This window comes from Heterodontus francisci, unplaced genomic scaffold, assembly GCF_036365525.1.
Source record: "Heterodontus francisci isolate sHetFra1 unplaced genomic scaffold, sHetFra1.hap1 HAP1_SCAFFOLD_1102, whole genome shotgun sequence".
Lineage (NCBI taxonomy): Eukaryota > Metazoa > Chordata > Chondrichthyes > Heterodontiformes > Heterodontidae > Heterodontus > Heterodontus francisci.
Window position 1 is genome coordinate 12735 of NW_027140789.1, and position 71027 is coordinate 83761.

The 71027-nt window shown below is 49.2% G+C and overlaps 2 protein-coding genes across 11 annotated transcripts; both read right to left on the minus strand.

Moving 5' to 3' along the window:
* Positions 1–4845: 4845 nt before the first annotated feature.
* LOC137361134 (U4/U6.U5 small nuclear ribonucleoprotein 27 kDa protein-like) lies at positions 4846–9682 on the minus strand. 2 transcript variants are annotated; one of them, XM_068026074.1, is made up of 6 exons: positions 9552–9682; positions 7446–7575; positions 7189–7268; positions 6723–6802; positions 5949–6013; positions 4846–5153 (listed from the first exon to the last, which is right to left on the minus strand). In XM_068026074.1, the coding sequence occupies exons 1-6, from the start codon at positions 9583–9585 to the stop codon at positions 5099–5101; spliced, it is 444 nt and encodes a 147-aa protein (XP_067882175.1). In that variant the 5' UTR covers positions 9586–9682; the 3' UTR covers positions 4846–5098. The 2 variants fall into 2 exon arrangements, with proteins under 2 accessions (XP_067882175.1, XP_067882176.1); XM_068026075.1 differs by having other exon boundaries at positions 5923–6013; positions 9552–9681.
* Positions 9683–15852: 6170 nt separating this feature from the next.
* On the minus strand, positions 15853–58333 carry add2 (adducin 2 (beta)). Of its 9 annotated transcripts, none has more exons than XM_068026064.1 (16): positions 57875–58333; positions 57570–57648; positions 50569–50796; positions 48922–49057; positions 44848–44999; positions 42572–42652; positions 41535–41684; positions 40103–40246; positions 39793–39891; positions 39190–39366; positions 37303–37560; positions 35326–35445; positions 34107–34196; positions 33720–33882; positions 32659–32754; positions 15853–18779 (listed from the first exon to the last, which is right to left on the minus strand). In XM_068026064.1, exons 2-16 carry the CDS (start codon positions 57597–57599, stop codon positions 18466–18468), a joined length of 2238 nt encoding a protein of 745 aa, XP_067882165.1. In that variant the 5' UTR covers positions 57600–57648; positions 57875–58333; the 3' UTR covers positions 15853–18465. The 9 variants fall into 9 exon arrangements, with proteins under 9 accessions (XP_067882165.1, XP_067882168.1, XP_067882169.1 ...); XM_068026067.1 differs by having other exon boundaries at positions 57602–57648; positions 57875–58332; XM_068026068.1 differs by lacking the exon at positions 57875–58333 and adding an exon at positions 57759–57868 and having other exon boundaries at positions 57602–57648.
* Between the last annotated feature and the right edge of the window lie 12694 nt (positions 58334–71027).

A 71027-nucleotide genomic window follows, 5' to 3' on the forward strand; every position in this document is an offset into this window, starting at 1 on the left:
CAAAGGAAACAGAGGTGAGGAGACTTTTTTTATGCAGCAAGTTAAGATGATCAGGACTGCATTGTCTAAAAGGATCACGGTAGAAGATTCAATCGTAACTTTCAAAAGGGAATTGGATAAATACTTGAAAGGGAAAAATCTGTAGCATGACGATGGAGAAAGGGATAGTGCTTTCAAACAGGTCAGTGACTTTTCATCAGAATTGGCAAAGGTTAGAAATGTAATGGATTTTAATCTCCAAGCCTCTGTCTTTGAAAGGCTGGGGGGGGGGGGGCGGGGTGGAGAGCTCGGGCTGGGGATGGGGCTGGTTATACTTGGCATTCTGTTGGTTAATTCATCAAAGCCTGTGACTTTGTACCATTTTTGACACACCAACAGGATATCTTTGCAGCCGAGGCATTGTGTCAACGAATAACATTTACTGCCGCTGCATGTGAAGTACACTATTTTCTGGGTTGAGACGTTTGACTTCTTCCCCGCGCCAATTTTGTTCTCCAAACGTGTCCAGTTAGCACTTTGTTCCCTGTCAGATAATGTAAATCCTGCTATCCACAGTCTCACGCACAGCGTGGAGATAACTGCAAGTAGATCCTGACACGTCTGCATCTGACGTTATGTTTGCACATGGTAGCTCTCGTGTACCGGGAACATCAACTTTTACTTAGGTGTAAAATTGAAAGTTACTTGATAAGTGCGATACAAAAATACTCAATCAACACCAAACTATTTAACCGATCATTCTGGAACATAGTTAACGGCTCCTAGTGTGGTTCGTCTCAGTATTACGGAAAGAATTGCTTTCTCAGTCCAGAGAACACATACTGCATGCAAAGATAAACTGGTATAATTTTAACCGCAAGGTGCATTACTTTGCTCCCATGATATCTAAACACCGCTGAATAAATTGATTTGAATTTTGACATGAATTGAGCTGATCTGTATGTGTTTGAGGCTCCGCCCATTCAGAAACAGGTTGGCTCATTCCTGTTTAGAAAAGACATGCAGCTTAAAGGCGAGAAGGAATAGCTAAATGTCAAAATTCAAACCAGAATCAAGGGGGCAGAAGGGACCAAAGTTTCAGAAGTCTCGATGATGGATTAGTTGATCGGGGCAAGACTCATTTTACTCCTTGACTGATTGATACCCGTGATAGAGCCATTCAAAGTCTATTGCTAAAATACGAATGCATGGTGCTTAAAATTGACTTGATACATGGTTTGGTTAACCTGTTCCCTCAATAGCGAAGCAGCAGATGGAGAGAGAGGTGAAACAGCATACGAGCGTTGAGCAACATACTGAAGCATTACACCAGGGCACTTCAGCCGAACGAGAAGTGTAAAGAAATCAAACAGGTTTCGAAGAACTTGCAGGAGCGAACCTCTTCTGAAACTGTAATTAGACCCAACCTGGCACTAAAGAGTGACAAATCCCCAGGGCCAGACGGTTTCCATCCCAGGATTTTAGAAGGTGAGAACTTTGCCGAAGCTCTGAACACAATCTTTCAAAGTTCTCTCACTTCTGGAACCATTTCTTTACAATGGAAAATTGCATTTTCAACTCTACTATTTAACAACGGTGAGATGGAAACCAAGAAATTATAGAGCAGTTAGCTTAACATTTGTTATTGGGGAATTGCTAGAGTCTATAATTAAGGACGGGTTGACTGAAACACCTTGCAACATTTTCAGCCAATCACTGAGAGCTAGCATGGATTTGTAAAGGGTAGGTCACTCTTGACAAACTTGCTTGCATTTTTGTTTTTTTTAAGAGGTGACTAAAGCAGATAGCTGAATGTCTATGGATGTTACTTATACGGACTGCCAAAAGGCATCTGAGACTGTTGGCTAAAGTTGAAGCCCAAGGAATTGAAGGCAAATTATTGACCAGTTTAGAAAATTGGCTGGGTGGTAAGAGACAGGAAATAGGAATAATCGGCAGGTACTGTCCTTGGCAGGATGTGACTAGTTGTGTCCTGCAAAGGATCAAATATTCACTATCTTTATTAACTACTTACATGATGGGTTTGAAAGCCACTGTCACGCCAACATATTTTGTTGAATAATTATTTTCTTTAATCCACTGACTGGAGATCTGAATTTATATTTTTTAAAAAAAGAAACAGAGAAAAGACGACTTTGCTAATAGCTTAAGTCGGCCACCCAATTTGCAACACTGTATCCTCCATTGCAAGGCCTGGGAAGTGTAAGGGAACTGCCTGCTCTCTTTTGCAAGAATTAAGGGAACTGCCTGCTCTCTTTTGCAAGAAGAAATTGTGAACGAACAGTCTTGAATCAGAGTAACTGTCATGTGACAACCACCCTCCCCCACCCCCAAATTGGTGGTTTTAAGCTGGTGTTTCTCTGCAGCAGGGTGAGAAGTATCTGGACTCTACACGTGCAGACCCAAGTGGGGATCCCTCCTCTCTCTGCATTCCAGCTTGCAAGCTTCGAACCCTGCCTGCTGACTGATCACCTCTGCATACTCCAGCTAGTCAGAAACCCCTCAGCATCGCTGTCTCCAAGAGACCCACAAAATCCGTCATCTATCTCTTCAAAGTAAAAGGCCTCAGGACCGCCAAATTCAGCCAGAAGCCAGCCAAATCACCAAACTCCACAGACTGTATACCCCTTTTTTCTGTGCTCAACTGATTTACCCTTCCCCACTCTAGCTTATTTGTGTGTCCCCCTTGCGTGTGTATGTGCACGCGCACGAAAGTTGGAACACAGTTTATTATTTTACTTAGTTTGGTTTAAGTACAATAAAGTTAACCTCTTTCTTTGTTAAACTCAAGAAAACCTGTCCAATTGATTACTTGCTTGCTACGATCATAAGTACAACCAAACATCTCCCGAATTGGCCAGTACATACAGTAAAAAAAAAAATTAAACCTGTTGTGGTCAAAAAAGGAGGGAAAAAAAGGAAGCCCTCCTCACCCGACTCTAACAGCCACACAACCAAATTTGCCAATGACACAAAGATAGGCAGCATTGTAAGAAGTCAGGCACAGAAAATCAACAAAGTCACTGGAATGCTGTCCACTGGAGAGCTAGAAGTCTGACTTCAGCTCTACAAAGCCCTGGTTAGGTCACTCCTGGAGGACTGTGAATACCACACCTTCGGAAGGATATATTGGTCTTGGAGTGTAGGTTTACCAGAATGATACCTGGACTCCGAGAGTTTAAATTTTGAGGAGAGATTACACAAACTAGAGCTGCATTCCCTGGAATTTAGAAGATTGAAAAGTGATTTGATTGAAGTTTTCAAGATAAGGGAAACAGAGAAACTATTTCGACTGGTTGGGGAGTCCAGGACAAAAGGGCACAGTCCAAACATTCCAGCCAGATCTTTCAGGAGTGAAATTCGGAAACACATCTAAACGCAAAGGGTAGCAGAAGTTTGAAATTCTCTTCCACAAATGGCAATTGATGAGAGATCAAGTGCGAATTTTAAAACGGAGACTGATAGATTTTGTTAACCAAAGGGTGTTAAGGGATTATGGGGGCAAATGGAGACGGGCGGCAAATTAACCACAATGTCACCAAATGTCAGAACAAGCTTCAGGGGTGAATGGCTTACCCCTATCTCTATATTCGTATGCTTGGTTGGGGGGGGGGGGGGGGGCGGGGGAGTGAGAGGGGAAGAGCAGTACAATGGGTTAGCCTGCCTTTATAGGTTTTTGAAGTAACAGAGGGGGTTGATAAAGGTAGATGTAGAAAAAGTAGCATTGATGCAAATAACTTTTAAAAATTTGTTCTAGGGATATAAATATAATAGGAGGAACAGGCCATTCAGCCCTTCAAGCCTGCTCCACCATTCATTTAGGATCATGAATGATCTTCCACCTCAACTCCGCCTTCCCGTACTATCCCCATATCCTTAGTGCTCAAAAATCTCTCTCAAATACACTCAAGAACTGAGCATCCACAATTCACTACACCCACTGGTTTTCCCCCTTATCCACCCTATCAGCTACAACCTCAAACTCTCGAACAGATTTACCAAACACCATTTCCCTTTCATAAATCCGTGTTCACTCTGCCCAATTATGTCTGGAATATCACGTGCCTAGCAAAGAATGAGTATTTTCCCGACAACCGATGACAGGCTAACTGGCTTATAGTTCAGTCTGAAATGGTCCATCCCTTATTCTGACTGACATTTCCTTCTTCCCCATTAGATTTCTCCTGTCTCACACGTGCCTGCTCTTATGCCCACCTGATATCCAGAGGGGTGCTTTTTCGCAGACAGTGATTAGGAGCAAGGATCCTGCTTAATCTTCCCTTTCCTGGACCAAGGGGTTAAGTATTCACAGTAACAAAAGAGCTTTCCTTTACAACAGAAAATGTTACACCATTCTGCATCCCACTACAACAAAATACAAGCTGACAGGAGACGAAATGCAACACTTCAGTTTAAAAAGTTTACTTTAACAGAAATGCTGAAGTCCAGTAACAACTTAAGAGATAAACACTGAGAGACATATAAATTTCAAAGGACTTCTTAAGAAAGGCTACAATCAATTAAGACGTTGCATTCTCTGACATATGAGGAGAGATTGAGTCGGTTAGGATTATATTCGCTGAAGTAAAGAGTGAAACATGACACGGCAAAACAGCAAAGATCACTTTCTTACCCATTAGCCTATTTTGCCAGTCCACTGTTTTACGTGTGTAGTTTTTAAGTTTCTCATTAGGTTTACAAGGTTGGTACAGCAATAAAAAGACAAATCCGCACATGCTGGAAATCTGAAATGAAAACACAGTTCGACAGAAGACAGGTTCACGCTAGAGGTGCGGACCCAAAAAGTCAACTTTGCTTTTTTATAATTGATAAATTTCCAGAATATTTATGTCATCTCGCATTTTTATTCTTACCATTAATACATTTATTTGAAAACAATATACAGAATAAACATAACAAATGCAGTCAAATCTTCACTGTCAGACCCGGAGACCGTGTCTACAATGTGTTTTACTCTGGTGTCTAAACAAAACTCTGCAGACTCTGCCCAGAAATTATGGTTGAAGACGAGGAATAACTGCCTTTGCCCTAGCCACAGTGTTAAGAACGTCACGTGCCACTGCAGAGCAAAAAGGAGTTAGGCAATGAAATCCAGAGGTCTGTTAAATCCACCCCTTCTGCTCGAGTGCTGCCTGCGTTTGGAAAGAGAAATAAAGCTGATTAAGGACGACTATTTTAAGACAACTCGAACAAAAAAAACATTCTAACTTAAATAATCAATTGCATTTGCGTGTGTTACTTGAGTTTATATGGAGGTTGGAATAAGTGTGCTTTTCACAGCAGCATTTACAGCAACTGGCTATATTAAGCTTGCTGAATTTGCTCTGTGGAATCTGGGTCTCAGGCCTGGGAAAGGAGCTTCACCACACTGTGATGCTCCATCAGCAATTGAATAGTGCCAGTTGACGAGAAAGATTTCAACCGAAAATAAAAGCAAGAACTGCTGGAAGTACTTAGCAGCTCTGAGAGCATCTGTGGAGAGAGGAGCAAGAGTTAACGTTTCAGGTCAGTGACCCATCATCAGGTCTACCTGAACTCTCCTCACCGTTGTGCAATTTACATAATATCTGGTTTCCTTGGGTTTTGCTTACTGTTTGTGGGCTGCACAGTGGGTACCAGGAGCTCATGCGTCTCAATGATTCAATGTGTGCTGAGGCCTGCTCTGAGTAAGAAGGATCGTGAAATCAATTAATTGCCAATAAATCAGAAACCCAAATTGTTCCAATGTCTTGACTGGAGTTTAATTAAATCCTAGTGCTGCGTGAAATGTTTACACCATGGATAGTCAGCAATATCATTTAGAGTTTTTCTTTTCAAATTGTGCCAAATGCTCTTAATTGGCTTAACTGCAACTTTTTCTTATGCCTTGGTACCAACGTTAGAACTAAGCCCCAGGAATACCGTGCAAAATGGCTCCACTTGCTCACCGATACTCCCGCTCCTCGTCTCCATTCACAAAGTCATCCTTTAAAGAGCCGTCCATTCTCTTACCCTGCAAAAAACAACGGTGAGCACACGTCGGACTTGGCATTGCTCTGAAGGCAGTGGGGGGGGGGGGGGGGGGGGAGAATGCAGCAGTGTCATAATGAGCCCAACACAACAGGCTGGCTCACGGTTCAACTCCGTCTGTGCTGAGATCGCCTACTTCAGCCTGGGCCACTTGAGCACTGCAACCAGTCTTGGCATCGCAAAGAAAACAAGGTCTTAATGCTGGCAGGCGATTCTGTACTGAGATTGGGGTCCCTCTGTGGCATCTTTTAAGCCACAATTCATTGCCTAGCTTTGCAGGAGGTCTCAGAGGCTGTCTACAGCAGTATAATACCTCATCTGAACAACAGCACCTCTGACAGTGCAGCACTCTCTCAGTACTGGACTGGAGTGTCACTGTTGATTTTTGCGTGGACTTGAAACCCACAACCTTCAGACTCAGACTATTTGCCTGAACGTCTGCTTACAGTGGCGACATCTACGTTGTAATCATTCTCTGAGTAACAAAGCTCCCCCTAAATTCGTGAGTGGATTTATCTTATATCCCTAGTTCTGAGCTCCTCACGTGAAAACATTTTCTCTACACCTACTCAACCATGACCGCGCCATGTTCAGTCAGATCGAAGATTCAGATCGCCGACGTCAGACCCACCTCATTTTCCTCTCAAATCCTTGCACTCGAGGCAACAGAGTTGTCAACTACCCATGCTCACCTTTGTAGTATCAAAAGCATCAAATCCCATCACCCTCAACAGTTCGATATCTTCTTCGGTCTTCTCCTCGATCTCGATCTCTGAAGGCAAAAAGAAATTCAGCCAAACAGTCTCCAATTTACATCCTCCAGTAGCCCATCAAGACGGCCATTACTGGCCAGCCTCAACACGGTCAGCAAGTTACACAACCGCTAAACCAAGCTCAATCCAGTTCTCACCCAAAGACGAGTGCTTCCAGCTCAAGTACTGCACTGGATCTTTCTGTTCTGTCCAGCTCAGAAACGCGACTTCCCAGTTTGCAAAGTTTACCTCCCCACCCAGAAAATGTCACACTTTTACAGCTCATCAGTCAATGGCTCTCTCTGAATGCTACGGTTAAAACTAGGTACAGCCAAGAATGCAAAGGACTAGCAGGCAGCGCAGACATACCGTCAACTTGACCAACAGAAAGAACGAGCTCAATTACCTGGACTCTCACGTTCTTTTGACTCCCTATATTTCTCCCTTGAAGGAGATGATGGATTCGATCTATGTCGCCGTGGAGACCTGCAGCACACCAATGGGCAAAACAAAATGTTTAGTCATTTGCAATGCATGTTGCCATGCTTTTGCCTCATCTTTCCCAAGAGCACCAAGAAACATAGGTCAATATGCACGCCCAGGAAAATATCAGTTAAGCACAGAAAAGCCAGTTGTTTGGATCCTATCGAGCTTAGCACAGACCTTGACCGCCTTCTATGAGGTGACTTCACACGACCCCTCCTATGTTCCCGGTCGCGCTCTCGTGACCTGGACCGCTCACGCCGTCTAGCTCGTTCCCTCTCCCTGGATCTCGACCTTGAGCGAGGGTGATCTGTCCGGACACAAAGAGAAATCTTTTTTTACATCCACAGACAGCACACAGTCCCACAGACAACAGAACAAGACTTGGAGGCACCTCCCTGACTCGGAGGACACCTACACAACCAAGGACAGTGTACAGATGTGAGAGAGTGCAGGCTGAGCTCCAAAATAAGTTGACAGAAGCATCAACTGGCACATGTTCACCAACTCCACAAAAGTTCAGGGTGAGAATTCCCGAGCTGAGGGCCTAGGCAGCTAAAGACACGGGCAGCGGAGATTTGGAAGGAGGGTCAAAGGTGGGAGGTCAACCAGGACAGCATTGGAATAGCCAAGTCTAGAAGTGTCTAGACTAAGAGGTGTCGACTACAGCCATTCTGGAAAAATCAAGAGACATTCCCAAATTGAACGGTTTTCTTCTGAGACAAGAAAGCTGTGAAGTGCACACATGACATCAGAGTCCCATTCAAACCTGAATAGATAGCCATGGATTCCACATCCTGGTCCATCGTGTGGTCACACCAGGGGAGAAGGCCATGTGTCAACTAAGAGAGACTCTAATTTGATGGATTATTGACATTAAAAGGTAACTCTCTGGAGAGAGAGAGAGGGATGAGATCACAGCAACATCACAGGAGTCCAGCCAGGGGTTGTGGAAAGATTCAGCTGAAACAAGAACTCCTGTTAATTGGACACTTCAACTTGGTGCAGCAGAGAACTGAAAGTGACTGCCAACTCCAGTTTGAAATCTTAAAACACCAGAAATCTACAATACCTAACAACTTTTAAGACTATAAACCTGTTGGGAGCTGCAAGGTGAAAACAAATTCAGGAATGGAGTAAAGATATAAGCAAACCTTAACAGAAAAAAATTGTTTATCAAGAATCTAAGGACCTTAATGCACTTATTTGATGCTGTAAAAACTCATTTGATTTAATTTCTCTCTGATGCTTGTAATAATTTACTCCTGAAATTCACGCAAATCCAATCTCGTAGATAGATCGGGCAAAGATCCAGTTCCTGCACCCCAGGAATAGGTAAAAATGGTTATTTTGGTTCTTAAAATTGAATCCCGATGCTACCCAAATCTTAAATTTGCCTTCAGCTTTATCAACTTTTATTTTCTGGAGAATCCTTACGGCACGTTCTCTTTCACTTCTCGGTGGATATTTTTCAGCAAAGGTTTTGAGCTTTTCTAACAACTGCCAGGCAGAGTGAGATTTTTTTTTGCGAACTTGCAAAGGCTTCCTTTGCAAGTTTGAAGACCTCTATGTCACATTTTAACACGACACATCATAAACACACCCTAACAAGACGCACCGACTCAAGCAACCAATTTTAACGCATAATTCACAAATAAACGATGGCTTCTCCAATAATCCAACAGAAACCGATTCTCACGTCAACGTGGTGTCGGTGGGGTTGGTGTTAGGTGAGCGAGGGAGTTTGGGGAGCTGGATGGTGGTCAGGGAGGAGGTCAAAGGGCAGGTGCTCCATCTATTGTGTTTACTGGGGAAGGGGAGGGGACAATAGGGAGCCCCCGCCTGGAAACAGGGCTGCAGAGACAAAGGGCAGAGAATGAACCAGGGCCTGGGGCTGGGAGTGCGACAGGGAGCAGAGCTGCCCCGGGCCTGCCGAATTACTGAAGCTAAGAGAAGCCAGGGGCTCAAGCCCAGGCCCAGGCTCAGGCTCAAGACCAGGCCCAGGCTCAAGCTCAAGACCAGGCCCAGGCTCAAGACCAGGCCCAGGCTCAAGCTCAAGACCAGGCCCAGGCTCAAGACCAGGCCCAGGCTCAAGCTCAAGACCAGGCCCAGGCTCAGGCTCAAGACCAGGCCCAGGCTCAAGACAAGGCCCAGGCTCAAGCCCAGGCTTAAGACAAGGCCCAAGCTCCCACCCACCCCCGCCCTGGGCCCAGTCATCGTCCTCCCCCTGCAGCCGTTCCCGGGCCGAGGGCTCAAGATCATGCCCCGGGCCCTCTCCACACTTACCCCTCCGATTAGAACGGCTCCCGCTTCGGCCCATTATCCAACCCCCTGAAAACCCTCCGCAGGAAGCTTCCAGAAAGCGGCCTCCGTCACAGCGACACCAACAAAACGATCTCCCTCAGCCGCCTCCCCGCGCTCCCCCCCTGCCGGCTGGAGGACCGAACCGGCACCCGCTGGAGGACCGAATCTTCCCCACCCCTGCCGGCTGGAGGACCGAACCGGCACCCGCTGGAGGACCGAATCTTCCCCACCCCTGCCGGCTGGAGGACCGAACCGGCACCCGCTGGAGGACCGAATCTCCCCCCCTGCCGGCTGGAGGACCGAACCGGCACCCGCTGGAGGACCGAATCTCCCCCCCTGCCTGCTGGAGGACCGAACCGACACCAGCTAGAGGACCGAATCTCCCCCCCTGCCGGCTGGAGGACCGAATCGCCCCCTGCCGGCTGGAGGACCGACCCTGCGCCCGTTGGAGGACCGAATCTTCCCCCACCCCTGCCGGCTGGAGGACCGACCCTGCGCCCGCTGGAGGACCGAATCTCCCTCTGCCGGCTGGAGGACCATACTGCCCCTGCCGGAGGACCGAACCTGCTCCTGCTGGCCGGGGAATCGAATCTCCCCCTGCTGGCTGGAGGACCATAATGCCTCTGTGGGAGGACCGAATCTCCCCCTGCTGGCTGGAGGACCAAACCTGTGGCGGCCGGAGGACTGGCACCTCCACTGGGCACATTCACCCACTGGCCCCTGATGCCTTTTCTTCATAAACCATAAGGACACGCAAACAAAATACCTAACAAAAATTCCTCCCAGTTTTTTAGAGAGGCACAACTAATGAAGAAAGCCAGAGAAAACTTGTACGATTCAGTAATATTATTTGCATGATCCAAACACTCCAGTCCGCAGGGGGCCCACCGAAGTAGCCACCTTTTCCAGGGACACCGGGCATGAACAATACCACAACGGAGAGACAGAGTGACCACCGTGCCCTGGTGAGTGGGAAAAACTGGCTTTTAATGTGGGTAACAGTGGATGGAAACATAGAAACATAGAAAATAGGAGCAGGAATAGGCCATTCGGCCCTTCGAGCCTACTGTACCATTCATTGGCTGATCATCCAACTCAGTAATCTGTTCCCGCTTTCCCCCTATAGCCTTTGATCCCTTTTGCCCCAAGAGCTATATCTAGCTCCTTCTTGAAAACATACAATGTTTTGGCCTCAACTGCTTTCTGTGGTAGTGAATTCCACAGGCTCACCACTCTCTGGGTGAAGACATTTCTCCTCATCTCAGTCCTGAAAGGTTTACCCCGTATCCTTAGACTATGACCCCTGGTTCTGGACTCCCCCAACCATCGGGAACATCCTTCCTGCATCTACCCTGTCAAGTCCTGTTAGAATTTTATAGGTTTCTATGAGATCCCCCCTCACTCTTCTGAACTCCAGCGAATATAATCCTAACCGAATCAATCTCTCCTCATATGTTAGTCCTGCCATCCCAGGAATCAGTCTGGTAAACTTTAGCTGCACTCCCTCTATCGCAAGAACATCCTTCCTCAGATAAGGAGACCAAAACTGTACACAATATTCCAAGTGTGGCCTCACCAAGGCCCTGTATAATTGCAGCAAGACATCCCTGCTCCTGTACTCGAATCTTCTCGCTATGAAGGCCAACATACCGTTTGTCTTTTTTACCGCCTGTTGCACCTGTATGCTTACCTTCAGCGACTGGTGTACGAGAACACCCAGGTCTCGCTGCATATTCCCCTCTCTCAGTTTATAGCCGTTCAGATAATAATCTGCCTTCCTGTTTTTGCTACCAAAGTGGATAACCTCACATTTATCCACATTATACTGCATCTGCCATGCATTAGCCCACTAACTCAACTGTCCAAATCACCCTGAAGCCTCTCTGCATCCTCCTCACAACTCACCCTCCCACCCAGTTTTGTGTCATCTGCAAATTTGGAGATGTTACATTTAGTTCCCTCATCTAAATCATTAATGTATACTGTGAATAGCTGGGGTCCTCGCACCGATCCCTGTGGTGCCCCACTAGTGGTGCCTGCCATTCAGAAAAAGACCCGTTTATTCCTACTCTTTGTTTCCTGTCCGCCAACCAATGTTCTATCCATCACAATACACTGCCCCCAATCCCATGCGCTTTAATTTTACATGCTAATCCCTTATGTGGGACTTTGTCAAAAGCCTTCTGAAAGTCCAAATAAACCACATCCACTGGCTCTCCCTCATCAACTCTACTAGTTACATCCTTGAAGAATTCTAGGGCGGCACAGTGGCGCAGTGGTTAGCACTGCAGCCTCACAGCTCCAGGGACCCAGGTTCAATTCCGGGTACTGCCTGTGCGGAGTTTGCAGGTTCTCCCTGTGACTGCGTGGGTTTTCGCCGGGTGCTCCGGTTTCCTCCCACCACCAAAGACTTGCAGACTGATAGGTAAATTGGCCGTTGTAAATTGCCCCTCGTGTAGGTAGGTGATATGGGATTACTGCAAGGTTAGTATAAATGGGTGGTTGTTGGTCAGCACAGACTCAGTGGGCCGAAGGGCCTGTTTCAGTGCTGTATCTCTAAAAAAACAAATTAGTCAAGCATGATTTCCCTTTCATAAATCCATGCTGACTCTGCCCAATTCTACCACTGATCTCTAAGTGCTCTGCTCTAAAATATTTTAGAATGGATTCTAGAATTTTCCCCACTACCAACGTCAGGCTGACTGGTCTATAATTCCCTGCTTTCTCTCTACCTCCCTTTTTAAATAGTGGGGTTACATTAGCTACCCTCCAATCTGTAGGAACTGTTCCAGAGTCTATAGAATCTTGGAAGATGACCCCCAATGATAGGTAAATTGGCCATTATAAATTGCCCCTAGTATCGGTAGGTGGTAGGGAAATATAGGGACAGGTGGGGATGTGGTAGGAATATGAGATTAGTGTAGGATTAGTATAAATGGGTGGTTGATGGTTGGCACAGACTCGGTGGGCCGAAGGGCCTGTTTCAGTGCTGTATCTCTAAAACTAAAACTAATTTCCCTTGTAAGCCATGGTTTGGCTACCTTTCCCGTTTTACTTTTGCGCCAGACAGGAATAAATAATTGTTACAGTTCATCCATGTCATTGCCTATTCACTTTTCTGAAGAAGTAACAAGGAAGATAGATGAGGGGAGTGCAGTTGATGTAATCTACATAGGATTTTGACAAGGTCCCACATGGCAGACTGGTTAAACAAATAAAATCCCATGGGATCCAGGGAAATGCAGCAAGGTGGAGACAAAAGTGGCTCAGTGGCAGGAAACAAAGGGTAATTGTTGACGGCTGTTTTAGTGATTGGAGGGCTGTTTCCAATGGTGTTCCGCAGGGCTCAGTACTGGGTCCCCTGCTTTTTGTGGTGTATATTCGTGAATCGTAGGGGGCACGATCAAGAAGTTTGCGGACGACACAAAGATTGGCCGTGTGGTAGATAGCGAGGAGGATAGGTGTAGGCTGCAGGAAGATGTTGATGGTCTGGTCAGGTGGGCAGAAAAGTGTCAAATGGAATTCAACCTGGAGAAGTGTGAGGTGATGCATTGGGGTCAAAAGGAACATAGGAAACATAGGAAATAAGAGCAGGAGTAGGCCATTCGGCCCCTCGAGCCTGCTTTGCCATGCGACTCTATCATGGCCAATCATTGAGCTCAACTCCATTTCCCCCACATCCCTTGATATTTTTAATATCTAGAAATCTATCGATTTCTCTCCGAGCACTTTCGAGCTGCATTTCCGTGACCTCTGGTGATCCTGTTGATCGTTTACTTCTCCGCAAACCTCAACGTTCAAAACATGTTCAAATCCCTGCAGCTTTCACTGTATTAATATACTGTGTTCCCTCTCTCTCTCTCTCCTCTCTGAGGCTGCCACTGCTGGTTGTTGTCTTCGTTGCACCCTGCCTGACTTCTGAGAATCTGTTGAATTTACCCAGAATCAAGAGACAATAGCTATTAGTCTTTTCCAATATGCAAAGTCCACAAGTCTGGCCACAGCACAGCCACCGGGGCCTTCCTTTGTTTCCCATGTAAGCAACTGCAATTCATATTTGCCTTTTAGAGCCACTGGCTCCTTGTTTACGATCTTGAGAGTCTGGGAAAGCGAAACCCGTTGTCTGTCAGGTGTTACAACCTTGCGTTCTCTGCTTTTCAAAAGGGTCTTTGATCTGGGCTCTTAGTTGTATTGGTAACCAAGATTACTGTCTTGTCTTCCAGGAGAGTTGATGTGAGGTCACCTGACTTCTCTGACTTCATCTTACATGACATTAAAAAAAAATCACAGGTTTTATAACATAATCATGCTTCAAAATCCAGCGCTCATAACATATGAAGGAGAAGTGGAGGTTCATTCGGAGTCTCACGACCCTCCCTGAGGCCTTCTCACTCTGGGTACATCCTGAGGGCAAGGCCCTCGGCTGAAGGTAATGCATATTTCAAGGTGACGGAGGAGGGAAAAAGTGAGAAAGCATCAAGCATTATCTTTCACATGGAGTGTATGTTCGTACACGTCAAAGCATTGTATTGGTGTACTGCCGATCACTCTTCAACGACCCGTTAATTTTGACACCATTCGCCCATGTCGCGGACAAGACCCGCGCCAATTTTGCGGTGTGAAAATGTCATTTTCAGACACGATTTTCAATCTTGTGTTAATGTGGTTTGTAAGCGCCACAAAGTGTGGTGAATAAGGTTGGTGAGTTACAAGCACGGATCGCAACGTGTACGCTCTCAGTCCGACTAGGAAGGAAGCAGCTGGATCTGGTGCGAGGGAATGAGGCTGGCCGAGTGGATCAAGTGTCTGTGGGGGAGCACTTGGATAACAGTGATCTTTGTATCAGAAGGTTTCGATTAGTAATCGAGAAGTGCAAGGAGCAATCTAACAATTCAAGAAAAGGTGTAAGGATATTCCTGGTAACTACAGGCCAGTTAGCTTAACATCAATGGTGGGTAAGGTGTTTCGAACAATAAGCAGGGAAGAAATTAACAGACAGTACAGATGGTACAAAGGTTGGTGGAGTTGCGGATAGTGATGAGGATTGTCAGAGGATACAGCAGGATATAGATCGGTTGGAGACTTGGGCGGAGAAATGGCAGATGGAGTTTAATCCGGACAAATGTAAGGTAATGCATTTTGGAAGGTCTAATGCAGGTGGGAAGTATACAGTAAATGGCAGAACCCTTAGGAGTATTGACAGGCAGAGAGATCTGGGCGTAGAGGTCCAAAGGTCACTGAAAGTGGCAACGCAGGTGGATAAGGTAGTCAAGAAGGCATACGGCATGCTTGCCTTCATCGGTCGGGGCATAGAGTATAAAAATAGGCAAGTCATGCTGCAGCTGGACAGAACTTTAGTTAGGCCACACTTAGAATATTGCGTGCAATTCTGGTCGCCACACTTTCGGAAGGATGTGAGGGTCCTTGAGAGGGTGCAGAGGAGATTTACCAGAATGGTCCCAGAGATGGGGGATTTTAGCTACAAGGTTAGCTTGGAGAAGCTGGGGGCTGTTCTCCTTGGAACAAAGGAGGATGACCTCCCTCTGACCCGTAACAACTCTATTTTGGGGTCTAACTTCCTTATGTCCGACGTTTAGATAGTCCCAAGTCAGCTGGTTGGATCGAGCTTAACAAACTTGGAAAATAATACAACAACTGAATTGCTGATTCACAGCAGTACAATCTCCTCCTGGTAATCTGTGATAGCTTCGACCAAATAAATAGGTGTCCAATAATTTTGAATTCTTGTCGGAATTTTGAGTTTCTTTTTCAATTAGATCATCATTTAAGAAACTCTGAATGAAGAAAAATGGACTGCACCCACCTATATGTTGCCAGGCGTGTTTTCAGAACTCCGAACTCAAATTATTCTCTTTCGAGTTATATTTTTAGGTTAGAATTTCTTTTCCCCAATACAGAAGATGTATCTTCTGGGAAAAGTTGTCATACTGTTTGGGTCCATAACACAACCAACCTACCCTCAATAATGGTGTCGTTCCTCCTTTCAATTTCTGTTGTTTCCATTAGCCCTCCCGGGATCTGTGTGCGGGAGTGTTGCCCAATTTTGGGGAATCCGTATTGTAGATTCGTACCCAGTGGGATCCGTGCTGGGAAATGTCCAGGCATCGCGCGCAGGAGTCACTGCGACGGAACTGTCTCGTTCTTAGACTGGCTGGTTTAATGATACTGCAGAATATTGGAGGACAAAGACCACCTCATGAAATGAGGCATGTCGATAGGAAACGGATGGGTATTTACATATAGCCTGAAGCACATCAAAATGTAAAGCATCAACACTCTCCTTTTATCTTATATATAGAGATCAAGCCATATACATTACATTAGATTGCAGCTCCCGCCATAGATTGTCAGACACAGACAGCACAAGTTACATAGCTGGCTAAAAGGAACAAGCAAAGGAATGCAGCAAGTCTTGGGGCAATATACTTTCTTGTTGTAAGTGCTATGGTCACACAACATAAGAAAATTAGAGTCAACAGTTCACTATGCATCGAAGGAATTAAATATCAAGCTCTGTGATTTTATTTTTTTTAAATATTTGGTTTGTATTCCATGTGTGCTGCGAATCTCGGATTTGGGAAGCGTATGCCGACAAGGAATGTTGAAATGGAACCTGTTCACGCTTTTCGCTTCAGCGTGAAGTCACTGACTTTCCAACGGTCGAGGTTGGTCTGCAGTTTGTGCAGTGCGTCGCGCGGAAATGTGTTGGCCCAGGAACCGTTCGCTCCTTTGGGGGAGGTGCTTCTGGGATCTCACTTTGCAAGACTGAGAGCAGAAGCTCAAACGAAGAAAAGGTGAATGTAGGACTGATATCAGGAAGTTCGTAATTCCCATAGAGAGTGATCAACTCCCGGAACAGATTCCACATGGAGCGGTGGGAGGCAAAACCTTTGGAGTCATACGAGAAAGAACTGGGCAGTCCAATGGCGGAGTGGAGCTGCTTTCTTATCCCTCATTACCTTGTGATCTACCTCACTGGAAGGAGCTGGGCACTTATTTGAACTATCACAAACTACTGCATGTTACAAAGAGCAAATACCGTGACAGTGATGTCAGCCGATTCTTTCATTTCGTAAACTCTTGAGAGGTAGCTCGACAGCCAGTCGTTGGTGTCACCGTTGCCCTGCCAGAAACAGCCTGGCTTCAGGTCGAAGTTCCCAGGGCTCAGTAACTTCGCAAAGTGACTGAACAGGAGATTCTACACCCCATCCGCCTGAGAGAAAATGAGGTCGCAGTTTAACGTCTTATCTGAAAGGTGGTGCGGCCGACAGTGCGAGATTTTCAGCCGAGGGGGCAGGATTGGAAGGCTGACGTCAGGGTCAAATGGGGGCCACTGTGCGGGCAACAGTTTTCACAGAATTGGCCAACTTGTGGCCCGAAGGCAGACGTGCCATCCAGTTAAGGACGGTGGGCGGGCTCTTCAAGCTGAAGGGCTAATCGGAGGCCCCGCAGATCGGAAGGGGAGAGAGGACACATTGAAGTGGGCGCCCTCCACGGGGCGGCTTATGGCTGCAGCTGAGACCAAGCAAGGCTGGGAAGGCCAACTCCAGGTATCTGGCCTGCAGGCTGAAAGTTCCAGTGGGCCTATGACAAGAGGCTTCTAACAAGCTCAGTTGGCTATCTGCCACCCACCGATTCAGCCCCTGGGGAAATGGGACGAATTTGCACCCCCTCCCCCTCAACCAATATGGGGCTCAACAAATCCTGCCCCAGGTTTCTGAAGCAAGGCCAAACGTGTGTGCAGACGTTAATCACTGATGTTATCACTGAACCAAGCAAGGGATGGATCAAACCCCAGTCCCGGAGAAGTGGCCTTGGCTTTGGGCACCCATGCAAGGCGGCTCTGCACCTCACTGCGATGCTTGACGCACTTTACCCAAGGCACATCAAGTTGTGACCCTGTTGTCATTGACAATGAAGCTCAAACAGGGTTGGAAGGTCAAGGGCAATGGTTGGCACTGGCAGGTCAAAGGGTCATGGACAACAGAGTTGGCTGCAGGTATCAAGGGGTGCGGAGCAAAGCCGGGTGAATGGAGTCGAGGCTCGGATCAGCCGAGATCTAACTGCCTCCAGCACAGAGGGCGGCCGTTCGGCCAGTCGCGTCTGTGCTGGCCCCCTGCAGGAGCATCTCAACGAGCCCCACTCTGTCACCTGTAGCCCTGCAAATTTTTTTTTTTGCCCTCAGATCATCATCCAATTCCCTTTCGAAAGCCGCGATCGAGCCTGCCTCCGCCGCGTTCTCAGGCCGCGCGTTCCAGATCCGCCAACGCTTCCCGTCCGCTGCCATCATGTCATAAGTTTTGGTAGAGGAAGATGGTTTCCAAAGGCTGGAGAGCGAGTCACCAGAGGGCACAGATTCCAGTGAAGGGGCAGAAGATGGGGAGACTCAAAATCTCGAACGGCCATGGTGGGATGGGAACCGACCTGTGTTCTCTGGATTACAAGCCCAGGGACATAACCACGACAGCGCCGAGCCCCACCGCATCCTGTGCCGAAGATACTGTGCGGGACACATCACGGCTGAAGTTCCTCCGGATTTTGTTCGAGCACACTGGCGCGCGTGCTTGCTTCAGATTCCGGTCGGCCGAGTTTGAACTCAACCACGAGCCCGATTTTAAAAGGAATGGGTGATCCACTGAGTGAAAATCGTGCAGGCCAGAAAATGCGTCAAACAATCGTGTCAGAAATAGGGAGCAGAGGGAATTCAGCCCCTCGGTGCTCAGGCTGGTCACTGTTTGAGTGTAAATGTAACAAAGACTGGCGCATTTAACTGATGACGCGGATATATAATACAAAACTCCCTGGTGGTGTTGGATGCTCCTTGAAACAATTATTTTTTACATTTATTCTTTCCCTCTGCCCTAACCCCCACAATTCAGGACTCTGTCTTTTCTTTCTTTTTACTCTTTTTCAGGAAAGATGGTGTACGAAATTTTTTTTTCTTTTTGGACGGGGACTTGGACGGCGACCCCTCCGGAGAGAGCGGGCCGCTGGGCGCCGAATCTGTTTTGTCCTTGGCTGTCTTCAGGGGGGCCTCGGTGCCGTTCTCCGCGTTGGTCGTCATTTCACGAATCCCTTTGCTCAGTTGCTCCTCCGCGGACTGGTCCTCCCGCTTCCCGTTAACCACCACTCCAGGGGCTGCTGTCTCCGAGTCGGCCAGTCCCTTCGAATCGTCGGACAGCTTGGAGTCTTTAGGAAACAACCAAAAATAAAAACAACGTCAGGGTCGCAATATCTCCTCATCCAAGTGAATCTCTGGCACATTTGCGTCCGATATTACAGCCGGGAGCCCGATCTGAATTGGCACAAACACACGCTCTTGAGCAAATTAATCCGCAAGCACAGAATGAGCAGAGTTTCAGGCACAAGGCAACACAAGCGGGGAGGCTGGGGGCGGGGTGGGGGTGGGGCGGGGGGGGGAAGCACTGAAATTTCACAGGTGGCGACTGAGAGAGGTAGAGGACGAGAGGGCCGAGAAACTGACCGCGGGGAAGGAGAACCTGCCTGGAAACGGACATCAGAGCAGAATCACTCTGCGACTGCTGGGTCACAAGGAGAGGAGGGTGGGGCTAAGAGGAACACTGAGGATTGCGAGGGGGGTGGTGGGGGGCGTCATCCAGGGTTAATGGCATGGAGGGGGGGGGGTTGAACAATATACTTACTACAAAGACAAGTACTCAGTGTCATGAGGAACTCCTTTTTAGCGTGAGCCAAACAGAGGGAGAAAAAGAGAACAAAGATGGGCAACGAAATCAGCTCGCATCACACAAATATTCGACAGACGTTCAGAAGCATCGTTTTCAACCAAAAAGTGTCAGGATTGGAGACACCCCCCGCTTAACGGTGCCAGCTTGAAATGAGGGGTTTCTGCTGCTAGCAGATAGATGCAGATGGTGGGCCGAGTGGCCTCTTTCTGTGCCTGGAGCTTTCTATGATTCTACGCTCAACATATTGCTTCCATATCACTGCGTTAGGAACTTGGGGTGGGAGGTGGGGTGGGGGGGGGGGTTAAGGAGCAGAGATCCACAGACTGAGGGATTCGAGCTGCCTGTCGGAAACACAGTCATTGTCCGAAAAAAGATAGGGAAGTGCGGTCGGAGAGCAGTAGTGTGCCCAAGTAAGGCACCGTCACTCAATCTCCCAAGGCAGTCCTGACCTCTGACAGGATTGGGAGCAGTGCCGACATTTCTCGACGTGCCTGAATCCTGGACAGTCACGAGGACACCAGGAAAAGGAGCGGAAGGAGACCATTCGGCCCATCGAGCCTGCTCCGCCGTTCAGTACGATGGTGGCTGATTGGGCTTCAATTCCACTTTCCCGCTCCCTGCGAGGCCACGGGATAGTCTGGCACATTTTGCCTGCAATGGTCGAACTCGTAAAGTTACCCGAGCAGACACCGTAGAGACTGAGAACCCGCCGCTGTGCATTTCACCAGCGATGGTGTGGTTCAGAAACTGAGGATACGGCAAAACAGCTTCTGCTCAAAGGGCTGCCATTTGCGCCCAGTTTCTGTCACCACTTTACGGGTACTTTATTGGCCCGCTCTTCGCTCGATAGTCCCTGTGCTCTGATGTCTCACGAATGGGATCGAATCATGATTTTTGGGTTTACTTTACCGCAGCCATTTAGCTCCCTGGATGACTTTGTGAGCAAAGACACCGCTGGGTGTGATTCTGAGGCACTGCGATCGGGAAGATTTCACCCTCTGCCCCGTTCTTTGTGGGTACTGGCAAGAATATAACCCCTGCTGGTATAGGGGAGGGAGTTAACAAAAAAACACAGTTCGAATTCTCACTTATCTGCGACTCTTACTGGAAAGGGTCTGACTGTGATGCACCTCATGGCCAAACAGCTGAGCTGCACTCGCTGTCCAGTGGCCATTTGGTGAAGGCCCACATGCGCTTTGGTGTCCTATCTCCACATGGAGGGGAGCAAGAGGGAAAAAAACGATGTATTAAACACAACTATTTTCAGTTCATGGACCTCAACAGGAAACTGTTAATTTCCCAGCATTGCTGATCAATGTGGTCAAGAGGTTGATTTCTATATAAAGGGGAAACACTTCTTCAGGGAACAATGCCACGGAAGAGGTCCCCACATTAGTTGGCGACACACTGACCTTGATGCATGCACGTGCCATTAAGCAACTACCCGACAGCCGCAGGGCTGACAGGGATTGCCACTTGCTGTGGAGCAGATGCTTCTCATTCCATTGAAATACAGTATGGAGACGACATGAAACACTGCATGCAAAACAATACAGAGAGATGCACACTGAAGCATGCCAAAGACATTCAGCAACAGTATCCGACAGAAAAGAAAATCGGGCTTCAACGGGTAACAGCTTGTGAACAGCAGGTATCTGCGCAGCCAAAAGGAATAGCGGATACCTGGGCTCACACAGGGAATAGCGGATACCTGGGTGCACAGGGAGAACAGGGGATACTTGGGTGTCGAGAGGAGGGATTAGCAGATACCTGGGTGTACAGAGGAGGGATTAGCAGATACCTGGGTGCACAGAGGAGGGATTAGCAGATACCTAGGTGCACAGAGGAGGGATTAGCAGATACCTGGGTGTACAGAGGAGGGAATCGCAGATACCTGGGTGCACAGAGGAGGGATTAGCAGATACCTGGGTGTACAGAGGAGGGATTAGCAGATACCTGGGTGACAGAGGAGGGATTAGCAGATACCTGGGTGTACAGAGCAGGGAATAGCAGATACCTGGGTGCACAGAGGAGGGATTAGCAGATACCTGGGTGTACAGAGGAGGGATTAGCAGATACCTGGGTGTACAGAGGACGGAATAGCAGATACCTGGGTGCACAGAGGAGGGATTAGCAGATACCTGGGTGTACAGAGGAGGGATTAGCAGATACCTGGGTGTACAGAGGAGGGATTAGCAGATACCTGGGTGTATCGAGGAGGGATTAGCAGATACCTGGGTGTACAGAGGACGGAATAGCAGATACCTGGGTGCACAGAGGAGGGATTAGCAGATACCTGGGTGTACAGAGGAGGGATTAGCAGATACCTGGGTGTACAGAGGAGGGATTAGCAGATACCTGGGTGCACAGAGGAGGGATTAGCAGATACCTGGGTGCACAGAGGAGGGATTAGCAGATACCTGGGTGCACAGAGGAGGGATTAGCAGATACCTGGGTGTACAGATGAGGGATTAGCAGACACCTGGGTGCACAGAGGAGGGATTAGCAGATACCTGGGTGTATAGAGGAGGGATTAGCAGATACCTGGGTGCACAGAGGAGGGATTAGCAGATACCTGGGTGCACAGAGGAGGGATTAATAGATACATGGGCGTACAGAGGAGGGATTAGCAGATACATGGGTGTAGAGAGAAGGGATTAATAGATACCTGGGTGTACAGAGGAGGGATTAGCGGATACCTGGGTGAACAGAGGAGGGAATAGCAGATACCTGGGTGCACATAGGAAGGATTAGCAGATACCTGGGTGCACATAGGAGGGATTAGCTGATACCTGGGTGTAGAGAGGAGGGAATTGCAGATACCTGGGAGTACAGAGGAGGGATTAGCAGATACCTGGGTGCTTTTAGGAGGGATTAGCAAATACCTGCTTGTTCAGGGGAGGGATTAACAGATACCTGGGTGTAGAGAGGAGGGAATTGCAGATACCTGGGTGCACATAGGAAGGATTAGCAGATACCTGGGTGAACAGAGGAGGGAATAGCAGATACCTGGGTAAACAGCGGAGGGATTAGCAGATACCTGGGTGTGCAGAGGAGGGATTAGCGGAGACCTGGGTGCACAGAGGAAGGATTAGCAGATACCTGCTTGTTCAGGGAAGGGATTAACAGATACCTGGGTGTACAGAGGAGGGATTTGCAGATACCTGGGTGCACAAAGGAGAGAAAACCAGACATCGGGGTGCACAGAGGAGGGATTAGTGGATACCTGGGTGTACAGAGGAGGGAATCGCAGATACCTGGGTGCACATAGGAGGGATTAGCAGATACCTGGGTGCACAGAGGAGGGATTAGCAGATACCTAGGTGCACAGAGGAGGGATTAGCAGATACCTGGATGCACAGAGGAGGGAATAGCAGATACCTGGGTGTAGAGAGGAGGGAATTGCAGATACCTGGGTGCACAGAGGAGGGATTAGCAGATACCTGCTTGTTCAGAGAAGGGATTAACAGATACCTGAGTGTAGAGAGGAGGGAATTGCAGATACCTGGGTGCACAGAGGAGGGATTAGCAGATACCTGGGTGCATAGAGGAGGGAACAGCAGATACCTGGGTGTACAGAGGAGGGATTAGCAGATACCTGGATGCACAGAGGAGGGAATAGCAGATACCTGGGTGTAGAGAGGAGGGAATTGCAGATACCTGGGTGCACAGAGGAGGGATTAGCAGATACCTGGGTGCATAGAGGAGGGAACAGCAGATACCTGGGTGTACAGAGGAGAGAAAACCAGACATCGGGGTGCACAGAGGAGGGATTAGTGGATACCTGGGTGTACAGAGGACGGAATAGCAGATACCTGGATGTACACAGGAGGGAATAGCAGATACCTGGGTGCACAGAGGAGGGAATAGAAGATACCTGTGTGTACAGAGGAGGGAATAGCAGAAACTGGGTGTACAGAGGACGGATTAGCAGATACCTGGGTGTACAGAGCAGGGAATAGCAGAAACCTGGGTGTACAGAGGAGGGAATAGCAGATACCTGCGTGTACAGAGGAGGGAATAGCAGTTACCTGTGTCTACAGAGGAGGGAATAGCAGGTACCTGCGTGTACAGAGGACGGATTAGCAGATACCTGCATGTACAGAGGAGGGATTAGCAGATACCTGGGTGTACAGAGGAGGGAATACCAGATACCTGGGTGTACAGAGGAGGGAATACCAGATACCTGGGTGTACAGAGGAGGGAATACCAGATACTGGGTGCAGAGAGGAGGGATTATAAGATACCTGGGTGTACATAGGAGGGAATAGCAGGTACCTGCGTGTACAGAGGAGGGATTAGTTTATACCTGGGTGTACAGAGGAGGGATTAGGAGATTCCTGGGTGAACATAGGAGGAAATAGCAGATACCTGGGTGTACAGAGGAGGGAATAGCAGATACCTGGGTGTACAGAGGAGGGAATACCAGATACCTGGGTGCAGAGAGGAGGGAAAAGCAGATAACTGGGTGTGCAGAGGAGGGAACAGCAGATACCTGGGTGTATAGAGGAGGGATTAGGAGATTCCTGGGTGTACAGAGGAGGTATTAGGAGATTCCTGTTTGAACATAGGAGGAAATAGCAGATACCTGGGTGTACAGAGGAGGGAATAGCAGATACCTGGGTGTACAGAGGAGGGATTAGGAGATTCCTGGGTGAACATAGGAGGAAATAGCAGATACCTGGGTGTACAGAGGAGGGAATAGCAGATACCTGGGTGTACAGAGGGGGGATTAGGAGATACCTGGGTGTGCAGAGGAGGGATTAGCAGATACCTGGGTGTACAGAGGAGGGATTAGCAGATACCTGGGTGTACAGAGGAGGGATTAGCAGATACCTGGGTGCACAGAGGAGGGATTAGCAGATACCTGGATGTATAGAGGAAGGAATAGCAGATACCTGGGTGCACAGAGGAGGGACGAGCAGATACCTGGGTGTACAGAGGAGGGAATAGCAGATATCTGGATGTACAGAGGAGGGAATAGCAGATACCTGGGTGTACAGAGGAAAGAATAGCAGATCCCTGTGTGTACAGAGGAGGGATTATGAGATACCTGGGTGTACATAGGAGGGAATAGCAGGTACCTGCGTGTACAGAGGAGGGATTAGCAGATACCTGGGTGCACATAGGAGGGATTAGCATATACCTGGGTGTACAGAGGAGGGATTAGGAGATTCCTGGGTGCAGAGAGGAGGGAATTGCAGATACTTGGGTGTACAGAGGAGGGAATAGCAGATACCTGGGTGCAGAGAGGAGGGAATAGCAGATAACTGGCTGTGCAGAGGAGGGAACAGCAGATACCTGGGTGTATAGAGAAGGGATTAGGAGATTCCTGGGTGTACAGAGGAGGGATTAGGAGATTCCTGTTTGAACATAGGAGGAAATAGCAGATACCTGGGTGTACAGAGGAGGGATTAGCAGATACCTGGATGTACAGAGGAGGGAATAGCAGATACCTGGGTGTACAGAGGAAAGAATAGCAGATCCCTGTGTGTACAGAGGAGGGATTAGCAGATACCTGGGTGTACAGAGGAGGGAATAGCAGATACCTGGGTGTATAGAGGAGGGATTAGCAGATACCTGGGTGTACAGAGGAGGGATTAGGAGATTCCTGGGTGAACATAGGAGGAAATAGCAGATACCTGGGTGTACAGAGGAGGGAATAGCAAATACCTGGGTGTACAGAGGAGGGAATAGCAGATACCTGGGTGCACAGAGGAGGGAATAGCAGATACCTGGGTGCACAGAGGAGGGATTAGCAGATACCTGGGTGTACAGAGGAGGGATTAGCAGATACCTGGGCGTACAGAGGAGGGATTAGGAGATACCTGGGTGTGCAGAGGAGGAATTAGCAGACACCTGGGTGTACAGAGGTGGGATTAGCAGATGCCTGGATGTACAGAGGAGGGAATAGCAGATACCTGGGTGTACAGAGGAGGGTATAGCAGATACCTGGGTGTACAGAGGAGGGAATAGCAGATACCTGGATGTACAGAGGTGGGATTAGCAGATGCCTGGATGTACAGAGGAGGGAATAGCAGATACCTGGGTGTACAGAGGAGGGAATAGCAGATACCTGGGTGTGCAGGGGAGGAATTAGGAGATACCTGGGTGTACAGAGGAGGGAACAGCAGATACCTGGGTGTACAGGGGAGGGATTAGCAGTTACCTGGGTGTACAGAGGAGGTCAGAGCAGATACCTGGGTGTACGGGGGAGGGATTAGCAGTTACCTGGGTGTACAGAGGAGGTCAAAGCAGATACCTGGGTGTACGGGGGAGGGATTAACAGTTACCTGGGTGTTCAGAGGAGGTCAGAGCAGATACCTGGGTGTACGGGGGAGGGATTAGCAGATACCTGGGTGTATGGGGGAGGGATTAGCAGTTACCTGGGTGTTCAGAGGAGGTCAGAGCAGATACCTGGGTGTACAGGGGAGGGATTAGCAGATACCTGGGTGTACGGGGGAGGGATTAGCAGTTACCTGGGTGTTCAGAGGAGGTCAGAGCAGATACCTGGGTGTACAGGGGAGGGATTAGCAGATACCTGGTGTAAAGCTGACAGAACTACTTGGCACTTTGATTTTTCTCCCCCTCCTTTTTTTCGGTTTCTCCTTTCCTTTGGTGAAGTCACCATTCATCCCCCGATCGACAGGCAGTGTGCCCAGGAACTCCACCAAAGGCAGGCACAAAGATGGTGACAAACCCTCAACTGTATTCTGCCTTACTTAATTCTTCAGAGTTAAAAACATGTTGAACTGTCAACAACATCGAGGAAAGGCTGACCTTATTAAGCAGTGAGCAGGAGCTGCTGGTTTCGGAGGGGATTCTCAGTGAGCAGGAGCTGCTGGTATCTGAGGGGACACTCAGTGTACAGGAGCTGCTGGTATCTGTGGGGACTCTCAGTGAGCAGGAGCTGCTGGTATCGGAGGGGACACTCAGTGAACAGGAGCTGCTGGTATCTGTGGGGACACTGAACAGCAGCTGCTGGTATATGTGGGACTCTCAGTGAGCAGGAGCTGCTGGTATCGGAGGGACTCTCAGTGTGCAGGAGCTGCTGGTATCAGAGGAGACTCTCAGTGAGCAGGAGCTGCTGGTATCTGTAGGGACTCTCAGTGAGCAGGAGTTGCTGGTATCTGTGGGGACACTGAACAGCAGCTGCTGGTAGATGTGGGACTCTCAGTGAGCAGGAGCTGCTGGTATCAGTGGGGACTCTCAGTGAGCAGGAGCTGCTGGTATCAGAGGAGACTCGCAGTGAGCAGGAGCTGCTGATATCAGAGGGGACTCTCAGTGAGCAGGAGCTGCTGGTATCTGTGGGGACTCTCAGTGAGCAGGAGCTGCTGGTGTCTGTGGGGACTCTCAGTGAACAGGAGCTGCTGGTATCAGAGGGGACTCTCAGTGAGCAGGATTTGCTGGTATCTGTGGGGACTCTCAGTGAGCAGGAGCTGCTGGTATCTGTGGGGACTCTCAGTGAGCAGGAGCTGCTGGTATCAGAGGAGACTCTCAGTGAGCAGGAGCTGCATGCTATCTGTGGGGACTCTCAGTGAGAAGGAGCTGCTGATATCGGAGGGGACTCTCAGTGAACAGGAGCTGCTGGTATCTGTGGGGACTCTCAGTGAGCAGGAGCTGCTGGTATCAGAGGAGACACTCAGTGAGCAGGAGTTGCTGGTATCTGTGGGGACACTGTGAGCAGGAGCTGCTGGTATCAGAGGAGACTCTCAGTGAGCAGGAGCTGCTGGTATCAGAGGGGACTCTCAGTGAACAGGAGCTGCTGGTATCGGAAGGGACACTCAGTGAGCAGCAGCTGCCGGTATCTGTGGGGACTCTCAGTGAGGAGCTGCTGGTATGGAGGGGACACTGTGAGCAGGAGCTGCTGGTATCAGAGGAGACTCTCAGTGAGCAGGGGCTGCTGGTATCTGCGGGGACACTCAGTGAACAGGAGCTGCTGGTATCTGTGAGGATAGCGAACAGCAGCTGCTGGTATCTGTGGGGATACTGAACAGCAGCTGCTGGTATATGTGGTACTCTCAGTGAGCAGGAGCTGCTGGTATCGGAGGGGACACTCAGTGAACAGGAGCTGCTGGTATCTGTGGGGACACTGAACAGCAGCTGCTGGTATATGTGGGACTCTCAGTGAGCAGGAGCTGCTAGTATCGGAGGGGACTCTCAGAGTGCAGGAGCTGCTGGTATCAGAGGAGACTCTCAATGAGCAGGAGCTGCAGGTATCTGTAGGGACTCTCAGTGAGCAGGAGCTGCTGGTATCTGTGGGGACTCTCAGTGAGCAGGAGCTGCTGGTATCAGAGGAGACTCGCAGTGAGCAGGAGCTGCTGATATCAGAGGGGACTCTCAGTGAGCAGGAGCTGCTGGTATCTGTGGGGACTCTCAGTGAGAAGGAGCTGCTGGTATCTGTGGGGACTCTCAGTGAAGAGGAGCTGCTGGTATCGGAGGGGACACTCAGTGAGCAGGATTTGCTGGTATCTGTGGGGACTCTCAGTGAGCAGGAGCTGCTGGTATCTGTGGGGACTCTCAGTGAGCAAGAGCTGCTGGTATCAGAGGAGACTCTCAGTGAGCAGGAGCTGCTGGTATCAGAGGAGACTCTCAGTGAGCAGGAGCTGCATGCTATCTGTGGGGACTCTCAGTGAGCAGGAGCTGCTGGTATCAGTGGGGACTCTCAATGAACAGGAGCTGCTGGTATCTGTGGGGACTCTCAGTGAACAGGAGCTGCTGGTATCGGAGGGTACTCTCAGTGAACAGGAGCTGCTGGTATCTGTGGGAACTCTCAGTGAGCAGGAGCTGCTGGTATCAGAAGAGACACTCAGTGAGCAGGAGCTGCTGGTATCAGAGGAGACACTCAGTGAGCAGGAGTTGCTGGTATCTGTGGGGACTCTGTGAACAGGAGCTGCTGGTATCTGTGGGGACTCTCAGTGGGCAGGAGCTGCTGGTATCAGAGGAGACTCTCAGTAAGCAGGAGCTGCTGGTATCAGAGGGGACTCTCAGTGAACAGGAGCTGCTGGTATCGGAAGGGCCACTCAGTGAGCAGCAGCTGCTGGTATCTGTAGGGACTCTCAGTGAGGAGCTGCTGGTATCGGAGGGGACACTGTGAGCAGGAGCTGCTGGTATCAGAGGAGACTCTCAGTGAGCAGGAGCTGCTGGTATCTGAGAGGACACTCAGTGAACAGGAGCTGCTGGTATCTGTGAGGATATCGAACAGCTGCTGCTGGTATCTGTGGGGATACTGAACAGCAGCTGCTGGTATATGTGGTATTCTCAGTGAACAGGAGCTGCTGGTATCTGTGGGGACACTGAACAGCAGCTGCTGGTATATGTGGGACTCTCAGTGAGCAGGAGCTGCTGGTATCAGAGGAGACTCTCAGTGAGCAAGAGCTGCTGGTATCTGTGGGGACTCTGTGCACAGTAGCTGCTGGTATCTGTGGGGACTCTGTGCACAGTAGCTGCTGGTATCTGTGGGGACTCTCAGTGAGCAGGAGCTGCTGGTATCGGAGGGGACTCTCAGTGAGCAGGAGCTGCTGGTATCTGTGGGGACTCTCAGTGAGCAGGAGCTGCTGATATCTGTGAGGACTCTCAGTGAGCAGGAGCTGCTGGTATCTGTGGGGACTCTCAGTGAGCAGGAGCTGCTGATATCTGTGAGGACTCTCAGTGAGCAGGAGCTGCTAGTATCAGAGGAGACTCTCAGTGAGCAGGAGTTGCTGGTATCTGTGGGGACTCTGTGAGCAGGAGCTGCTGGTATCGGAAGGGACACTCAGTGAGCTGCAGCTGCTGGTATCTGTGGGGACTCTCAGTGAGGAGCTGCTGGTATCGGAGGGGACACTGTGAGCAGGAGCTGCTGGTATCAGAGGAGACTCTCAGTGAGCAGGAGCTGCTGGTATCTGAGGGGACACTCAGTGAACAGGAGCTGCTGGTATCTGTGAGGATATCGAACAGCTGCTGCTGGTATCTGTGGGGATACTGAACAGCAGCTGCTGGTATATGTGGTATTCTCAGTGAACAGCAGCTGCTGGTATCTGTGGGGACACTGAACAGCAGCTGCTGGTATATGTGGGACTCTGTGAGCAGGAGCTGCTAGTATCGGAGGGGATTCTCAGTGTGCAGGAGCTGCTGGTATCAGAGGAGACTCTCAATGAGCAGGAGCTGCTGGTATCTGTAGGGACTCTCAGTGAGCAGGAGCTGCTGGTATCAGAGGAGACTCTCTGTGCGCAGTAGCTGCTGGTATCTGTGGGGACTCTCAGTGAGCAGGAGCTGCTGGTATCAGTGGGGACTCTCGGTGAGCAGGAGCTGCTGGTATCAGAGGAGACTCTCAGTGAGCAGGAGCTGCTGGTATCGGAGGGGACTCTCAGTGAGCAGGAGCTGCTGATATCTGTGAGGACTCTCAGTGAGCAGGAACTGCTGGTATCTGTGTGGACTCTCAGTGAGCAGGAGCTGCTGGTATCAGAGGAGACTCTCAGTGAGCAGGGGCTGCTGGTATCTGTGGGGACTCTGTGCGCAGTAGCTGCTGGTATCTGTGAGGACTCTCAGTGAACAGGAGCTGCTGGTATCGGAGGGGACTCTCAGTGTGCAGGTGGTGCTGGTATCTGTGGGGACTCTCAGTGAGCAGGAGCTGCTGGTATCAGAGGAGACACTCAGTGAGCAGGAGCTGCTGGTATCAGAGGAGACACTCAGTGAGCAGGGGCTGCTGGTATCTGTGGGGACTCTGTGAGCAGGAGCTACTGGTATCTGTGGGGACTCTCAGTGAGCAGGAGCTGCTGGTATCAGAGGAGACTCTCAGTGAGCAGGAGCTGCTGGTATCAGAGGAGACTCTCAGTGAGCAGGAGCTGCTGGTATCAGAGGAGACACTCAGTGAGCAGGAGCTGCTGGTATCAGAGGAGACATTCAGTGAGCAGGGGCTGCTGGTATCTGTGGGGACTCTGTGAGCAGCAGCTGCTGGTATCTGTGGGGACTCTCAGTGAGCAGGAGCTGCTGGTATCAGAGGAGACACTCAGTGAGCAGGGGCTACTGGTATCTGTGGGTACTCTGTGAGCAGGAGCTGCTGGTATCTGTGGGGACTCTCAGTGAGCAGGAGCTGCTGGTATCAGAGGAGACTCTCAGTGAGCAGGGGCTGCTGGTATCAGAGGAGACTCACAGTGAGCAGGAGCTGCTGGTATCAGAGGGGACACTCAGCGAGCAGCAGCTGCTGGTATCTGTGGGGACTCTCAGTGAGGAGCTGCTGATATCTGTTGGGACTCTCAGTGAGCAGGAGCTGCTGCTATCAGAGGGGACTCTCAGTGAGCAGGAGCTGCTGATATCTGTGAGGACTCTCAGTGAGCAGGAGCTGCTAGTATCAGAGGAGACTCTCAGTGAGCAGGAGTTGCTGGTATCTGTGGGGACTCTGTGAGCAGGAGCTGCTGGTATCGGAAGGGACACTCAGTGAGCTGCAGCTGCTGGTATCTGTGGGGACTCTCAGTGAGGAGCTGCTGGTATCGGAGGGGACACTGTGAGCAGGAGCTGCTGGTATCAGAGGAGACTCTCAGTGAGCAGGAGCTGCTGGTATCTGAGGGGACACTCAGTGAACAGGAGCTGCTGGTATCTGTGAGGATATCGAACAGCTGCTGCTGGTATCTGTGGGGATACTGAACAGCAGCTGCTGGTATATGTGGTATTCTCAGTGAACAGCAGCTGCTGGTATCTGTGGGGACACTGAACAGCAGCTGCTGGTATATGTGGGACTCTCAGTGAGCAGGAGCTGCTAGTATCGGAGGGGATTCTCAGTGTGCAGGAGCTGCTGGTATCAGAGGAGACTCTCAATGAGCAGGAGCTGCTGGTATCTGTAGGGACTCTCAGTGAGCAGGAGCTGCTGGTATCAGAGGAGACTCTCTGTGCGCAGTAGCTGCTGGTATCTGTGGGGACTCTCAGTGAGCAGGAGCTGCTGGTATCAGTGGGGACTCTCGGTGAACAGGAGCTGCTGGTATCAGAGGAGACTCTCAGTGAGCAGGAGCTGCTGGTATCGGAGGGGACTCTCAGTGAGCAGGAGCTGCTGATATCTGTGAGGACTCTCAGTGAGCAGGAACTGCTGGTATCTGTGTGGACTCTCAGTGAGCAGGAGCTGCTGGTATCAGAGGAGACTCTCAGTGAGCAGGGGCTGCTGGTATCTGTGGGGACTCTGTGCGCAGTAGCTGCTGGTATCTGTGAGGACTCTCAGTGAACAGGAGCTGCTGGTATCGGAGGGGACTCTCAGTGTGCAGGTGGTGCTGGTATCTGTGGGGACTCTCAGTGAGCAGGAGCTGCTGGTATCAGAGGAGACACTCAGTGAGCAGGAGCTGCTGGTATCAGAGGAGACACTCAGTGAGCAGGGGCTGCTGGTATCTGTGGGGACTCTGTGAGCAGGAGCTACTGGTATCTGTGGGGACTCTCAGTGAGCAGGAGCTGCTGGTATCAGAGGAGACTCTCAGTGAGCAGGAGCTGCTGGTATCAGAGGAGACTCTCAGTGAGCAGGAGCTGCTGGTATCAGAGGAGACACTCAGTGAGCAGGAGCTGCTGGTATCAGAGGAGACATTCAGTGAGCAGGGGCTGCTGGTATCTGTGGGGACTCTGTGAGCAGCAGCTGCTGGTATCTGTGGGGACTCTCAGTGAGCAGGAGCTGCTGGTATCAGAGGAGACACTCAGTGAGCAGGGGCTACTGGTATCTGTGGGTACTCTGTGAGCAGGAGCTGCTGGTATCTGTGGGGACTCTCAGTGAGCAGGAGCTGCTGGTATCAGAGGAGACTCTCAGTGAGCAGGGGCTGCTGGTATCAGAGGAGACTCACAGTGAGCAGGAGCTGCTGGTATCAGAGGGGACACTCAGCGAGCAGCAGCTGCTGGTATCTGTGGGGACTCTCAGTGAGGAGCTGCTGATATCGGCTGGGACTCTCAGTGAGCAGGAGCTGCTGCTATCAGAGGGGACTCTGTGAGCAGGAGCTGCTGGTATCAGAGGTGACTCTCAGTGAGCAGGAGCTGCTGGTATCAGAGGTGACTCTCAGTGAGCAGGAGCTGCTGGTATCTGTGGGGTCTCTCAGTGAGCAGGAGCTGCTGGTATCAGAGGGGACACTCAGTGAGCAGGAGCTGCTGGTATCTGTGGGGACTCTCAGTGAGCAGGAGCTGCTGGTATCAGAGGAGACTCTCAGTGAACAGGAGCTGCTTGTATCGGAAGGGACTCTCAGTTGAACAGGAGCTGCTGGTATCTGTGGGGAGTCTCAGTGAGCAGGAGCTGTCTGCTCCTCGAACCACGGCCAGTACCTCATTGAGACAGTTATTGAATTACACCGCAGAGATAGAACGATGAGGCTGTTGTAACTCGGACAGATAGATGAAGCAGTCGAGACTCCCCCACAGCTTACCTCCTGGTGACCTGGGAGAGGTGGGCGACTTCACTGGTGAAGTAGCTGGGGTCTTTAGTGGAGAAATCCCTGCAGAAGTATCTTCCTCATCTGGACCTGCGTGCAAAGAATAATTCTCACTGCTGATATGAAACACTTCGAAGATCTGCTGATGAATCTGTCTCACTCAGCCTTGTATGCAGTGACCCAGCCTCCACTCCTCTCTTGGGTAAAGAATTCCGGAGATTCACGACCCTCTGAGTGAATAAATATCTTCTCGGCTCGATCCATGCTAATATATTATCCCCAAAACATTTTTTGTGGCACCTTATCAAATGCCTCTTGGAAATCCACATATACTACATCTACTGGTTCCCCCTTATCCACCCTGCTCATTACTTCCTCAAAGAACTCTAATAAATTAGTCAAACACGATTTCCCTTTCATAAAACCGCGTTGATTCTGCCTGATTGCATTATGATTTTCTAAATGTTCTGATACTACGTCCTTAATAATGGATTCCAATTTTTCCCAATGATACATTTTCAGCAAACTGGTCTATAGCTTCCTGCTTTCTGTCCCCCTTCTTTCTGGAATAGGGGCGTTACATTTGCAGTTATTCAATCCGCAGGGACCTTTCCAGAATTTAGGGAATTTTGGAAGATGCATCAACTATCTCTGCAGTCACTTTTTGTAAGACCCTAAGATGGAGGCAACCAGGTCCAGAGGACTTGTCAGCTTTTATTAGTTTTCCTTGTACTTTTTCTCTCGTGACAGTGTTAACGTTTCAGGTCGATGACCTTTCATTCGGACTTCAACAAGTTTTTTCTTATTGGCTCATGGGATGTGCGTGTTGCTGGCTAGGACTGCATTTATTGCCCATCCCTCATTGCTCTTGAGATTAAAGTTAGATATTTATCAGTTTAGAAGCAAGTACGGAACGAGGTTTGATTAAATGTTTACAATTTGGGGACAGAGCAGGAGACGGCACTGATAGTAAATTATCAACACTCTGGGTCGCATTACCTGAGTTTGCTAGTCGCCTGAGAAGGTTTGGTGGACAAGACAATCAGAAATATTACCATCCAGCCCGAGCTGTTTCCGCTCCACCTCCCTCTTGTAATCCTCGAGCTCCTGGTCTGTCAGCTCGTTGAAAGGGTTTGGCGGCTCCGGTTCCTTCCTCACCTCCTCAGGCTCCTCCTGGGTCAACGTCTCAGCTTTCGACGCCAGAGCACCTTCTGCAGACTGACAGAGACAACACGCAGAAAGGTCAGCTCAGCTCCCGGGTAAATGGGATCTTTATATCTGGGCTTCTGGAAACTCCATATAAAATACAGCCATTCGGCCCACTCATATCCATGTCATCCCCAAACTCTTCAAAGAAGGAGTTTACATCATGTTATTGTTGAATGACTGAAGACTGGCCCTTGGGAATATTCAGGATGGGGAAAGCACTGGTTATTACTTACCGGGCTGCGACTCTTCTCTGTAATGACTCCAGCTAACAGCTGTGACTGGGGTCCCGCCGACGTCATATCCTGCCGATTCTGCTCTCGAATCTTCAGAATTAAAGAGCAAACTTCGGTACAGCAACGAACAGATCGATCACAAAGCAGACATTCAAAAAAAAAGCGGCTGGGATTTTTAAGCAGCTGATCAATTTTAGGACGGCACAGGGGCGCAGTGGTTAGCACCGCAGCCTCACAGCTCCGGCGACCCGGGTTCAATTCCGGGTACTGCCTGTGTGGAGTTTGCAAGTTCTCCCTGTGTCTGCGTGGGTTTTCTCCGGGTGCTCCGGTTTCCTCCCACATGCCAAAGACTTGCAGGTTGATAGGTAAATTGGCCATTATAAATTGTCCCGAGTATAGGTTATTGATAGGGAAGTATAGGGATAGGTGAGGATGTGGTAGGAATATGGGATTACTGTAGGATTAGTATAAATGGGTGGTTGATGGTCGGCACAGACTCGGTGGGCCGAAGGGCCTGTTTCAGTGCTGTATCTCTAAATCAAAATAAATCAAATCTTTCTCAGCTCGGTCAAAGTCTTTCTTCACGCATAATTCCTTCCAACTTTTTCCTTTTGGTTTCTCACTTTCTTCCACTCTCACGCAATTTCAGTTGTCCTTTGACACGTCCCTGTCTTCGGCCCTCTCTCCCTCTCACAGTTTCCTCTCTCCTGTATTTCGCGCGCACTCTCTTGCACAGCTGCTCTACCGTGTACTTTACTCCCTTTATCTGTGTCTCCCTCACTGTCCATGCAAGTTTCTGATGTGCGAATCTCACAGTTATTTATTCAGCAAGGTCAGCAAATAAATCCAACCGGGGATTCAGGAGCAGCTTCGCGACCCAGAGAGTGGTTAACATGCGGCTCGCACTCCCACAAGGAATGGTTGAGGCGAGTAGCGTAAATGGATTTAGGGGGAAGCTGACTAAACGCATGAGGGAGAAAGGAATAAAAGGAATTGTTGATTCGGGGACAGGGACTCAGCAAAATTACCATGAATGGGCGCGTACTCTAATCGGATCTGTGTTGGGGCCTCAACTGTATTCACCGTATATCCTAAAGACTCCCTCCGAGGCCAATATAGTCTTCCTAAGGCGTGATACCCAGAACTGTTCAGTGCTCCAGTTGTGGTCTAACCAGAGCTTTGTATAACTGAAGATCTGAACTCGCGTGAAGCTGCTTACCTTATTCCGCGTTTCGAGCACTTCCCGAGGGTCTGTAAAAAGAGGCACAAACTGGTTGGGTGTTTCAATCTTGATCGGAGTCCCACTGCTGGACTTCGTGACCTCATCGGCCTTCAGCCACTGTTTCAAATCAAAAGACACATTCTCAATCCGCCGCTGTTCAACAGGGCTTCGCTATCTATGCCGAGCGCACTAGCCGAGCGCAGTGGCACAGCGCACTGACAGAGAAATGGCAGAACACACGCTGGCACAGCTTACTGAGAACACTGCGGATCACACTGGCACAGCATACAGAGAACACTGCACAGTTCGGCACAGACTCGGTGGGCCGAAGGGCCTGTTTCAGTGCTGTATCTCTAATCTAATCTGATCTAATCACTTTGGGAGAGGATAAATAAGGATGTCGTTTCTGCAGTTAGGAGAGGATAAATAAGGATGTAGTTTCTACACAAAGATGCAAATAAACCAAACCAGCGAAAACGCTTTGATTGATTTCATTTCCAAGTACAGTCAGTAAAAACTCCCTCGACCGCCTTCTCCCCAATTCTTTGACACCCGAGCCCACCAAAAATCTATCAGTCTCAGTCCTGACCGTCTTCAACCAGCACCCGCAGCATCCCATCAATACTCGGTAGTATCCAAATGTGACTGTGTAGAAATGAGGCAAGTCTGGCTTCATTTCAACGTCTTGCCACCCATTCCACAAGAGGGTGCTGAAGATAGCAGGAGCGTGCTGTCCCTGCATTGCAGCAGCTACTGCTTCCCCCAGCAGGGAGAGGCAGAAGGTTCTGTCAGGGGGGGTCACATGGGATTCGATTTCCCTACAGCCACAGGCAAGTCGATCTTTTACGCATCCATGATCAAAAATACAAGGATACACACCTGGCACAGGGCAGAGACACCTCCCACGGGAAGGAGAGGGGGCAGGGAAACTGTTATTATAATCTCCAGACTGTAGTGCATGCATTCATTTCAGTCAGTTTCCTTTGGAGCACAAGGCTACTGTCAAGACAGTGAGAAAGCTGATAGTATTATCTCTGTCTCTCTCTTCCCTCTCTCTCTCTCTCGATATCACGGTGGCCGGAGATCAAAAAAGAGCAAAGAACAGTACAGCACAGGAACGGGCCATTCGGCCCTCCAAGCCTGCGCCGATCTTGATGCCTGCCTAAACTAACACCTTCTGCACTTCCGGGGTCCGTATCCCTCTATTCCCTTCCTATTCATATATTTGTCAAGATGCCTCTTAAACGTCTCTACGGTACCTGCTTCCACCACCTCCCCTGGCAGCAAGTTCCAGACACTCACCACCCTCTGTATAAAGAACTTGCCTCGCCCATCCCCTCTAAACTTTGCCCCTCGCACCTTAAACCTATGTCCCCTAGTAACTGACTCTTCCACCCTGGGGAAAAAGCTTCTGACTATCCACTCTGTCCATGCCGCTCAGAACTTTGTAAACCTCTATCATGTCGCCCCCTCCACCTCCGTCGTTCCAGTGAAAACAATCCGAGTTTTTCCAACCTCTCCTCATAGCTAATGCCCTCCAGACCAGGCAACATCCTGGTAAACCTCCTCTGTCCCCTCTCCAAAGCCTCCACGTCCCTCTGGTAGTGTGGCGACCAGAATTGCACGCAATATTCTAAGTGCGGCCTAACTAAGGTTCTGCAGTCTTTGCTGTGGCTGCCCCTGTTTTATACAGTAAGGTCATGCGAGGAATAAGAAAAGAGGCTGGAAACCACTCAGAAGGTCAGACAGCATCTGCGGGAGAGAAACAGAGCCCACGTTCCAGCTCGATGACCTTGTAGCGATAGCCTTCACTGCTATCTGCTCCCCTTCCCGTGTTCCGCCTGCTAAAACCCGCCTCCGTCGCTGCATCTCTCTCCTCAGCAACCGTCCACCCCTCGCAATTCATTCCCGATGGACTTTAAAATCGTCATTCCACCCTTCCTGTCTCCGCTCCGCCCGACGTTCTGCGCTTACTGTGGTTTTCGCCCGGGGGCTGCTGGGACCCCTTTGGGGCTCCTCGCTGACGTTAATCCTCAGGTAGGTGTTTGGCGAATTCAGCCACCTGGTCTTCTCTCGCTGCTGCTTCTGGCTGTGGTGCCTGAGTGCGGGCTTTGACAGCACATCATCGTCAAAGGTGAACGCCGTCACAGTGGCTGGGATCTCCACCTCACCCTTGTGCTTGGTCTTCTCCTGGACAATCGGATGCCTGTAAGCATAGCCGGTTCGGTAACCCTGAGAGCACAAAATAAAAGGTCAACTCTCAATAAACTCACACGAGAGCCCTTTCTCCAGTATTGCGTCTGTCTGCAAACTTGCTAACTTGCAAAACATATCAATTGCCTTGCCTTACAATAACACCCCTATTCTGCTAGCACGACAAAACCTGTCGACAGAAAAAGCCCCACAAATAATTTCATGGGGTACTCTCCTCTGCGCCCTCTCAAGGACCCTCACATCCTTCCTAACGTGTGGCGACAAGAACTGCATGCAGCACTCTAGTTGGACCTCAACCAGAGCAATAACGTCCCTGCTTTTGTACTCGATGCCTCTATTTATGAAACCCAAGACCCCACATGCTTTACCAACCACTCTCTCAATATGTCTTGCCACCTTCAAAGATCGATGCACGTGCATCGATGAAAGCACTTCTAAGGTTTTAAAATATATATTTGAGGATTTGTCTGTTAGAATTATGAACATTGGTTTATTTGGGAAAACTGAAAAGACCCCATGTTTTTTTTTTTATTTACAAGGGTCACTGAAAGATCTGGTCTGAAAACAACCTTTACTGGAAGTCACATGCCTGAAGCTCAATAAACAACAGAAGCCTTGGTGACCTGGGGAAGATGTTTACAGAGAGGTGACATGCCAAGATTTACGATGGGCAGGAGGTTCTGACTTGCTGTTTGGGATTTCGCCTTTGAGATATTGTTTTGGTTCGGTTGGGGTGTGGGCTGTGTTGAAAAGCAGTTGGGAGGTCAACCTGCCAAGGTAGAAACCCCCAGCTCACCTTTCCTGCACCTCTCTAAAAGAATCCTGAGGAAACCAGTGCATCACCTCCTCTTTCTCTACCACTCTGAAAAGGCTGGGTGGGATAACCGAAACCCCTGATGCCACAATTCTCCTGGAAAGCCTACCAGACTACTTCTTGACATCTCCAGAACAAACTGCTCCTGAAAAGATCCCCGTGGTTGGTCTCCATGTACCCGAATGCCAGATCCGAAGGGACAACTGACATCTCCCATATCTCCTCTTTTTTCCCTTGAGAATTAACAAGTGTTTGGCCAAAGTGTTCCTTTTTGTCAAAGAGCTCGGCAGAGAAACTCTCCCGATGTGTGTAGGTGGGTGGAGAGCTCTGTGATCCTCCCTGCTGAAATTCAGACAGGTTTAACTTTATAGACACGTTGTCGAAGCTTTTTGTCTTGCACTCCTCAGGACAATCCGCAAGAATAACCAATGTAAGGGAAAACAACAACTATATACTGTATAAGAAGGGAGTGCTGGTTGGTTGGCGATTGAACTCTGATTGGTAGAGGCGTTTGCCATGCAGAATGCGCCAGTTTACGGTGGCTGACAATTAACTGCCAAGCTTTGTTTGAAATTTAAACCAGGCTGCTTGACTCTGATTGGTTACGGCATCGACCTGAGGAATGAACCAGCGAATGGCTGTTTATTTTGTTTAGCTGAAACAGGCGCAATGTGTGTACATGTTCTTTCTGTCTGCATTAATTCTGTGCATGAATGAATTAATCCAGTACGTGCAAATGCGCCACACTGTGAGCTGCGCTGTCAGTGTAATTCTTAGCACAGTGGCGATGACCGTCCATTGAAGAGCTCCAACATTGTCCCCTTTCGACTTACCAAGTTGTCCAGCATCCTCATCAAGGCCTCGAACTCGTGCTCGCCGACACGGCTCTTGTGCATTGGTCCGAAGGTATCGCCCGCCCAGCCCACAGAGCCCATATCGTGGGGCTTGTATCTCTCCCGGTCCAGCAGGATCACGTTCTCCACTCCGCCCGCACTGGAGAGGGACGAGACCTGCAAAAAAAAAAAAAAACGAGGTGCGGGCGTTAAAAATCCTGCCGCCTGGCTGATGCACTTTGCCCGGGAGTGATGCCACACGGGTTAGTGCACAAGGCACCAAGATCTCGCAACTGCGGGCATGCACCTGGGAGGGGAGGGACGAAGACGGGAGCAAAGCCGGGCGGGAAGAGAGCCCAGTGGGATGAGAAAAAACAGAGGAGAAAAGGTTTCCAAAATCTGAACCCAAGTTCCACGGAATATCGAAGAGTCAAACCTCAATGCATTATCAACAGGCCAGTTCAATTCCTTGCTGCTAAGTAATCGAGGGAGGGGGGGAGCGTATATACTGTGCTGTTCTGCATGGGACAGGCTGGATGGTCTATCACTGTTTGAATGTAAATTCCCTCCAACTCCTTTCATACAGTCGCCTGCAGCTCTTACCTGTATCTCACAGGCGGACTGAAGATGGTAAATTTTGTAGAAGGCTTCTTCCACTGTTTCACCCAGAGCAATTACACCATGGTTTCTTAAAAGCAGAACCTAGAGGCAAGAGGGAATTCAACATTACAGCATTTACTGCATTAAATGGCAACTTGGCATAGACTGAGGTCACTTCCTGCGCTGAGGGGAAGTGCTTGACCACAATTTCTCACTAGCGCCCAAAAGAATGCGATCCGACCAAGTGAAGGCTGCCACGTGCCTGAGGTGGCCTAACTATTGCTTCGACATAGGTAATGAAAGGGTGAAGCACCTTGCAGGTAGGGCCCAGGCTTTTCTGCAGCTGGATCCTATCCTCCTCTTCATCTGGGGCTCCGTTGTATTCATAATAGGCCACATCCCCAATGAGCAAGGCCTCGTGTGATAACGGCAAAATGCCACACTTCATCGCTGAGACCTGCAAGCCAAAAGGAAAAGCACAGTGAATATGCTGCACCATTTATATCTTGAGAGACGCATGTGCTGTAACACAGCGTATGAGGAGCAAACATCTGCACCATCGACAAGCAGGAATCACAAAAGAAAAGGTGGATACAAAATTGGCTCAGTGGCAGGAAGCAAAGGGTAATTGTTGACGGCTGTTTTAGCGACTGGAGGGCTGTTTCCAGTGGCGTTCCGCAGGGCTCAGGACTGGGTCCCCTGATTTTTGTGGTGTGCCTGAACGATTTGGATGTAAATCGTAGGGGGGATGATCAAGAAGTTTGTGGACGACGCTAAGATTGGCCGGGTGGTAGATCGCGAGGAGGAGAGCTGTAGGCTGCAGGAAGATATTGATGGTCTGGTCAGATGGGCAGAAAAGTGGCAAATGGAATTCAACCCGGAGGAGTGTGAGGTGACGCATTTGGGGAGGTCAAACAAGGCAAAGGAATACACGATTAATGAGAGAATACTGAGAGGTGTAGAGGAAGTGAGGGACTTTGGAGTGAATGAACACAGATCCCTGAAGGTAGCAGGACAAGTCGATAAGGTGGTTAAGAAGGCATATGGAATCTTTCCTTTATTAGCCAAAATATAGAATATAGAGCAGGGAGGTTATGCTGGAACTGTATAAATCATTGGTTAGGCCACAACTTGAGTACTGTGTGCAGTTCTGGTCACCTCATTACAGAAAGGATGTAATTACACTAGAGAGGGTACAGAGGAGATTTACGAGGATGTTGCCAGGACTGGAAAAATGCAGCTGTGAGGAAAGATTGGATAGGCTGGGGTTGTTTTCCTTGGAACAGAGGAGGCTGAGGGGAGATCTGATTGAGATGTGCAAAATTGTGAGGGGCCCGGATAGAGTGGAGGTGAAGGGTCTGTTCACCTTAGACGAGAGGTCAGTGACTAGGGGGCATAGATTTAAAGTGATTGTTAGAAAAATTAGAGGGGAGATAAGGAAAAACTTTTTCGCCCAGTGGGTGGTGAGGCGTCTGGAACTCCCTGCCTGAAAGGGTCGTTGAGGCAGAAACCCTCAACTCATTCAAAAGGGGTCTGGATATGCACCTCAAGTGCCCTCATCTGCAGGGCTACGGACCAAATGCTGAAAGGTGGGATTAGAATAGGTGGATCATTTTCCGGCTGGCACTCACACGATGGGCCGAGTGGCCTCTTTCCGTGCCGTAAACTTTTTTATGATTCTAAAACCAAGCAAAGCACAAAGTGAAGTGATGGTGACAGAGGTCTTCTCACTTCAGAGTACTCACCGCAGCAGTGGCCGGAGTGTGTAAGTGGATGATGCAGCGGACATCAGGGCGGGCAGCATATATGGCAGAGTGCAGGCTGAACCCGGCGCCATCCACCGAGAAACTGGTGCTGCCCTGGTTAACCACTTCCCCCAGGATGTTCACCTTCACCTGTGAATGATTGAATGACCATTAGTAGCAAATCTATCATTGGGCCTCCAGGTCAAAAAGGATGTCAAGAGGGCAGACATTGGAGGCTTGGACAGCTGAGGAGAAAGAGGCACAAAATCGGATCGATGAGGTACTAGAACCAAGTTGGGTAAAGTTAGGCTTTCTGGCCCACCTAATCGTGAAGTCAGTGGTTCTGGTAGGCCAGAAAGCCTGTCTCGCAGCGGTTCTGGTAGGCCTGAAAGCCTGTCTCGCAGTGGTTCTGGTAGGCCAGAAAGCCTGTCTCGCAGCGGCTCTGGTAGGCCAGAAATCCTGTCTCGCAGCGGCTCTGGTAGGCCCGAAAGCCTGTCTCGCAGCACTTCAAGTAGGCCTGAAAGCCTGTCTTGCTGTCACAGCAGGTTTGGCTACAGTAAGACTAACTTATACAAAGTATGCTTCATACATTTTGTACAATATTTGACAGATATTTTTCAGGGTTGTAAGAATTTCATTTCGGGGTCCTTTATTTAAAAAAGCTCATCATGTTAAAACTGGATCCAGCAACAGCCTGTATTGAGATAGTGCCGTCAAAACGCGCCAAGACGCTTCACTAGAGGGCTAGAAAGCAACATTTGACACCAGGCCACATCTGGCGATATTGGAGACTCCGCCACATGCTTGACCATTTCACTATCTTCTCCTGAACTTTGCTATGAACCCTGTTCACGAATCACTATGTGGTTATCAAAATTCCGAATGATACTCCGCTGATCCTGTCCAGAAAGACTTGCATTTCGATAGCACCTTTTATAACCTCAGGAGGCCACAGCACGCTTTGCAGTCAGTCAAGTACTTTTGAGGATCATGTCGGAACACGCAGCCAATCCCCGGTCGATGAAGCAGATACTCACCAGAATGGAGCTGGAGACCTCCCCATAGGAAACCCCTCTGGGAGCGATGATGAAATGGTCCTGTTCTTTGCTGACTCTGAGCTGAAGACAAACACACACAGAAGAAAAGGTAAGGCAATACCACGCGAATTCGCCACGGGGGAGACCACTCGGCCCATCTGAGTGCGACGATCCGGAAAGCTACCCAATTACCCAAGTCCATCCCACGCGCTAATCACTAAGGTGTGAAGAACTCTGAATCTGTATCTCTCGGCAGACTCTCACGATTTATTGAATGTACAGCAAAAAAAAACAGGACAATCGGCCCAACTGGTCCGTACCTGTGTTATGTTCCACAGGAGCCTCCTTTCATCATCTAAGCCTCCGACTCCTTTCTCCCTTATGTGTTTATTTTCCCGTTAAATGTATCCATGCTGTTGATCTCAACCACTCCTTGTGGCAGCAAATTCCACATTCTAACCACACTCGAGGGAAAGGGGTTTCTCCTGAATTCCCAATTGGATCCATTGCTGACTATAGTTAATTTTGGACTCTCCCACCGGTTTGAGGTAATTTTTTGGATTGACTTTTTCATCCCATTTATAATCTTCTTTCTGTCCATAAGGTCACATCTCTGAATCCATTCATGGGATGTGGGCGTCACTGGCCAGGCCAGCATTTATTGCCCATCCCTAATTGCCCTTGAGAAGGTGGTGGTGAGCTGCCTTCTTGAACCGCTGCAGTCCGTGTGGGGTGTAGGTACACCCACAGTGCTGTTAAGGAAGGGAGTTCCAGGATTTTGACCCAGCGACAGTGAAGGAACGGCGATATAGTTCCAAGTCAGGATGGTGTGTGGCTTGGAGGGGAACTTGCAGGTGGTGGTGTTCCCATGCATTTGCTGCCCTTGTCCTTCGAGGTGGTAGAGGTCGCGGGTTTGGAAGGTGCTGTCTAAGGAGCCTTGGTGCGTTGCTGCAGTGCATCTTGTGGATGGTACACACTGCTGCCACTGTGCGTCGGTGGTGGAGGGAGTGAACGTTTGGGGATGGGGTCGCAATCAGGCGGGCTACTTTGTCCTGGAGGGTGTCGAGCTTCTTGAGTGTTGTTGGAGCTGCACCCATCCAGGGCAAGTGGAGAGTATTCCATCACACTCCTGACTTGTGCCTTGTAGATGGTGGACAGGCTTTGGGGAGTCAGGGGGTGAGTTACTCACCGCAGGATTCCCAGCCTCTGACCTGCGCTTGTAGCCACGGTATTTATGTGGCTGGTCCAGTTCAGTTTCTGGTCAATGGTGAACCCCCAGGATGTTGATCGGTGCGGCGATTGAGCGATGGTAATTACATTCAACAAATGACTAGCTAACTGCAAGATAGCAGTGGGATTCTGATCTGCAGGCTGACAAAGGCTTTCCTATGCAAATTCTTCAACGGAATTTGGACAAAGCAAGTTGGGAGAGGCGCAGAGGTGCAGGGAGGGAATTCCAGAGCTTGGGGCTCAGACAGCTGAATGCGCGGCCACCGATGGTGGAGCGATTCAAATCAGGGACGCTCAGGAGGCCAGAATTAGAGGAGGGCAGGTATCTCGGAGGGTTGTGGGGCTGGAGGAGATGACAGAGATTTGAAGGCGGGATTTGAAAACAAGGCTGAGATTTTTTAAATCAAGATGTTGCTCGACCGGGAGCTAATGTCGGTCAGTGGGCACAGGGGGTTCAGTAACTGTCAGATTGATGCATGACTCATTCAGCAAGCCGGCGGTAAATGGCATTTAATGTTGGGCCCGCCCTGTTCTGCAAAGCTGCCAATGTTTGGATTCTGAGTCACGCTGGAATAGGGGAGTGTGGCTTCAGGTGCTGAGAGGGATGGGGAACTCGAGAGAGATAGGGAGAGATGGGAGAGAGAGAGACATGGAGACAGGGAAAGAGAGGGTAATAGAGAGACACAGGGACAGAGAGAAATGTGGTAAAACAGAAAGAGAGAGAGACGCAGAGAGAGAAAGAAACGGTGGGGAGGGAGAGAGAGAGATGAGTAGAGAGATCGAGGGAGAGAGAAAGAGATGGAGGAGAGGGAGGGAGACGGGCAAAGAGGGATGGAGACAGGCAGACGGGTAGAGAAGGAGAGATGGGCAGAGAGAGACAGAGATGGGCAGAGAGAGAAACGGTGTGAGAGAGAGAGAGAGAGAGAGTCGAGGGATTGTCTTCCTGATTGGACCAATGGTGACAGCCGCTCTGGCCCCCGGTAACCCCGCCTTGTTTTAGTAAGGACTACACCCCTTGAGCACACGGCCTCACCAATCCTACTCACCGTGATATATGTATTCGCGAGTTGAGCCCAACCAAAGAGGTCCAACAGCCGATACATGCTGGCAATCTTGCACCGCATTAGTCTCTCTCCCTTGACAAAGGCCAAAGATTCAGTCGCTCGGATATCATTGATTGGAGGCACCATGGTCACCCCTTTTTGACAGAAAGGGTTAGAAAAAAAGGTTACTGATCTGCTCAGTTGTCAGCAATCCCAGAGCTTGCAAATGAATATTAACCGAGAGATGTGAAGATACAAAATTCCTGGTGCCATCAAGCGATACCTCCTTTCGCCTGCGAGTATACTCCTTCACGTCTTAACTATTGGGATTTGAGACTCCGAGTGTTCACTGTGTGATACACTTGTTGCAGCCAACAAGGTTCAACGTGTACAGGACAGGTTGAAAATACTTGCCTCCCACAGAAGTGGTGATAGGTGTCCAATTATTTATCGGTTGGAGGCACATTTCTCATCTACACACTTTCCCTCGGCGACATCATCCAAAAACACAGCGCCACTTTCCACACGCACGCGGACGACACGCAGCCCTAACTCACCACCAACTCGCCCCACCCCTCAACTCTCTCTAAATTCTTCGATTGTTTGTAGATAGCGAATACTCTCCAGACAAGGCAACATCCTGGTAAACCTCTTCTGTACCCTCTCCAAAGCCTCCACGTCCTTCTGGTAGTGTGGCGACCAGAATTGCACGCAATATTCCAAGTGCGGCCTAACTAAGGTTCTGTACAGCTGCAGCATGACTTGCCAATTTTTATACTCTATGCCCCGACCGATGAAGGCAAGCATGCCGTATGCCTTCTTGACTACCTTATCCACCTGCGTTGCCACTTTCAGTGACCTGTGGACCTGTACGCCCAGATCTCTCTGCCTGTCAATACTCCTAAGGGTTCTGCCATTTACTGTATACTTCCCACCTGCATTAGACCTTCCAAAATGCATTACCTCACATTTGTCCGGATTAAACTCTATCTGCCATTTCTTCGCCCAAGTCTCCAACCGATCTATATCCTGCTGTATCCTCTGACAATCCTCATCATTATCTGCAACTCCACCAACCTTTGTGTTGTCCGCAAACTTACTTATCAGACCAGCTACATTTTCCTCCAAATCATTTATATATACTACAAACAGCAAAGGTCCCAGCACTGATCCCTGCGGAACACCACTAGTCACATCCCTCCATTCGGAAAAGCACCCTTCCACTGCTACCCTCTGTCTTCTATGACTGAGCCAGTTCTGTATCCATCTTGCCAGCTCACCTCTGATCCCGTGTGACTTCGCCTTTTGTACCAGTCTGCCATGCGGGACCTTGTCAAAGGCTTTACTGAAGTCCATATAGACAACATCCACTGCCCTTCCTTCATCAATCATCTTCGTCACTTCCTCAAAAAACTCAATCAAGTTAGTGAGACACGACCTCCCCTTCACAAAACCATGCTGCCTCTCGCTAATAAGTTTGTTTGTTTCCAAATGGGAGTAAATCCTGTCCCGAAGAATCCTCTCCAATAATTTCCCTACCACTGATGTAAGGCTCACTGGTCTGTAGTTTCCTGGATTCTCCTTGCTACCCTTCTTAAACAAAGGAACAACATTGGCTATTCTCCAGTCCTCTGGGACCTCACCTGTCGCCAATGAGGATACAAAGATTTCTGTCAAGGCCCCAGCAATTTCCTCCTTTGCCTCCCTCAGTATTCTGGGGTAGATCCCATCAGGCCCTGGGGACTTATCTACCTTAATGCTTTGCAAGACGCCCAACACCTCCTCCTTTTTGATATTGACATGACCCAGACTATCTGCACTCCCTTCCCTCGACTCATCATCCACCAAGTCCTTCTCTTTGGTGAATACTGATGCAAAGTACTCATTTAGTACCTCGCCCATTTCCTCTGGCTCCACACATAGATTCCCTCCTCTGTCCTTGAGCGGGCCAACCCTTTCCCTGGCTAACCTCTTGCTCTTTATATATGTATAAAAAGCCTTGGGATTCTCCTTAATCCTGTTTGCCAATGACTTTTCATGACCCCTTTTAGCCCTCCTGACTCCTTGCTTAAGTTCCTTCCTACTTTCTTTATATTCCTCAAGGGCTTCGTCAATTCCTAGCCTTCCAGCCCTTATGAATGCTTCCTTTTTCACTAGGCTCACAATATCCCGCGTTATCCAAGGTTCCCGAAACTTGCCAAACTTATCCTTCTTCCTCACAGGAACATGCCGATCCTGGATTCTAATCAGCTGACGTTTGAAAGACTCCCACATGTCAGATGTTGATTTACCCTCAAACAGCTGCCCCCAATCTAAATTCTTCAGTTCCTGCCTAATATTGTTATAATTAGCCTTCCCCCAATTTAGCACCTTCACCCGAGGACTACTCTTATCCTTATCCACAAGTACCTTAAAACTTATGGAATTATGGTCACTGTTCCCGAAATGCTCCCCTACTGAGACTTCGACCACCTGGCCGGGCTCATTCCCCAATACCAGGTCCAGTACGGCCCCATCCCTGGTTGGACTATCTACATATTGTTTCAAGAAGCCCTCCTGGATGCTCCTTACAAATTCTGCCCCATCCAAGCCCCTAGCACTAAGTGAGTTCCAGTCAATATAGGGGAAGTTAAAATCACCCACCACTACAACCCTGTTACCTTTACATCTTTCCAAAATCTGCCCACATATCTGCTCCTCTACCTCCCGCTGGCTGTTGGGAGGCCTGTAGTAAATCCCCAACATCGTGACTGCACCCTTCCTATTCCTGAGCTCCACCCATATTGCCTCACTGCACGACGCCTCCGAGGTGTCCTCCCGCAGTACAGCTGTGATATTCTCCTTAACCAGTAATGCAACTCCTCCACCCCTTTTACATCCCCCTCTATCCCGCCTGAAGCTTCTAAATCCTGGAACGTTTAGCTGCCAATCCTGTCCTTCCCTCAACCAAGTCTCTGTAATAGCAACAACATCATAGTTCCAAGTATTAATCCAAGCTCTAAGTTCATCTGCCTTACCTGTTATACTTCTCGCATTGAAACAAATGCACTTCAGACCACCAGTCCCGCTGTTCTCCGCAACATCTCCCTGCCTGCTCTTCCTCTTTGTCTTACTGGCCTTATTCACTAGTTCCCCTTCAGTTATTTCTCCTGCTGACCTACTGCTCTGGTTCCCACCCCCCTGCCACACTAGTTTAAACCCTCCCGAGTGACGCTCGCAAACCTCGCAGCCAAGATATTTGTGCCCCTCCAGTTTAGATGCAACCCGTCCTTCTTGTACAGGTCCCACCTGTCCCTGAAGAGATCCCAATGATCCAGATATCTGAAACCCTCTCTCCAACACCAGCTGTTCAGCCACGTGTTCAGCTGCACTATCTTCCTATTTCTAGCCTCACTGGCACGTGGCACAGGGAGTAATCCCGAGATTACAACCCTAGAGGTCCTGTCTTTTAACTCTCTACCTAACTCCCTAAACTCCCCCTGCAGGACCTCGTCACTCTTCCTGCCTATGTCGTTGGTACCGATGTGTACCACAACCTCTGGCTGTTCACCCTCCCCCTTCAGAATGCCCCCTTGCCCGTTCAGAGACATCCTTGACCCTGGCACCAGGGAGGCAACATACCATCCTGGAGTCTCTTTCACGTCCACAGAAGCGCCTATCTGTGCCCCTGACTATAGAGTCCCCTGGAACTATTGCTCTTCTGTGCTTTGCCCCTCCCTGCTGAACAACAGTGCCAGCCGTGGTGCCACTGCTCTGGCTGCTGCTGTTTTCCCCTGATAGGCCATCCCCCCCAACAGTATCCAAAAGGCTCACCTTTCTACGTCCTTTTACAGTCATTTGGTATCATCCTCACTGTTTGGCGCGCGTCCAAGTCTGGTGTCATCTGCAACCCTCCTGCACATCTACACTCCTCTAATTCTGGCCCCCTTGGACATCCCCGATTTTAATCGCTCCACCATTGGTGGCCGTGCCTTCAGTGCGTCTAAGGGACACCAAATCATCCAGCCCGCGACGGCGGAAAAGTGCGCGCGTGACCTAAATCGGAAAGGTTGAACAGATTGCAATGCACGACCCTACCGGGTGGGGAGGTGGGGAGAGACAATGGAGTGCTGGTCATAAAATCCACAATCTGACGCAGCGCCCAGAGATTAGTTGAGTCTGTTCCTTTCTTCATCTGCTCCTGAATCAAACTCTCCAGTTCATCTCTAAAAGCCTAGAGAGAGAGAAAAAAAAAGCAACAGAGTTTAGTCACTGGGACTTAGCACCGTGGCCTCGTAATTACAGTCAGCCATGTGGGTGAGTGATCTCCCTATCTTCTTCCCCCAGTCTGGAAGGAGGTAGAAGGAGCACGTACCAGGACATGTTCAAGGAAACCAACATCCTGTGCCATGTTAACTTTACCTCCTAACATAAAGGCAGTTTTTGAAAAACAGGATCTCGCTTCTGTAAAGCATAAATATATTTACTTCAGTAAAGTGCTGACGATACAAGTCTTATGAATAATCATTGAAACTTACCACAACCTAACAATAGGTGGCATTACTTTCGACGGATGCAGTTAACTCGCCTGTCAATTGGATCTGAGAAGCTGAGTTATCATCTTAAAATACTGTTATGCAGCGAGGAATTGCACCATTAAGTGCAATTATTCTGCTAGCTTTAGAGATATTGACCAGCATCTGCGCTCACAGCTTCCTGCTAACTCAGCTTTTCCTTGGAAATTAAATAATGTGAATTTCAACTGGAAATTGACAGCTATACAACCTTATTTGGGAAATCGAAGGGGTTGAACCTACTTGCAGGAGAGGTAACACCCCAGATGTAAATAAAAACTAGTTATGTGGTTGCGAAACAACATAAATATTGAAACCACATGGTGAATCTTTAGAATTGGTGGATTCATTTGAGCCTTTCTCATGGTAAAGGTACGAGCTAGCTGGTGCAAAGATGACAGTTCTCCCTCCTAATTGGGATCGAGGTATCTTGTTGAACTGTGTAGCTTTCTACTCGGGGATTTAAGGTGAATGCTGCTTTAAATATTTCATTGTAACATTAATTTGGACTTAAAACTTGGATTCTATACTAAATAGGATTTATTACTTTCTTGGTTTTCCTCGGATTTAGCGATTGTTTTACCCATCAAAGTGTGAATTCTACCTTCGATTCTTTAATAAACTTTTATATAATTTAGAAAATGCATTGTCTCGTATAGTCTTCCGAATCGCAAACTCGAGAACCCATCTCTGTACATTCTGTAATGGGGAGGTACATTATTGAGGAGAGATGCCTGGACCCCTAAAATACCGGGTTGTTATAATCTGGCTAAAACTTGCTAAAAAGGCTATCTGGAAGATGGGACGATGCCAAGCGTCCGAACCAGTGCAAAAAAAAAACAAACAAAAACAAAATCGGCGAATTTAAAATGGAAGCCATACCCAAAAACCAGAGGAGGGAGGCCATTCGGCCCATCTTCAGTCGTCCAGACGATCTGAAGGTTGCACTATTCCTTCTGGCTTCGGGCTTAATTTTCTATAGACAGGTATCACAGGCTGCAGTTGTGCCGTTTACTGATCTGCACTCTCCTGAGGGGAGGCTGTGCGTCAGGAGCAGACGAGCAGAACATTGACCCTTTTATCCTCATTCCGTGCTCAAGCCAGCCAACGTAGATGACCAGTGCCTACAGGGAAAGCACTCCAGCTCCCACCATGTCTCTTAGTTACTCACCAGACTTTGCAAGATCACAGTCACTCGCTTTTTCTGCTCCATCAGGTTAAAGTCTTGCCTTAGGGTCGGCGTCATGTTCCTGAGCCGAAGGTATTCCGGATCATTCTCAGCGACCCGGTCAAAATAGCACTCCTTTCGAGTGGAGCTGGGCGGTGGAGACACCGATACCACCTCCTGGGCAGCTTCAGCACTCATAGTGAGATCCTGTTCAGCTACTGATCCACGTTCCTGGCGGGAAGAACACAAACCAGCAGTGAATCATCTCCTACAAAGGAATCAAATCGCAACCAGTTCCTCTCTCAATTCGAGATTATTCACCTACCCAACTGACGGTCAATTCTGAACACAATATCTTTAGTATCCTGCAAGCACGAGAATTTATCACAGCATTGAAACTTCGCAAAAGGGCGTCGAACTGTGGATGACCTTTCGGGACTGCAGCCACTTTCCCAGCGGCAGCGGGAGGAGGCTGTTAAATCGGCCCACTTGTGGGCCTCAGTTGGCATCCGGCTGGGAAGGTTGTCGTCAGTCTATCCCGCCCCCGGAAAGATCGGAAGCAGCAGTCCCAGGATCACGTTCCATGGCGGGTGGTTTCACTCCGATTCTCCAGCACACACCCCGGCGTGAAACCCACCTTCTGGGCCATTACAAGATCTGAGCCCGGGTGTGGGGGAGGAGATGCCGGGTGTGTGGAAGACACTGGTTGATGGGGAGGTTCCTGTTGCCCGAGGAGATGCCAGTCGTCAAGGAGACACCAGTCGCCAAGGAGTCACCAGTCGCCAAGGAGACACCAGTTGCCAAGGAGACACCAGTATGCCAAGGAGTCACCAGTCGCCAAGGAGTCACCAGTCGCCAAGGAGACACCAGTCTGCCAAGGAGACACCAGTTGCCAAGGAGTCACCAGTCGCCAAGGAGACACCAGTCTGCCAAGGAGACACCAGTTGCCAAGGAGACACCAGTCGTCAAGGAGACACTATGTCAAGGAGACACAATGCCAAGGAGTCACCAATCGTCAAGGAGACACCAGTCTGCCAAGGAGTCACCAGTCTGCCAAGGAGCCACCAGTCATCAAGGAGACACCAGACTGCCAAGGAGACACCAGTCACCAAGGAGACACAATGCCAAGGAGACACCAGTTGCCAAGGAGACTCCAGTCGCCAAGGAGACACCAGACTGCCAAGGAGACACCAGTCGCCAAGGAGACACCAGTCGCCAAGGAGACACAATGCCAAGGAGACACCAGTTGCCAAGGAGACACCAGTCGTCAAGGAGACACAATGTCAAGGAGACACAATGCCAAGGAGACACCAGTTGCCAAGGAGACACTAGTCGCCAAGGAGATACCAGTCGTCAAGGAGATGCCAGTCGCCAAGGAGACACAATGTCAAGGAGACACAATGCCAAGGAGACACCAGTTGCCAAGGAGACACCAGTCGCCAAGGAGACACCAGTCGCCAAGGAGACACCATCACCGAGGAGACACCATTGCTCCTAAGCAGGAGGGGAAAATCACTCTCCCCTGTCCTTTACTAGCTCTAACCAACCAGCTCTACAACTAGTTGCAGTACCTTCAGAGGGAGAGTTTCCTAATGATATCAGGTAACAGAGGAGAGGTCAAGGGCATCCAAGAAAGTATAACAGCAAGCATTTACAGCAACGTCTTCATTCCAGGAACACTGTCATTTTGTTCAGCCAATGTAAGATAACCTTGTGTTTGATAGCTAGGTGCAAAACTAATGTTGTCAAACTTACTGAAGGGAAATTAGAATTTTGTTTGCTTATTCGGAAGCTATTCCCAGCGTTAACCAGCCTTTGTGTTTGCTTGTTCCCAGTATGTGTGAAATTCACTGACTAGTACAGATTCGAGATGCCCAGAAAGTAAAAGGAATGAATAGAGAAGTGGAGTTTTCTTTCGTACGTGTTGCTTTTCCATCTGTCCTCCTGGGGAGGTCTGAAGTTGCACTAACGTAGACAGCCAATATGAATCATCGAGTGAAGGAGACAGCGGGACGAATTCAGTTGGCGGAAAATCTGATTCTTCCAAGAAACTAGCCAAAGGTTGGGAGTGAAGAGGCCGTGTGCTGTGGCTACAAGAGCAGGTCAGAGGCTGGGAATCCTGCGGCGGGTAACTCACCTCCTGACTCCCCAAAGCCTGTCCACCACCGACAAGGCACAAGTCAGGAGTGTGATGGAATACTCTCCTCTTGCCTGGATGGGTGCAGCTCCAACAACACTCAAGAAGCTCGACACCCTCCAGGACAAAGCAGCCCGCTTGATTGACACCCCATCTACAAACATTCACTCCCCCCACCACATGCCGTGCATCGCATTAACTGCTTGGGGGCGACTGTGAGCCGACAGTGACAGGTTTACACAATGATTATAGGCCATTACAGCCGACAGTGACAGGTTTACACAATGATGATAACAATTACACTTCAGCAACTGGCAGCTGCTTTTGTCGAGGGCTGCTCTCGGTTGCATGTACCGCGGGAATGAACGCTGCCTTTCGGCCCCTCTATCCTGCTCCGCCATTCCGTTTGCCATTCAAACAGATCATAGCCGATCCATCTTTGGACGTCAACACTTCCCAACCTCTCACCATTTAAGAAATACTCTGCCCTTCTGTTTTTTCTACCAAAGTGTATCACTTATTCACATTATATTCCGTCTGCCGTGTTCTAGTGCATTCACTTAGCCTGTCTAAATCCCCTTGAAGCCTCCTTGCACCCTCCTCACAACTTACATTCCCTCCTAGTTTTGCGTCATCCGCAAATTTGGAAATATAATTGGTCCCCATATCCAAACTATTTATACTGAAGCCTGCGATACCTCACTCGTAACAGCCTGCCATCCCGAGAATGACCCATTTATTCCGACCCTCTGCTTTCTGTCTATTCACCATTTCTCAATCCATTACAGTACGTTACCCCCAATCCCATGTGCTCTCATTTTATTTACTAACCTCCTGTGCGGGACCTTATCAAAAGCCTTCTGAAAATCTAAATACATCGCATCGACTGGTTCTCCTTTATCGATGCTCCAAGGGACATCTCAAAAGAACTCCAACTGGTTTGTCAAACGTGATTTCCCTTTCACAAATCCAAGCCCAACCACATCGCTATTTTCCAACTGTCCAGTTACCTCATCCCTTTGTCCCTACTACTGACGTCAAACTAACAGACCCGTACTTCTCGGTTTTCTCTCTCTGGGGTCCCTTCTTAAATAGTGGGGCTACATTTCCAAATGGGACTGCAGAGAGAGAAAGGCCGGTGAAGCTAATCCCAGCTGGACTGAGAGGTAGACGGCTGCGTGGAAGGTTGACTTGCCTCGTTTGGGGATGCAAAGTGCGTGGGGGGTGGGGAATGTGTTAAAAAAGTAATTCTGCGAGTGCATAGGTTATTACTAGCTCTTAAAACTTGTTGATTATCCTCTGTGAGCGAGATTTTCTGACACGGAGCAATCTGCCCTTCAGATCACAGAAGTGTCGCAATTTGAGGAACTGACTGCTTTTGTGTTTCCCCCGAGTGCTTTTGAGCAAGACTGGGTGGATTTCATCACCGCCTCACAGTGATGCACAGGACAAGTAAACTAACACTGTGATGCTAATCCTCTTGTTCGATGGACCAGCTCCATATGGGCATCAGCCACTCCCAACTCTGGGAGGGAATTATATTCCACGGTCAAACAAGTCATTGAAAGTGGTGCGCGTTCTGTCCCAAACTGCAGACTGGAGCAGGTTGTCTCCACGCCGAGGCAGACACCTTCTTTGGGGCGCCCTGATTGAGTCACACAGTCAATCCGGCAGAGGAGGACGCCACTCGGCCCATCGGGGTCATGCTAGCTGTTGTGGAAGGCACCCGACGAATGCAAGTCTTGTATCTTTCCGACGTGACCATCCCCCGCATTTGTTTGACGACCAGAAGTCCAATCACCTTGGCGTTTTCCTTCGGTACGTGGTGCAAGTCTACAGTGACCTCCGCAGTGGGATCTCCATCCTCAACTCACTGGTCAACTGTGACTCGAACTGACGACACGTGGAACGACTGACACCTGGGAGTAGGCAGCAAAGGGTTTCGGATGACGTCAAACAATTAAGAGTGCCAAGAGGGCCTGGCAGGCTTGTAAACACTCTCTGTGATTGGCTAATCACACGCTAATTGCGTGCCATCTGGGGCCGCAGTTCTGGTTTGACGCGAAGCGGGCGCAGTGTTTAACCTGGCCTGCTCCTTTAAAGCACTGGGAGCTCTTATTTCATTTTGCTGCATCTCCCGCGGGCGCCTCTGCTTGCAACTCCAAGCAATCGGCCGTGGTCCGCCTCGGAGTCAGATGGCTGCGGGGTGAAGTCCCACCCCAGAGGCGTGACCTCAAAATCTTTATTGATACTCCCAGTGCAGTACTGAGGGAGCGCTGCACTGTCAGTGGGTGCGACCTTTCAGATGTGTTGCCTGCCCTCGCAGGTAGATGGCACTACCTTGACGATGAGCCGGGGAGTTCTCCCCGGTGTCCTGGGCCAATATTTAATCCCTCAATCAACGTCACCAAAACAGACGACCTGCTCATTATCACATTGCTGCTTGTGGGATCTTGCTGTGCCCAAATTGGCTGCCAGGTTTCCTAAATTACACCAGCGACTGCACTCAAGAAGGTGGTGAGCCGCCTTCTTGAACCACTGTCTGGTGCAGATACACCCACAGCGTTTTCAGTCGCAACCTGAGACAACTGACTGGCTTGCTCGGCCACTTCAGAGGGCCGTTAAGAGTCACAGAATCATGAAAAGATTACAGCACAGGAAGATGCCCCTCGGCCCAGCCGAAAAACGATCCATCCATTCTAATCCCACCTTCCAGCATTTGGTCTGCAGTCCTGCAACTTGAGGTGCACATCCTTTCGAATGAGTTGAGGGTCTCTGCCTGAACTACCCCTTTCAGGCAGAGAGTTCCCGCCACCCTCTGGGTGAAAAGATTTTTCCTCATCTCCCCTCTAATCTTTCTACCAATCACTTTAAAGCTATGCCCTCTAGTCACTGACGTCTCTGCTAAGGTGAACAGACCCTTCACCTCAATCCAGGCCCCTCACAATTTTGCACATCTCAATCAGATCTCCCCTCAGCCTCCTCTGTCCCAAGGAGAACAAACCCCAGCCTATCCAGTCTTTCCTCATGGCTTCATTTTTCCAGTCCTGGCAACATCCTCGTAAATCTCCTCTGTACCCTCTCCGGTGCAATGACATCCTTTCTGTCACGAGGTGACCAGAACTGCGCACAGTGCTCGAGTGGCGGCCTAACTGATGTTTGACACAATTCCGGCGTGACCTCCCTGCTCTTATACTCGATGCCTCGGCGAATAAAGGATTCCGTATGCCTCCTCAACCACATTGTGTCAACCATGTGGGTCTGGAGTCACACGGAGGCCAGACCAGGGTAAAGATGGCGGATTTCCTTCCCGAAAGGGCGTCGTGATCCGAATGGGCTTTTACGACAATCTGGTGGTTTCATGATTATTAAAAATAGGCGCTTTATTCCCGATTTATGAACAAATTGAATTCAAGTTCCCACACTGGTCTTATTAGGATTTGAAGTCCTGTCTCCAGAGCACCCATCTAGGCCTCTGGATTAGTAGTTCCAGTTACGTTACACTTAGATCTCTATTGTGCTTTTCCTGACTTCGGGACAACCCAATGCACTTTACCAGCAGTTGAGTACTTTTGAGGTGTCGTCACTGTTTAACATCTTTTGCTGCCTAATGAGAGGAGAGTTCTCACTGTCCGACACATCAGCCACAAGGACTGTGCTGAACACTGCACCGTGAACAAGAAGCCTGCTGGATCCTGTCACCAGCTGTCAATGTGACTTTCCTCTTTCAACAGCCTGGGAAGGGGGTGGGACCATGTGGTTTTTACTGAGGGTTTAGAGGCGGAGAGCTGCTATTTATCTGCCTGCAACAGACAAAACAGGCTCACTCCACCCTTTGCGCTCACTGCAGCTGTGACAGCTGCCCACTTACGCCCACCGAGGCTTCCATTTCCTCCTGCAGACAAACATGTTTTTGCTTCTTTCAGTGCTCCCTTTTGACCGTGACGATGTGGTGCAGTGAGGTGTTTTTTGTCGGTACTGCCGCTTGCCATCCATCTCACGGTCGAGAGGTTAAACACAGGCCCTGTCTGCCCTCCCAGTCACTATGTCAAGGGGAGCAGGGGGGGTTCTCCCTCAACCGATACCACACAAACGGATAATCCGACCATTCCCGCATTGCAGTTGCGGGATCTTGCTGTGCGCCTTTCCGACAGGACAACAGTGACTGCACTTCAGAAATATACTTCTGAGGCTGGAGAGCGCTTTGGGAAGTCCTGCGACTGTGAAAGGCGCAAGACTCTTTTTTATTTTCACGTCTCATGATCTTCACAGCCGAAATATGAGAAGCGGACAGTATGTCAGAGTAAATTATACGACAGCACCTCTGACGTTGAGATGGCCCAAATAACTTTACAGATGGAATGGCGGATACAAGCCGAGCTTGTCCAACCTTTCCTCATCAGACAACCCTCCCATTCCAGGTATTAGTCTAGTAAACCTTCTCTGTACTGCCTCCAACGCATTTACATCCTTCCTTAAATAAGGAGACCAATACTGTACACAGTACTCCAGATGTGGTCTCACCATTGCCCTGTATAACTGAAGCATAACCGCCCTACTTTTATATTCAATTCCCCTCGCAATAAACAATCACATTCGATTAGCTTTCCTCGTTACTTGCGGTACCCACATACTAACCTTTTGCGATTCATGCACTCGGACACCCAGACCCCTCTGCATCTCGGAGCTCTGCAATCTCTCACCATTTTGATAATATGCTTCTTTTTTATTCTCCCTGCCAAAATGGACAATTTCACACTTTCCCGCACGATACTCCATTTGCCAGATCTTTGCCCACTCACTTAACCTATCCATAATCCCTTTGTAGCCTCCTTATGTCCCCTTCACAACTTACTTTCCTACTTACCTTTGTGTCATCAGCAAATTTAGCAAGCATACCTTCGATCCCTTCTTCCAAGTCACCTTCCTTCACTCAGTCTGCCATCCTACAGGTCAAGTAGATATGCAAGCACATGTTAAACGTGATGAGAGAGTGTTTGCCCATTTCAGGCAGTGAGTTCCAGGTCCTTCTTGCTAAAAAAAAAAATTACTCAACTCTTCTCTAATCCTTCCATCAATTCCTTTAAATCTACGCTCCCTGCTGTTTGACCTCTCTGCAGGGGTCGCTCCTGGCCTCTCCCATTCAGTCCACGGAGCAGGGTTTGTGCTTACCTGTGCACCCTCTGCATCTGAATGGTCTCCACTGCTCTGGCCCCTCTGTGCAGTCGGACGGCTCCTCCACAAACACTCACTGTTGCCCGGACGTTGGACACAAGCCCAGCCCTGCAGTAAACCTGGCAATCAGATAAGCGCAGTTCAAGGGGTTTTTTTGTTTTGTTGCAATGTACAGCAGTGGGGCCTCGGGGAGAATCGCACTTCCCATTTAGCAGCTGCCAGTGAGCCAATAGAAGTTATTCAGCTCATTCGGCAGAAATACAGCTTTCTATCTTTGACCTCAGAGAGTGCAGGGGTAGGGCGGGGAGCTTGTGGGGAACAAACAGACTTGCCAGCACCGACCGATCGAAGTCAAACATTGCCAAAAAAACGAACTGGGAAACGGTTCCAAAGCACACTTTGTTTGGGCAGACTTTGCAAACATTAGTCCCTGTCGTTTCCGACGGGGATTCGAGTGTGAAGCAAGGAGGAGTGGACTTGTCAGAAATAGACAGCGGACGGGTTCCTGCAACAACCGGGGTGAAGCTGTCTTATCAGGACGGAACAGCAGCAGAGGGGAAGTGTTACTACAGTCCGAATCCAGCCAGCGGACTCATTCTCTGTAGACATGGGTTCAAGTCCCACCACGGCAGCTGGGGAGTTTAAATTCAATTATTGAATAAATCCAGATTAAAACGCAAGTCCCATTATCAACAATGATTGTGAAACGACGGGATTGACAAACAAACCCGTCTGCCTCACGGATCTCCTGCAGGAAGGCAATATGTCGCCCTGACCCGCTCTGGTCTCCACGTGACTCCAGACCCACGGCAAAGTGGCTGACTCTTAACTGCCCTCCGAAGTGGCCTCGCAAGCCGCCCAGTTGTCCCAAACTGCAACAGAAAATCCGAAGAAGGATGAAGTCTCATGGCAACAGGTCAAACATGGGCAAGGTAACCTCCTACTGATCACCACCTACCGCCCTCCCTCAGCTGATGAGTCAGTACTCCTCCGTGTTGAGCACCACTTGGAGGAAGCACTGAGGGTGGCAAGGGCACAAAATGTACTCTGGGTGGGGGACTTCAACGTCCATCACCAAGTACCACTACTAGTGACTAAGCTGGCCGAAGCCTCAAGGACATATCTGCTAGACTGCTAAACCTGCTTGACCTCGTCCTCACCAATCTACCGGTCACAGATGCATCAGTCCATGGCCGTATTGGTAGGAGTGACCACCGCACAGTCCTTGTGGAGACAAAGTCCTGTCTTCCCATTGAGGATACCCTCCATCGTGTTGTGTGGCACTCCCACTGTGCTAAATGGGTTAGATTCAGAGCAGATCTAGCAACGCAAAACTGGGCATCCATGAGGCGCTGTGGGCCATCAGCAGCAGCAGAATTGCAGGAGCAGCACCGGGCACACCTCAAAATGAGGTGTCAACCCGGTGACAGGACGATCTACATGCCAAACAACGGAAGCAGCTATGCGATAGACAGGGTGAAGCGATCCCACGACCAACGGATCAGACCTAAGCTCTGCAGCCCTGCCACATCCAATCGTGGTGGACAATTAAACAACTGAGAGGAGGAGGAGGCTCCACAAACATCCCCATCCTCAATGACTGTGGAGCCCAGCACATCAGCTGAAGCTTTTGCAACCATCTTCAGCTGGAAGTGCCGAATGAATGTTCCATCTTGGCCTCCTCCCGAGGTCCCCAGCATCACAGCCAATCCGATTCACTCCACGCGATATCGAGAAACGGCTCAATTACTGAAGACCTGTGCTCCAGAACTTGCCGCGCCCCTAGCCAAGCTGTTCCAGTACAGCTACAACACTGGCATCTACCCTGCAATGTGGAAAATGGCCCAGGTATGTCCTGTACACAAAAAGCAGGACAAGTCCAACCCGGCCAATTACCGCCCCATCAGCCTACTCTCAATCATCAGTTAGTGATGGAAGGTGTCATCAACAGTGCCATCAAGCGGCACTTGCTTAGCAATAACCTGCTCAGTGACGCTCAGTTTGGGTTCCGCCAGGGCCACTCAGCTCCTGACCTCATTACAGCCTTGGTTCAAACATGGACAAAAGAGCTGAACTCAAGAGGTGAGGTGAGAGTGACTGCCCTTGACATCAAGGTAGCATTTGACCGAGTATGGCATCAAGGAGCCCTAGCAAAACTGAGGTCAATGGGAATCAGGGGGAAAACCCTCCGCTGGCTGGAGTCATACCTAGCGCAAAGGAAGATGGTTGTGGTTGTTGGAGGTCAATCATCTGAGCTCCAGGACATCACTGCAGGAGTTCCTCAGGGTAGTGTCCTAGGCCCAACCATCTTCAGCTGCTTCATCAATGACCTTCCTTCAATCATAAGGTCAGAAGTGGGGATGTTCGCTGATGATTGCACAATGTTCAGCACCATTCACAACTCCTCAGATACTGACAATATCCAGGCTCGGGCTGATAAGAACAAACAAAGAACAAAGAACAGTACAGCACAGGAACAGGCCATTCGGCCCTCCAAGCCTGCGCCGATCTTGATGCCTGCCTAAACTAAAACCTTCTGCACTTCCGGGGTCCGTATCCCTCTATTCCCATCCTATTCATGTATTTGTCAAGATGCCTCTTAAACGTCACTATCGTACCTGCTTCCACCACCTCCCCTGGCAGCAAGTTCCAGGCACTCACCACCCTCTGTGTAAAGAACTTGCCTCGCACATCCCCTCTAAACTTTGCCCCTCGCACCTTAAACCTATGTCCCCTAGTAACTGACTCTTCCACCCTGGGAAAAAGCTTCTGACTATCCACTCTGTCCATGCCACTCATAACTTTGTAAACCTCTTTCATGTCGCCCCTCCACCTCCGTCGTTCCAGTGAAAACAATCCGAGTTTTTCCAACCTCTCCTCATAGCTAATGCCCTCCAGACCAGGCAACATCCTGGTAAACCTCTTCTGCACCCTCTCCAAAGCCTCCACGTCCTTCTGGTAGTGTGGCGACCAGAATTGCACGCAATATTCTCAGCATGGCCTAACTAAGGTTCTGTACAGCTGCAACATGACTCGCCAATTTTTATACTCTATGCCCCGACCGATGAAGACAAGCATGCCGTATGCCTTCTTGACTACCTTATCCACCTGCGTTGCCACTTTCAGTGACCTGTGGACCTGTACGCCCAGATCTCTCTGCCTGTCAATACTCCTAAGGGTTCTGCCATTTACTGTATACTTCCCAACTGTATTAGATCTTCCAAACACATTCACTCCCTCCACCACCGACGCACAGTGGCAGCAGTGTGTACCATCTACAAGATGCACTGCAGCAACTCACCAGGGCTCCTTAGACAGCACCTTCCAAACCCGCGACCTCTACCAACTAGAAGGACAAGGTTAGCAGAAGCACGGAAACACCAGTTTTTAAAATTGTTATTTTATTAAAATGGGGTTGGATTATAAGAGCACGGAAGTCTTGCTGTAATTTTACAGGACTATGCCTGTAATTCTACAATTCGATGAGATTTCTATGCGTGTATTGAGGCCCGATGGGAGGGTGTCAGATTCTTGGGACCAGTTCTGAGGCAGAAGGCGCCTGTTCAAAAAGGGTCAAGGTTGCACCTCAACAGGACTGGGACTCACGTCCTCGCTGGGAGCTTCCCGAGTGTGGCGGGGAGGGTTTCAAGTAAATTGGCTGGGCAGCTTATAGAAGTAGAAAAGGGCGTGAGTGTTGGATGGTACGAGGAGAAGGATCAGATAGGAACGGACTAATAAAGACAAATAAGGACAAAGGCAGGTTCAGAATGCGAGTATGCAATGCACAATGTGTGGGGGATAGGGTTGGTGAGCTCGGACTGCAAATAGCCATGTGTGAATGTGACAGATTGGCACAAACAGAAACATGGCTTAGAGCTGAGCAGATTTGTAACCTTGCATCTGCATTCCTGGCTTATTGAATTAACTTGAGACAATGCCGGGTCAGGAACGTCCCAGTGTCTCCCCGTGGGTAGAGTGGACGGGTTGACGGTGGTGGCTGTTACTGACAGAAGGGCTGCAGCTCCTGGACTGTCTGTCTTAACAGTTACAGGCACAAGCAGTGACAGAGAATACAAGAGCTTGTGTGGGGTGGGGGGGGTGGTTTTCGCTCAATATCAGCCCTAGCACTCTCACCTCATCTCCTCCTCAACACAAACTGTTGTGTTTTTTTTATTTTTACACACTAATAATGGCAAGCAGTGTGAACGAGCCACTTTTTTCGGCAAGCTTTGAGCCAATGTTTGGGGGAGGGGGATGTGACAGAATCTGTTATCCCAAGAATACAGCGACGTCACTCTTGCACTCATCAAGACAGACGCAAGAATGCCAAATTTCGAAGGCGGCAACAATTTCGACTGCACGGGAGCTGACTGGTTGGCGAGTCGACTGCGATTGGTTGAGGCGTTGGCATGGAGGACGCACCAGGGAGCTACCGTCCCCCACGTTTTTGTTTAATTCAAAAAAGGCAAAGAATAATTAAAGCACCATGGGATGTTCCTTTTCCCCCAGCGACAACATTGCAGATCATTGTCGAACTGCCGAAAGATCTGTGCGTCGTCAGGCTCCACCCAGGCTCGGTTGCAGCATGACTGCAGGAAATGGCAACTGTCCCTTCTCTTCAAGCGGAGTTCAGTCTGGTAGTGAAGGGGTTCCAGCTGCAACATTTTGTGCTTGTTAAATGTGTGCCATGTCTTTGAACTGGGCTTGGCCAGTGGACACATCCCTTTAATGCCTTCATCTGCTGATTCACTAGAAAGCTTTGTGGTGCAGGTCAGAACAAATCATTATGTCATACATACACTCTGCATCGACAGGAACCATTGTTCCATTGTCCAGACTGTTATGTCTTCACTGGCTGTCGAGCACTTTGGGATGCCCCGAGAAGGAGAAAGGTGCAATACGAATGCAACTTCTTTCGTTTTCTTTTCGGGTCAGAGCAGACGAACGCTCGAGTGCAGGAAAACCTCAAGAAACCGCGCCCTGGTTTTGCCTGATCTCGAACTGCCTACTCACCCATACCCTCCTCTCCGGAGACATGCCCAGTTGCCTCTTCAACTTACTTATACCGCAATGACCACCGCTGGGAACTAATTCCACGTTCTGCTCCCTCTGTCGTCGTCTTTAAAAGTTGCGGCCCTCTGGTATTTGAGCATTTCGCTGTCAAAGATCAATTTAACTTGCTCCAACTTGAAAAAAATACCCTTCATGTTCTTGAAAATGGGAGCTCGTCTGCTCTTTTGCAAAACAGAGCAAACCCAACTTCCTCAATCTTTCCTCGTAACTTCGATCCCTGATACCAGACCCCCTCGAGCCTGTTAACCTGGCCCCTTAATTTAACTCTTTCAGTCCCAGTACTATTCGACACTCCGAGGCAAATGCATTGCTCTTTTTTTGGGGTGGAGGGATTATATTTTGACATAACACTCCAATGCAGAGGACACAGTGGCTGGACATGACCCTGTGCCCATACTGTGAGGTCCGACTTGGATTAGAAGCGGGCTGCTGGAGGCAGGTTAAGGAGAATGGACAGTGGGTGCATTTCTGAGATTGCATGGCAGGTAAGCTGGGTTCGAGCAGGGAGACTTAGAACATAGAACATAGAACAGTACAGCACAGTACAGGCCCTTCGGCCCACGATGTTGTGCCGAACCTTTAACCTACTCTAGGATCAAACTACCTACCTACCCTTCATTCTACTATCATCCATGTACCTATCCAAGAGTCGCTTAAATGTCCCTAATGTATCTGCTTCTACTACCACCGCTGGCAGTGCATTCCAAGCACCCACCACTCTCTGTGTAAAGAACCTACCTCTGACATCTCCCCGAAACCTTCCTCCAATCACCTTAAAATTATGCCCCCTGGTGATAGCCCTTTCCGCCCTGGGGAAAAAGTCTCTGACTATCCACTCTATCTATGCCTCTCATCATCTTGTACACCTCTATCAAGTCACCTCTCATCCTTCTTCTCTCCAATGAGAAAAGCCCCAGCTCCCTCAACCTTTCTTCATAAGACATGCCCTCCAGTCCAGGCAGCATCCTGGTAAATCTCCTCTGCACCCTCTCTAAAGCTTCCACATCCTTCCTATAATGAGGCGACCAGAACTGAACACAATATTCCAAGTGTGGTCTAACCAGGGCTTTATAGAGCTGCAGCATAACCTCGCGGCTCTTAAACTCAATCCCCCTGTTAATGAAAGCCAACACCCCATACGCCTTCTTAACAACCCTATCAACTTGGGTGGCAACTTTGAGCGATCTATGGACATGGACCCCAAGATCCCTCTGTTCCTCCACACTGCCAAGAATCCTGTCTTTAAGCCTGTATTCTGCATTCAAATTCGACCTTCCAAAATGAATCACTTCACTTGAGAGGAGAAATGAGAGAGAAGGGGGAATGATAAATAATGAACAAGGCCTCTGGATTTCTGACATGTTTGTCTTCAATTCTGGTTCAAAGGACTGATGCATCAAACAGGAAAAAGGCCAGAGCTGGAAGCTATAGGTTATATCAATGGAATTTTATTACCTTCAAAGATCCTTCTGCCTTTCATTACAGGAAAAGGTCACCGAGCAGCAGGTTAAAATTGACAGCCCGTCCTCACAGCAGACGTTGCCTGCAGGATGCTTACAAGGAAGGGCACCTCCCCTATTAGCTGGGCCTCGACCTTTTCCTGCAGTGCATTGGGTATGAATTTGTCTCTCAGCTCCGAGCTCAGCCCAGCCTTGTCAGAGCTGCTCATGAATCTTTCATGTTTTAGAAAGGTTCCCATTACCGCGAGGGATGGTGGTTTTGTTTTTTTAACCCGTCTCCGACACTTTACCACCAGTGCCCAGAGCCGTTAAGGTTTAGCAGGCCATTCAGCCGGTGAAAAGCTATTTTGCAAGTCCCTCCGTCCTGCCCACTTTAGGTGGGCCCGACGTCCACGGAGATCGGTTGAGGGCCGGAATGATTCAGGGCTCTGTGTTATACATTGTGAACCATGAGCCCGATACAGACAGCAATGACAGCCTTTGTGCGGTGCACTTTACAGGGTGTTGAAATGTTCCAGAAAACCAGATGAGAACTGTGACAAATTAATGTGTGCGAGTTGTGGATGTGTTTTGAGATAGTTATATCGCACTGCGTAAAACATTGAAATTCTCACTTTTCGAGCAAACTCAACATGAGGGCTGCAGGGAGGGCTAAATATCGCTGAACTTAAAAAAAAATGTTTTCATAGGATATAAGTGTTGCCCATCCCTAATTGCCCTCGAGAAGGTGGTGGTCAGCTGCCTTCTTGAACCGCTGCGGCCCATGTGGGGTAGGTACACCCACAGTGCTGTTCGGGAGGGCGAGCTCTTTTCCCCGCTTCGCGGTGCGAATGTTAAAGAGCTGCAGCGGTTTCGGTGTCTCGCCCCAGCGGGACAGGCAGTTAACTTGCACGGAAGCTGGCAGAAAGGAAAAAGATCAGAACAGCAGACTGGCAAAGACAGAAGCAAAATTGATGAAATCGGCTCCTGTATTAAGCAGAGACTCCGCGGTCACCTGCACTGGACTGAATCCCATTTTGTGTTCCAGAGTACTGAACATTGTGTTCCCATGGCACAGATTAAGCCAGCCCTCACACTGGGATTCGGTTGAGTCTGTAACACTTTGTGCATCCAAAGATTTTTAGTTGGCTCGGAGACCTTGCAAGCTGATAGTTGGCTGAAGATAACAGATTTTTGGGAGAGAGGTCTGTTCCGCTTGGAAAACTGGAGCGGGATTGCAGGAGTTTAGGGAATTGGGGAGCAATTTCATTCTCCCTGGCTCCTGCCCCACCTCCCCAACCACTGTGAACAATGATGCAATATTGAACATATCGGGTAAATGTTTGTTGTACCCAGTAAAGACATATATTCCTAACTTTTACGATATGAACTTAATTCAATATCGACTCTTTGAAATTGACTTTTCCTTTAAAAACAAGTGGGCATGTACTGCAAAGATGGCCACTGAAAGTCTGATGACCTGGCCTGCACATTCAAAAACTCTCACTGTCTCGAAAGGACAAAAGGATACATTCCAACCTGAGATGTTAACTGCACCCATCCTGAAACTATCAAGAGACATTCCTGAATTGAATGGATTCTTCTGAGATGAAGGTGTGAAGTAGCCACATCATCACAGAATACTACCCATCCAGTCAACCATAGATAGCCATGGATTCCACATTCTGGTCCATTGTGTGGTCACAGCAAAGGGGAAGGCCATGTGTCAAATAACAGAAATGCCAATATGATGAATTTTTACCTCAAAAGGCAATCCTCTGGAGAGAGAGGGAGAGATCAAGCAACATCACAGAAAGCAGTCCAGCCAGTGGCTGTGGCCCGGGCAAGGAAGGAGTCCCCACTTATAATTCTACATTTCAACTTGCTGCAGCAGAGAACTTAAAGTGACCACCACCTCCGGTCTGAAGCCTTAATCACCGGAAATCTACAATACAAGCTCAAGACGACAAACACTCAGGCCTGTGACTTTAAAAGAGATTATCCGCCTGAGAAGTTTCAACAGATTTACCGTAAACCACGAACACCTACCTCACTTTGAATTACACCCTACCCTTCTCTCCCTGTGCGTGTGTGTGCGCGTGTGTGTGTGAATGCTTGCATGGGTGAGGTTGTGACCATTTAGGGAATCATGTAAAAATAGTTATCTCGCCCTGTTTATTTGACCTGAACTCATCATTTTAAATAAAACATGACTGTAGTCAGTTGGGAGGTGAACAGTGGGAACCACCCACGCCCCTTACCACCTGTCCGGAACAAATGGTGGAACACTTGCTCTTTCTTTTGGGCATGTTCATGTGTGGTTGACAGCTCAGAATTAACTTGAATTTCAGATGAGAGATGTTGGTCGCTCAGATGCCGACGTCATGTTGTCCGGAGGACCAAGTTGGTTCAAACCAATGCATAACCGACGAGCTGATCCACGTGTACCTGTACCAATAGCTACCCAGTGCACACTTACAGGAGTTTCCCTATGTTTTCCGTATATCGTGCACAACTGGACAAGCAGAGAAGACCGCATGGCTTGTTCTGACTGTGCCGCCTCTTTGCTGGAGACGTCCGCATCTACAGTTAACGGTGACCATCGTAACAAAGCCTGCAAGTACGTCATCCTAGGATGTTAAAAGAAGGGCTGAGTGGCCTACTCCTGCTCCTAATCCGTACGTTTTGCATGCAAGTCAATACATTACTGTCAGTTATTTAAGCAGCACAAGTGCTCTTAACGTGACCATACAAAATGTCCACACCTGGGTGCGATAATATTCTGCTTTGTTTCAACAAAGTGGATTGAGCCTCCGTATAACCTACAACGCCGACATTCATCCAACTTCTTTTCCTTAGCCTGAATCGAGATGCTCAGGCAGTTGGATGAGTGCCAGTGTTTTCCTATCACTCAGCATTGAACCAACTTCCAGACTATGAATGGGTCAAAACTTTTTTCACTTGTCAAATAGTCTAGGTTATACGAGGTCAGATTCAGCAGTACTGTTTTTTTTGGTATCGCGTGCGATGCCTTGTTCTGTCGGTTATCCATTTTGGTAGGAGGAACAGATGTGCAGAGTATTACTTAAATGGTAAGGGATTGGGAAGTGTTGATGTCCAAAGGGACCTGGGTGTCCTCGTCAATAAATCACTGAAAGCTAACATGCAATCTGCAGTGAGCAGTTAAGAAGGCTAATGGTATGTTAGCCTTTATTGCAAGAGGATTTGAGTGCAGGAGTAGTGAAGTCTTGCTTCAATTGTATAGAACCTTGGTTAGACCGCACCTGGAGTACTGTGTGCAGTTTTGGTCCCCTTACCTTAGGAAGGATATTATTGCCTGGAGGGAGTGCAATGAAGGTTCACCAGGGATGGTGGGACTGTCCTGTGAAGAGAGATTGGGGAAACCGGGCCTGTATTCTCTAGAGTTTCGAAGAATGAGGGGTGATCTCATTGAAACCTACAAAATGCTTAAAGGGATAGACAGGGTAGATGCAGCTAAGATGTTTCTCCTGGTTGGGGAGTCTAGAACCAGGGAACACAATTTCAAAGTAAGGGGGAAGCCACTTAGGACAGAGATGAGGAGAACTTTCTTTACTCAGAGGGTTGTGAATCTTTGGAATTCTCTATCCCAAGAGGGCTGTGGAAGTTCAGTCATTGAGTATGTTCAAAGCAGAAATTGACAGATTTCTAAATACAGACGACATAAGGGAATATGAGGATAGTGTGGGGGGGGAAAAAGACATTGAAGTGGATGATCAGCCATGATCGTAGTGAATGACGGAGCAGGCTCGATGGGCTGAATGGCCGACTCCTGTTCGCATGCACTTACATTTTGGACCAGACGGCAGACCACCTGGAGGACCCTCACAAAGCACACTTTGAGAACCACTGGTTTAGGGGGATATACTGTTGTGGTTTTGGTTGAGAACTGAACTGTGAAGTGGATGAGGAGACCTTGAGGGGGGGGCCAACTTGTGAACCAGCGCATGACTGGAGGAGATTTAAACTCCAGAGAACTCAGGAACACTTTGTGAGGAGCTGGCGTTGCTCGGCAGAGGGAGAAACCCACGGGCCTGACGGGTGAGCTCACTGGCAATGCAAGTCACACATTAATTTCAAAGTGCTGGGAGACCTGGGGGCTCCGTGTTAAAGAGGAATTTGTGCTGAAATGTTGGCACAAACCTTGTGCCCTTTGGCACCCAACAGCCATTAAGATGTGGTGCATCTGCCTGGTGGCAATGTCACAGAATCACAGAATAATACAGTGCAGAAGAGGCCCTTCGGCCCATCGAGTCTGCTTTTGTAATCTATGCCTCGATTGATAAAGACAAGTATCCCATACACCCTATTAACCTGCCCTTCTGCCTTCAGAGATCTGTAGACAAACACGCCAAGGTCCCTTTGTTCCTCGGAACTTCCCAGTATCAGGCTATTCATCGAATACTTCCCAGTCACATTACTCCTTCCAAAGTGCATCACCTCACACTTTTCAGCGTTAAATTCCATCAGCCACTTTTCTGCCCATTTGACCCATCCCGTCTATATCTTCCTGTAACCCAAGACACTCCACCTCACTCTTAACCACTTGGCCAATCTTTGTGTCACTGAATTAGTAATCCAGAGGCCCAGGCTGATGCCCCGAGGACATGGGTTTTAAGTCCCGCCCACGGCAACTGGTGCAATTTAAATTCAATGAATTAATAAAAATCTGGAATCAAAAGCTCGTCTCAGTAACGGTCCCACGAAACGACCATCGATCGTCATAAACACCCATCCGGTTCACGGATGTCCTTTTCGGGAAGGAAATCTGCTGTCCTTACCCGGTCTGGCCGACATGCGACTCCAGGTCCCACAGCGACGTGGTTGACTCGTGACTGCCCTCTGGAATGGCCTCGCGAGCCACTCAGGAGTCGAGGGCAAATCCAGACTTATTGACTGAATTCAAATTTCACCATCTGCCGTGGTGGGATTCGAACCCACGTCCCCAGACCCGTCTAAACCGCTGGATCACCAGTCCAGTGACATTCCCACTATGCCACCCCCTTACATTCAAGCAATCAGCGACTTTGAACACATGACTGGTCATGGTCTCAGTTCAATAATTGTTTTCCAACTGGTCATGGGTGAACGGAGACCCAATCCGATCGTCACACTAAGATGCAATTCTTTCTGACACTTCAAAGTGGATCCTCAAACATATACTGTAGCCCACAGAACAATGGGCTACCTTTAAAAGGATCATTCAGGTACAGTCAGTCAAAAAAATGAGGGGTGGCAATATAAAATAAAGGATACAATTCTAAAGAGGGTGCAGGAGCAGAGAGACCAGGGGGTATATGGGCACAAATCATTGAAGGTGGCAGGGCAGGTTGAGAAAGTGGTGCAAAAGGCTTATGGGATCTTGGGTTATAAATATAGGTATAGAGTACAAAACCAAGGAGGTTATGATGAACCTGTATAAAACACTGGTTCAGCCGCAACTGGAGTGCTGTGTCCAAATCTGCACACCGCACTTTCGGAAGGATGTGAAGGCTTTAGAGAAAGGTGCAGAAAATATTTAAGGGAATGGCTCTGGGGATGAGGACTTCCATTATGTGGATAGCGTTAATGATAGGTTAAATCATGTTGTTGAAGATACACAGGTAAAGGTCATTGTTTAATAATGGGACGCGGGCAGCAGAGGAGGCAGAGATAGGTAATGCTGCATTCTGTGAAAAAAAAAATCGACGAACGAGAAAAGGATCTGTGCCTGGCTTCATTCTTCACCATTTGGCTTGGGATCCACTGAATAGATAGGCTGGACAATCTGGGGTCGTTCTGCTCAGAGAAGGCTGAGAGGAGTATTTGATGGAGGTGTTCAAAATCAGGAGGGGCTCGGACATTCTTCCCACCGAGATGTATCACTTCACATTTTCCTGCGTTAAATTCCATCTGCCGTGTATCTGCCCGTTCCAGCAGTCTGCTCTCTTGGCGTCTGTCAGCATCCGTCCTCACAGTTCACAATACATCCAAGTAGCTCGAGAGAACTGTTCCCACTGGCAGAGGGGTCGAGAAACTGACGCTATAACGTGATTGGCGAACAAAGCAATGACCAGGTCTGTTTGGTTCTTTGCTCTCCAATTTAGACGACTTTTCTTTCTTGTCTCTCTCCCCCACTCCTGCTCCTCAGCACTGACTCCTGGCTGAAGGGTGCTTGGGAGTGTGGGTAGTTAGCGCCTTCAACCTCCCAACCCATTAGTAACTCACATGGAGTCAGCCCCTTCCGGAGTGGTGTCGATCGGTAATTTAACAGCGCAGAGTGAAAATCCTCCTCCTTTTTCAGTCGCATTTTCATGGTTGGAACAGCTCTCTCTCGCCTGGGACGGGGGCGGGTGGTGGTGGTGGGGGGGGGTACCGGTGAACTCACAACATGGGCAGACCCATACGTTTCTGCGAACTGAATTGTGGACCAATATCAGAGATCACAAGGTCTGGAATACCACGTCCAGTGACAATCTCTTTTGGTGACTTTATGCCCACCTAGTGGGTTTTGTCACTGCGGAGATAACTCCCTTGGTTTCGCGTGGCATCAATTTCCTTCCTCGCCTTTTCTAGCTGCGGCTGTGGGACCTTTCTCAGTGTGAACAAACATGCCAGTT

Excerpts from the sequence above, each read along its gene's own strand:
- LOC137361134 (XM_068026074.1), bottom strand. The coding sequence starts at position 9,585 with ATGGGCCGAAGCGGGAGCCGTTCTAATCGGAGGG. Across the intron at positions 6,803-7,188 it reads AAAAGAACGTGAGAGTCCAG|AGATCGAGATCGAGGAGAAG; the intron begins GTAATTGAGCTC and ends TTTTGCCTTCAG. Across the intron at positions 5,154-5,948 it reads GACGAGGAGCGGGAGTATCG|GCAGCACTCGAGCAGAAGGG; the intron begins GTGAGCAAGTGG and ends TTCCAAACGCAG.
- add2 (XM_068026064.1), bottom strand. The coding sequence starts at position 57,599 with ATGCTTGCTAAATTTGCTGATGACACAAAG. Across the intron at positions 39,892-40,102 it reads GCCTGGGCCCTACCTGCAAG|GTTCTGCTTTTAAGAAACCA; the intron begins GTGCTTCACCCT and ends TCTTGCCTCTAG. Across the intron at positions 37,561-39,189 it reads TGAGGATGCTGGACAACTTG|GGTTACCGAACCGGCTATGC; the intron begins GTAAGTCGAAAG and ends TTGTGCTCTCAG.